This window comes from Magnolia sinica, chromosome 7, assembly GCF_029962835.1.
Source record: "Magnolia sinica isolate HGM2019 chromosome 7, MsV1, whole genome shotgun sequence".
NCBI classification, from domain to species: domain Eukaryota; kingdom Viridiplantae; phylum Streptophyta; class Magnoliopsida; order Magnoliales; family Magnoliaceae; genus Magnolia; species Magnolia sinica.
In genome coordinates this window covers 77,528,193-77,600,281 of record NC_080579.1, presented here as the reverse complement: position 1 = coordinate 77,600,281, position 72,089 = coordinate 77,528,193, and the positions used below count along the sequence as shown (strand labels likewise).

General features: G+C 40.9%; 2 protein-coding genes across 2 annotated transcripts; both read left to right on the top strand.

The window, feature by feature from the left end:
* The first annotated feature begins 45,112 nt into the window (after positions 1-45,112).
* On the top strand, positions 45,113-45,559 carry LOC131252144 (uncharacterized). Its single transcript, XM_058253020.1, has 2 exons — positions 45,113-45,272; positions 45,344-45,559. The coding sequence occupies exons 1-2, from the start codon at positions 45,134-45,136 to the stop codon at positions 45,541-45,543; spliced, it is 339 nt and encodes a 112-aa protein (XP_058109003.1). The 5' UTR covers positions 45,113-45,133; the 3' UTR covers positions 45,544-45,559.
* Positions 45,560-45,688: 129 nt separating this feature from the next.
* On the top strand, positions 45,689-46,616 carry LOC131252143 (uncharacterized). Its single transcript, XM_058253019.1, has 4 exons — positions 45,689-45,893; positions 45,976-46,068; positions 46,151-46,258; positions 46,344-46,616. The coding sequence occupies exons 1-4, from the start codon at positions 45,741-45,743 to the stop codon at positions 46,596-46,598; spliced, it is 609 nt and encodes a 202-aa protein (XP_058109002.1). The 5' UTR covers positions 45,689-45,740; the 3' UTR covers positions 46,599-46,616.
* The last annotated feature ends 25,473 nt before the right edge of the window (positions 46,617-72,089 follow it).

The window sequence follows — 72,089 nt, the reverse complement described above, 5'->3', positions numbered from 1 at the left end:
TTATATCTTTCTTTTTATTCTCTTTTCTTTTTAATGATAGTTCCCCACCGTCTAATTTACGATACAATTTTTTGTTTTCAGCGTTTGACCTATTACGAACGGTTGGTTGTAGTAGGTTTGAGCCCAATAGATCGATCCTTTACCTGTGCAGAAAAGAGGATTTACTGGTATCAATTCATAATCCATATTTGGAGTCAGCATAATTACATGATGTTTGGCTGACAAGTATCCATAGTTGGAGTCGCCATGATTATTCCCCTTCCTTTAAAGACTTTTGATTGAATACTTCGAGCACAATAAGCTCCTTGAGGCTTGAGGTTTGGTTGCACTAACCTAGATATACACCGTTCTTATTCTAAAATAGTTAAATTAATATTGAAAGTTCGGACTAACCATCCCATATTCTACTTATAATTAAGAAGAAAACCTAAGGTTCAAAAGAAATCAAAATTGTCTTTTGTTGTTGCATTGCTACCCTTCGGATATAATGAAACACTACCTAGTGCCTCGAATATCATACATGTTCAATTTTTAAAGTTTGTTTGTTTTTTTTTTTTTTTTTTTTTTTTTTAAAGATTTATAAAACATTGCTCTATGGAATTTTTATTGCAAAATGTCTCTGAAAGAATTTTTAGGCCATTTATTTTGAAGTTTCCCCAAGTGCCCGTGGTTGGGCCTCATCAGTCGATTTTTATTTTGTCCTTCTTATATATATATATATATATATATATAGCTTACCGGTCGTCTTGAGTACGCATGAGTCTGATTGGTGTTATGCTGTCCAGTTAGGAAAAATCGATAATGATTTGTAAGGGTCTGATCCATCATACGGCATTTAATGTTTCTAATCCAGTTGTTGGACAGTCAAAATCAGATTATGATATAAAATGAGTGGGTGGGAATTTAAATGGTAAAGATTTGGTTGATCGATGTGGGTAATGAATCTGACCCGTCATATAGCGATCGAAACTTTGAATGGCCAAGATTAGATTTATTAATTGATTTTGAACTTATTCCCACGGAACTTGAATGGTCAATAGTCAATATCAAATTTATTGCATGTTGTTGAAGGATCTTCACTTGAAAAGGATTGTACCACGCACCGGTTATAATATAGGTATGTGTCGTGCGAAGACGGGCACCGGCGCTCCTCGAGCTCTAGCTGTACAAACGGTTTAAAGGAGATCAAAGTTACATGGCCCCACAGTGATGTATTTATTATATCTACACTGTTCATCTATTTTTAGAGATCATTATCCAAAAAATGAATCATATCCAAGGATCATCTGGACCACACCAAAAATAGCAGCAGAGATAATGATTTTCACCGTTAAACAATTCGTAGGGCTCACAATAACTTTTATTTTCCATCCAATCTGTTCACAAGGTCAAAAAGACCTGAATGAAGAGGAAAACCAAATTTCATATTGATTCAAAACTTCTGTGACCCCAAAAAGGGCTTTAATTGTAGACGTTCAATCCCCCATTGCTTTTTGCATTGTGGTACACTTGATAGTTATATCTGTCTTATTTTTTTTGTCAAGACTTAAGATGAGCTCACCAAATGGATGGATGGTTTGGATATAACACATACTTCATGATCAGACCCACAAAACTCAATAATGTAAATATAACAAGTATATAGCTGGTGTGAGGTACACTAACAATCCGCTTCCCACTTGTTGTCGCTGGGTTGATTTCCTTAATTACAATTATAATGTAGGCGTGGCAGTTATAATGGGAAACGGATTGGCTGCTCCTGCTCCCCTGCAACGGGCAAATGGCTGATGGTTGGTGCTCCATGGGCCCTACCATGACGTATCTATTTCATCCATGCTGTCCATATATTGATTTAGATAATTTCATGACATGAGACCAAAAATAGGTATATACCAATCTCAATTAGATTACATTACACGAAACAATATTGAATGAACGTTGACTATTAGGAACTTTTTGGGGGCCATAAAAGTTTTGGATCAAGCTGATCTTTGTTTGTTTCTCTTCATTTGGGTTGGGTCTGTATGACCTAATCAACAGCCTTAGGAGGGTTTTAATGGTGGATATCCAATCACTATTGTTTTCCTATGGTGTGGTCCACCTGAGATTTATATCCCTCTCATTTTTTGGATCAAGACCTAAAATGATCTTTAAAATTGGATGAACAAAATGGATGTGAAGCGGATTGGTGTAGATACGTGTCCTGCGACGACAAGCGCTGGCACTCCTCAAGCTCCGAGTTGTACCAACAGTTTAAAGGAAATCAAAGTTACATGGCCCCCAAAACAATGTATTTATTATATCCACAAGGTTCATCAATTTTTAGAGATCATCTTAGAGCATGAGCCAAAAAATGAATCATATCCAAATCTCAACTGGACCACACCACAAATAGCTACGGGGAGAATGATTTTCACCGTTAAAACATTCGTAGGGCCCACCATGATGCTTATTTTCCATCCAATCTGTTCATAAGGTCAAAGAGAACTGGATGAAGAGTAAAAACAAATTTCATATTGATCCTAAACTTCTATGACCCAAAAGGGTTTTAATGGTAGACGTTCAATTCCCTTTCGCTTTTTGCGGTGTGGTCCACTTGGTCGGTAAGTCCAGAGCCTTACGACGAGCTCTCCAAATGGATGGACTGTTTGGATATAACACATACCTCGTGAGGGGACCCATAGAACTTGGTGACGTCAATACACTGACCTATATAGCTGGTGTAGATACGTGTCCTGAGAAGACTAGCGCTGACGCCCAAATTGACCACACCAAAAATAGCAACGTTGATAATGATTTTCACTGTTAAAAAATTCACAGGGCCCATGATAACGTTTATTTTCCATCCTATCTGTTAATAAGGTCAAAAATACATGAATGAACAGGAAAAACAAATTTCATATTGATCCGAAACTTCTGTGACCCCAAAAGAGTTTCAATGGCATACGTTTAATCCCCCACTGCTTTTTGCAGTGTGGTCCAATTTATTTTTAGATCTGTCTTATTTTTAGGCTCAAGACTTAAGATGAGCTTGCCAAATGGATGGACGGTTTGGATATAAGACATACCTCATGATGGGACACACAGAACTTGCTGACGTCGCAGCTATATAGATGGTGTGTGGTACACCAGCCAATCCGCTTCCAAATCCATCTTGGCTTTGTTGTGCGTCCCGCTCCCTTGGGTGAGCTGCATCGGACAATCTAACTGTTGATGGGTCAGATTGGATTTTCTTTTGGGAACCCTGGTCGTTGAATAGTCAAATGTTATGTTTCAGCCCTTTTCGATGGACCCACCTTGGTGATTAGAGCCGTTGGATTGATTCTTGATGATCCGATTGCTTGAACGGGACTGTCTTGACTACTGGACTCTTGGATGGCTCCGTCTCGGTGGTCGAACCGTTGAATGGGCTCAACTTGGAAATTAGACTGTTGGATGGACGGAATTTCATGATTGGACCGTTAGATGGGCTCAATTTGAAAATCATAGCTTTGAATGTGTCCGTCCTTGTGACCGGACTGTTGGAAGGGCCTGATTTGGAAATCGGATCATTGAATGGGCCTGATTTGGTGGTCAGACCGCTGAGTGGGTTCGGATTTGATGCCTTAGCCGTTGGATCGACCCACTGATGATCCGACCATTGAATGGGTCAAACTTGATGATCTGGCCAGTGGCTTGGCCCATTATGATGATCCGACCATTGAAAGGGTCGAACTTAATGATCTAGCCGTCGGATCGACCCATTCTGGCGGTCAAACCGTTGAGTGGGCCTGACTCATTATTTATGTATGTCCTAGATCGACTCTTTTCATCCATCAGCTGATTGGCATCTGAATTTCCTTGCAGGATGGGACCTAGGCGGTCGAACCGTTGAGTGGACCATGAGGATCAAGTTTCCATAGGTGGGCATCGAGCGGCTCAATCTGGTTTTTCCAAATCCTTGACTCGAACTTGATTAGACTCGGGACCGAGTCCAGCAGGCCTCACTCGATTTGAACCGGATCTTGGCTGGGCTAACCTGAACCAAGTCTGACTCGGTCAGAGATACCGAGTTAGATTGAGTTGGCTATGATTCAAATCAGGTCACTAGATCATCACCTCATCGGGCTGGCTGGACAAGCATTTGAAAAAGACGATACCGTAGACGGTAGTCTTGTATTGATCGAGTTCACGCATTTATTGGTAGAGTAGGAAGAATTAGACTATGGTATACCCACCTCTTACAGGACAAGTGGCGGGGTCATGTATTGATCGGGTCTACCCATTTACTGTACTGGAACGAGGATAGATGGTTTATTGTCTAAAAATAAAACTCGAGAGACAATCCGATCAGGTATCTTTTCTATATTTTATCTCACTACATTTTTTACCATTAACATTATATTTTCACCATCAATTTAATGTCGACAGATTGAAACATTTCATGCCACAAGGACCAAGGGTCCACCATTGATTAGACCAAACAAAATGTATATCTTGTATTTGAAAATTATAGCCATTCAATAAAGAAATTAGACAGCAGTCCTCAGTCAACTATTAAAATATCACAGATCCAAGGTAAGATTTTTCAATTCGGGAGATTTTATGAAGCATCATCCATGGTGAGACGCATAATATCAATACGTTTGATCATTTAGCTAGGTCATTCAACTGTTAAAATATCACAAATTCAACTTCCAAGGTAAATAAACTATGTCCATAAAACGAACAAAGTAAATAAACTCTGTCAAAAATCAAAACTAAATAAATCTAACATGCACATAAATCTACCTATGTATGATGAATGCCTTTGTGGCGTGTAACCAGAGTAACCTTTTCCATAATAGTAACCCCTTCTCCACCTTCACTTTCGTCACTAGAATTATGATTTAGTTATCTTTTTACGGCTTCAACTGCAGGAGAACTCTAGGCTGACTCCGAGCTGAAGGTGTCGAAAAGATGGTCATTTACCTCTACTGAATCAGATGGTAGAGATGCAATTCCATCGTCCTCATTCATAAATTTAACAAGCTTTTTCAGCCACTTTTTATGATCCGATTTGTACGAGATTTTCAACCGCATATAAAATGTTGCGAGACTTTTAAGAAACTTTGATGATTTACTCATACCTGCTTCAGCATCATATTGTCTTGGAGGGGATGAATGTTGTTGTTTGGTCCTGGATGCCATTTTCATGCTTTCTTTTACGGCCTCTTTATAATTTCGTTCTTCTTGTTCCCTTAAAATTCTCTATTGTTCTTCTCTACTGACTGTGGAGGGCCTAAAGGCAGTTCCTATGCTTAACCTTTCTTCATTTATAATAGGCCTACTTTTATATAGGGCTGTACACGAACCGAGCTAGCTCGATTAACTCGCTCGACTCGGTTCGAAAAAGCTCGACTCGGCCTGACCCGGAACTGAGTTCGGGTCGGGACAAGCCATCTTCTTCAGCCCGAAACTGAGTTCGGGCCGAGTTCAGATAGGTTCCAGTTCGGCCCAACTCGGCCTGAAACTCGACTCGACCTGGCCTGACTGAGCCTATATATATATATATATATATCCTAAATTCTTAGCCAGTTACCCTAACCATTTACAGCAATCCAGGCTGTCCAAATCGTGGGTCCCTTTGTAGATGGAGCAAAGTCTTAAAAATCTATGACAAAAGCCCTTCCCAAAAATCAAGGCCGTTCAAGTTACCTGCCAAAGCTCTTCCCATGGAGTAGATGGAGCAGAGTCAAAAAATCAAGGCCGTCCAAATCGTGGGTCCGAAATTGGCCCGAACTCGCCTGATTGTTGATAGAGCTGGGTTCGGGCCAGACATGTTGTCCCGGTGACCGGGCCGGGCCGGGTTCGGGCTAATTTGGCTGGTGATCGGGCCGGGCCAGGTTGAGCCCAGTTCGACTCGATTCGGCTGGATGTACACCCCTACTTTTATATCTTTTGTGGCTGGTTGTATTGCTTGTAGTTATAGGGGGAGAGGTGGAGAAAGTCTTTGTATTTGAGCTGAGAATGGCACGAAATAAATCCCGGACTTCCTGAGGAGCTTTGTTACATGGTGCAACGTCTCCTCCTTGATAAGCCAAATGTAATTTCAACCAATAGCAACGCAGGTAATCATGAAATAAGGACGTTAATTTATCAATTAAGAAATAAAATGGAAATATCACTTAAGCTAACAGGAAAGCGAAAAACTCAAGGGGAAGAAATCATCACCTCATAATTGAAGCTTCCCGGTTTTGAAAAATAGGCAACGTGGTGGTAGAGGGAAACCTAATCCCTTGATGGCTAATCTTGCCTTCTAGTTACCGCTATGTCTGTTCCTATCCCAACAAGGAGAGCTTGTTCTTGTGTGCTTAGAGTAATTAGACAACTCCAATGACCATATATCTAAGTTGCATCTTAATTTACCTTTAATTAAGGAGTAGGGAGGTCTACTAACCCCACCTCAAGTCGAGAACGTGCAAGCTGATTAAGCTAGCTTCTGTATAAGTTGGTCTTACTGATCTAAAGAAATATAACTGGTTGATTCTAAACCTGGAGTAACATGGCAGTTATAAAATTGCTAGAGTCAAGTTGATTTGGCTAATTTGAACTCGGATGTGGGTATTACCTAAGCTGAATCTTGCTTGAGTTCAGCTTGGCGACGGTTGAATGGTGAAGATGCACTCTTAACAGCCCTAGTTGTCGTGAAACTTGTATGTGTTGATTCAAACGATTTGAGTCATTGCGACATCTACTGAGTTATTCCTAAATCGAGTCAACTTGACAGGTTTAGATTGATACTTAATGGCAATGAACTCCAACCTTTTGTTTAGCGCATAGATTCGGGAGATGATGATTGTAAGGTGACCTATGATTTGGACTTTCTTCCTAGCACATCAAGGGTCTCGGTGAGTGGTCGAGTCGATTGTTGCCGTAAACGGATGTTGAGTGGCAAATATTGCATATTTTCCCCCATTTATATCTTGGTTTGATGAACATGATAGTACTTAATGGTATATTTTATACATGTTTGTTTTGCAAGGTGAGTTTAAGAGCTTGGATTAAAAAAGAATGTTAAAAGCATGGATTTGGTGCTCAAGAATCACCAAGTAAAAGAATGGATCATTGGAGACCAAGAATGGAGATTTCATGATCTCAAGATCCAAAGAAACCAAGTGGGGTTGCAAGGAAATTGGACATACAAGTAGAGAAATCAACAAGAAGCCCTTTTCGATGACATTGACCACCTTTCAATGACATTGAAGCCATGTTCGATGAATCGAAGTCAGTTCGATTGCATCAATTTTTACACTGATTTCTGGAAAAGCTTGCTGGACAGATTGGAGCATATTCTCGATGAGTTGAAGACCGATCGATGACAAGGTTCGATGACATCGAAGACCCCTTCGATGACATCGATTTTCACAAGAAAATTGAGTTTGGTCGCTGAACTCTCTGGACTTACTTTTCGATGGATCATGTCACGCCCCAAACTCGAAAACTGGGCTCACAAAATTCCCGATCGCCGAATCCGGCGCCGACAGCCTCCGTAGTGCCCCATTCTCGAATTTCGATACTCATATGCCAGATTTCAATCCTAGAATCCTACAAGGAGGATTTTTCAACGTACATTTGTCTCATAAGAAGCATAACCATAAGTATACCTAAATCATAAAGACAACATTATCACCACATACCCACTAATATAAACATTTGAATACAATGCTGAAAGGAAAATACATATATCAAAATCAAAGTTCCAGTGGACAGCTGGAAGCTCCAAGCTGAACGCTGCTGCAACCTAACGCCACCCGCACGCATCTATCGTGCATAAGCTTACAAAAGCTTAAAGGGTGGTGAAAGTGTGTGCATAAGATAAGTGCCAAGGATACCATGAAGCCCATAAATCATACATCATCGGAATAAGCGGAAATACTGACAAGATCATGAATCATACGATATCAGAGTAAGCAGAAATATACTGGTAAGTCCATGAGTGCTATCAGCCGTACAAAAGCTATGCGATGCAAAACATAATAAGACAATAATAGATGCTGAGGATGCAATGCAATACGCAAATCCTGATAAGCCACAAATACCATCAACCTCATCTAGGTCATATAAGTGCAAAAACATAGTAACCCAAAATGCTAAGTACTACGGATGCAATGTGATATGCAATGCAAATGAAATGACCATGCTGGAATGTGAAGTCGGAATGATAGTACAAAGTATCACTAACTATGGGATCCATCACAAGGGACTTTTATCCAAACCAGTCTCATACCTAAATTTGGATAGTCAGACACCATGTGGTAACTCCTGATCTCAGGTTAGTCGCGCGCCCAACCGAAATCCTAGCCATGCGATGGTACACGTAACAAATAGTTACACACCACCAGCTCGAGTGGATAGTGAATGAATGGATATGCAATTCCTACTCAATAAGTCCACATATTAGTATGGTTGCTCTCTGAAAAAATCACCGGGGTCTATTACACTCAACATCGATTGCCTCCTCCTAGTTGCACAGCCCAGTGAGTGGAATAGACCTCACTATCCGCCTGATCAGTAATCTGCCAATACCTACCCGGCTTGTCGATAGCGTACCCATTTACGAACTGGTCATACTCAGCTTAGCTTATAGCCCCCTCACTCGGGCGGACAAGGCCACATCCCCTCCCAACCGACCATGACATAGTGGGAGACGCGGTCTACTTGTATTCGGTACTCGGGCGCTCATGTTTCACTCGGTTTAGACGTTGGGGCACCTCTTAGCCTCAGAGATTCTGGAATTTTCACCCAAGGACATCCTAAGTGCCCACAGTGCTAAAACTAAGTATTTTCGGTATCCCATTTAGCCATCCACGATGTGCCTGTAGAGGTCACAGCCCTGATGTCGCTAGGGCGTACAATAATCAAGTCACATATATGTGAGATGCATGAGTCACACTATCCAATCATGCAGCAATCCTGTGCATATGGCACGATAATGTGGGCACTCCGTCTCATAAGGAGTCCCGTAAATAGTCTGCCCAATGGCGTATGCAATGATCAGTCACTACTCGTATCAAGCATACATATGATGCGTATGACATGAGTCATAGAATTACACTAAGCATGTTATAAGGTGATGAACCACCCTCACAATGACGGTAGGCCTAAACGGCCTACACACAACAAGTATGAGCCTATCAATGGGCCCTAGGAAGAGTCATAATGCGGACATTTAACCAACATTATTCTTACAATGTGGACGTCAAACCAACATTGCTCTCAAGGCACGGCCCACCATAAACATCACTACCTGCATTATAGTGAAATCACACATTACATCAGGTGCACATTCCTCGCATTGAGCCATATGTACACCACATCAAGCCTAGCCATGCGGGCCGCAAATACATCAAGATGGGCCTCATCACATGGGCTGAAAATATATCACAGTGGGCCACAACATATGAGCCAGAAACACATCACAATGGGCCTTGCCAAATGGGTCGGAAATACATCACAATGGGCCTCAACCCACCGGCCCTAATACATCACAATGGGCCTCAACCCGTGGGCTCCAAATACATCACAATGGGCCTCAACCCATGGGCCCTAATACATCACAATGGGCCTTAACCCATGGGCTCTAAATACATCACAATGGGCCTTAACCCATGGGCCCTAATACATCACAATGGGCCTTAACCCATGGGCTCCAAATACATCACAATGGGCCTTAACCCATGGGCTCCAAATATATAACAAGTGGGCCCTGCACTTGGGCCTCAGAACAACCAACAGGTGGGCCCACTCATGGGTCAAATATGCATCATGATGAGTCACAAGTATATCAAAGTGGGTCTCTTGATTGGGCCACAAAATATATCAAAGTGGGCCAGGCGGATGGGCCACAAAGTACATCAAAGTGGACTTTATAGATGGGCCACAAAATACATCAAAGTGGGCTCGACGGATGGGCCACAAAGCACATCAAGGTGGACCTTACAGATGGGCCACAAAATATATTAAAGTGGGCCTATCAATGGATGATCATATCACGGAGTGGCCCGCCGTGATGTGTTTGAGAATCCAGCCGATTCATAAGTTAACATAGAGCTTAGATGAAGTGAAAGCAAAATATAAGCTTAATTGGAAGCTAATGTAGCTCCTAAGAAGTTTGAATGGTGGATATCACTGTCTCCACTATTTTCAATGGTGGGGGTCGATTTGAACCTTAGATCTCATTCTTTAGCTCATGCCAAAAGAAAGTGAGCTTTTAAAATAGTTGAACGGTTTGCATGCAACATATGCATCATGGTATAGTCCACAGCTTGGATGGATGGTAGGGATAAAACACTTACATTATGGTAGAGGCCCACCAGGTGGGTGGCATGGATGTTAAGGTGGGGGCCTACACCGCACTATCCAACAATTGGACGGAGCATATACAAACATACATCATGGTGGTTTCCATCATCCATAGCCGTGGACGGTGTGAGTAAAACACATACATCAATGGTGGGTCTCATAAGGATGGACGGTGGGGTATACATATATCATACGTGGGTCCCACAGACCTTGCTGATGTCAACAGTAGTGGGACCCACCGCCCATACAGATGGGTGGACGGCGTGTATAAAACACATACAGCGTGGTGGGTTCCACCGTCCGCTTGGACGGTGTGAATAAAACACATACATCTTTATGGGTCCCATGTGGGGCCCACCATAACGTTTATATACCATCCAATCCATTGATAAGGTCCCACAGACCCAAATGAATAGGAAAAACAAATTTCATACAGGATCCAAAATTCTGTGACCCAGAAAAGGGTTTCAATGGTAAACGTTCAATCACACTGTTTCCTATGATGTGGGCCACCTGAGTTGAACATACGGCTGGTTTTGGGGGGCCCACTTTCCCAAAGGAGACCCGAAAAATGGACGGTGTGGATACACAAAACACATCAAGGTGGGGCCCAAGTATGGAACCCCTGGGTCATCCCGTCCGTCCACAGCGCAGCAGGCGCTGCCTGCGCCTCTGACAGCAGCAGCAACCTGCTGCTTGTATATTTATTATTATTATTATTTTTTAAAAAACCTGTCTTTCTGAGGTTTTTCACAGGTGGGGCCCATATCAACAAAATCCACCCCACCCATTGGTTTTTACTGTTCAATACAGACTAAACGAGCTTAATATTGGGCGTGTTTCGGGGTACAGAAACAACATGGTGGTTTTTCAATGGTAAATAAACTGTTTTCTATGCTATGGCCCGCCAGAAAATCGGATTGACCTCATTTTTCGGCTCAACGCCTAAAATGATCTAAGGAATGGAATGGACGACTTGGATTAAAAACATACACTAAGGTGGGGCCTATATAAGTGGCCCGCCCAAAGGCTTGTGAATCAAGCCAATATTTTTATTTTTATTACACGTCTAGCGTCCCTGACGTTAGACGGTCTGGCATAATGCATACGAAGGTGGGCCCTGTTCAGGTGGGCCACCAATTGATGGATGGTGTGGGTACAACACATATGTAAAGTGGGCCCCACCTACAGATGGCTTGGGAAAAATACATCATGGTGGGGTCCATCCGGGTGGGCCACATGGCCACATTATCACATATAATAGGAAGAAATGAAAGAGAGAGGGAGAGAGAGAGAGAAAAAAAGTGGGACACACGTATGATGGAGGGACCCCGACACTATGGGCTCTCCTTTTAAGCATTTAATCATACATCAAGTGGGTCCCAATACATATGAGCCCACCAAATAAAAAATCAACGGTGGAGATTACTTCTCCACCAAAATGGAAGGTCTAGATGACCTCTTTAGATCTTAGGAAAGTAAACATCATGATGGGGTCCATGGAGAATGGCCCCATCATGGAATGATAATGAAAATCAAGGTGGGCCATCGGCCACATCAAGGGTCCAAAGTGAGATCCATACCATTGATCGGTAGGCCTTACTTGGCCCATTATAAAAACATGAAAACTAGCCTATAGAAGCATCCACCGTTCAATCTTCTTGGTCCGTTGGAAAGCCGATCTCCTTGTGCTTCACTTTGATGGAGGGTGATGAGGTTTGAATGGCTAGGATGATAGATCTAGGGAGAGGAAGTGGGCCACACAACTCACTTTTCTCTCACTTGGGAAAGCCATGGACGTGCACCATTTTCCTTACTTGGAAAATGTGAAGAGAATGAGAGAGAGAGAGAGGGTTGTAAGGGAGAGAGAGTGATGGGTGATGGATGTGAGGTGAGAGATTGGTTGACTTTGGGGTTTGCTTGACTTGTGGAGAAAGAAAGCATGAGTTGCTTTTGTACTTGACATGAGGTGATTGATTGATTAATTTGAGTGATGGATTGATGGGACATGTTGTAGAGATTCTCTTGGGATTGCAAATGCGCGACGTTTCTTCGAAATAAACGCCGGCCCACATCTCCTGGCTAGGGTATCGAATTGGTGCGTAAGACACGGCGTTGGAACCGCGACGATGGTGCAGTCGCAATGGTACAAGTCTTGGATGGAGCTGACTTAAATCTATAGGATATGACTTAGGGTCGTGCACAAACATCAATTATAGGTCGCGGATTGCCAGAATTCACCGGGAAGGATCACGGGAATCGACGGAATAGTACGGACTAGGATACGGGTCTTACAGATCGAAAGACCTGCCGATGAATCGAATGATTCTTCGATGACATTGAAGGATGTTCGATGTCATCGAAGGGTTTACGCGGAGCTTACGTGGAGTGAGAAAATTTGATGCGCTTTTCAGAATTTTCGAACCAGTTTGAAAGAGGGAGTTCCCCACTTATAAATAGGGTTTCACAAGGCATTCCTAAGCATCATTTCAGAGCATTCAAGGGCAAGACTTAGGATTTTTTTGATCTTTTCACGTTCTTTTTAGATCTTTCTGTATTTATTTTCTTACTTTCCTGTTGCTTTTTATTCTGTAATTTAGTTATGTCTTTCTAGTTTCCTTTAGCCCAAGCTAGAAGGGAAGTACATTGGTTTAATGTTATCATAAATTATGCTGATAATGATGAGATGAATGGTGTATGCATGCTATCAATTATCTAGGTTTAGGTTTTTGATCTTCAGATGAAATCCATATGTTTCCATCATATGAGATTCATATTGATGGATAGGCTTAACGTGGATTAGTTAGATTTTCTAGATGAGAGATGTTCTCAACCAGCTACATTTCTCTGATTCATTATCTCATGGATATTGAATACTTAAAATCACTGGCGCTTGAGAATATAAATTAATGATGCTAATCCACGATTCTCTAATCTTTTATATCATTTATTAAAAATATTTAAACTGTTTTATTTTCCGATTAGGCTGGCCATAGTGGTCAGATCCTAATTGTGTTATCAAAGTCATCATGACTTATAGAACATTAACCTATGTGTGGAACTTTGAAGCTTGGGTGTTGTTTTCAAATTAATTGAATTCCATACATTCAAAACCTTCAAAATCAAATCATCCATTTAATTTCCATTACTTAATTTTACATTTGATTTTTTCATTCTCATAAATTATCTCCCTATGGGATCGACCCTGTATTCACAGGATACCACTTACGAGCCTCTACACTTGGAGGCAAGCAATCAACGAATATGGGTTAACTCAGCATCGTAGGGTGGCCTATCCACTCTCTGAGCCTCTGTTCCTACTAGATATGCCTGGAACTTGGATAGGGCTGACTTGAGGCTCGACCATGTGACTCAGAGGGGCTGACTCAACCCAAGTTAGTGTCGTCACTAAGCAGACCCAACCAGTAACGCGATAATCCTTTTTGAACGGTGGCAGCGAGGGGAAGCTACAACTCTAGGCTCCCGAGTCTTCCTCGGACCACATAAGGCTGCTCACTCGACCCAACTCCCGGGGAGGAATGACCAGTTCAGCAACCCGCAACAGCAGCTCGCCCAGCGAGTCAGGAAGTTGACTCGAGTTCAAATCGAGTCGAGTCGTACTGAACTCAGGGCTCTCTCACCCTCTTTCTCTCTCTCTCTCTCTCTCTCTCTCTCTCTCTCTCTCTTTTCCTCTGTTTCTCTCCTATCACAGAGCCTCTAGCTTGCCCTAATATAGCCCAGCTCAAGTCGACTGGATCGACTCGGTGCAGTGTGGTAGCAAGTTCAGCGGCGGTAGTTCTCCATGCTCTCTCCCTCTTTTCTCGCTCACTCTCTCTTTCCCTCTATGGATCTTGGTGTGAATCCTGAGATAACATGGCCCCTTGTATAAGCTTAGGTTTGGCATTTGGACTGCACCTAAAGATTGTTATTTCACGTCGCAATGGCTCAGATAAGGTGGATGCACCTGTTGATCCCCTTTGCATGGTGCCAATCCGATATGCAGGATGGATTCCTACCGCCATGGCCCATCGAATGGGCATTTTAGATGAGAAAATGGGACCCACACTATCATGTTGGGTGTCCCGGCTGGACAGGAAAGATGAGATCACCGCCCATGGCAGATTACTATAGATAGTTCATTTTGACGATCCGAGTCATCTGGATGGACCAGATGGGTCCATTGATTACTATGGGGCACACCAATCCTATCAATAGTTGTGAATGGACAATATCTCGCGAGAAACTTCGCTACAACCAATTTCTCGTGGGGCTTCTTATCCTTGTGGAGCACGCCACTGCCGCCCTAAAATTGGCATTTCAGATTTGTTGTGGAGGTATCTAGGAGCTTGCAGATGTCCGGGATTGTGTTATCTCGGAAGGGTAATGCCTCTCCCAGCTTTTGACGAGTAGGAAAATGTCGGTCATTTTGCGTAGCTCAAGGAAAGGCCAAGATTCGCCCAAATGGAGGGTTGAGATCGGAGGACTTCTCCTCACTCGGATTACCAGCCTGACAAATAGAAGGAGCAATGGAGTTTTCCATTTTTGGAAAAAAAATGACCACACATGCCTCTATTGTGATGGGCTTTGTGTGCACACCCGTGAGTAACACCGGGTGGACCTGCTATGGTTTTAGTCGGCACTTCCTGCCTAATAAGATGAACGGTTCAAATCAGGCAGTTGGATGATCAAGGTGGGCCACAACATTGCCAAACGGACATTGTCTGTTTCATAAACTATCGAGTGGGAGAAAGCTCCCAGCCTTTTTCCATTTTGGTCAAGTCGAACCCGATTGACTAGGCCCTTTTGGTCTGGTACACTGTAGGTGCACACCACCGCGGTGCACGCACAGTAACACATGGGGTCCACCGTGATGCTTGATAAAATCCACTCTATTCCTTTAGTTTTAAGGGTCCAGTTAGTGCCCTTGACCAAAGATGAGGTAGATCTAAGGCTCAGGTGGTCCATACCAATGGATTTCCTCATATTGGTTGATTTTCACTGATCCAATGATTGGAATGATCTCGGTTTGAATATCAACGGCCAAAAGACTCTCGGAATCATTTGTGTGTTCAGGACTAACTATTTTATGTGTTGGTGATATTTTTATTGCTATTTAAATCCCTCTAATAACATTATTCATATTCTTATACTGTTATCATTTATTTTATTTATATATTGTTATTATATGTGTATACATGGATACTTATTTATTTATTCATTTATTTATTTGTAGGACCTACCTTTGAATAGAGTCATCAATGATTTGAATGTCATATTGAGTCATCTGTCCAATCTCAGGCACCTCTATTACTCAAGCGGCTTATGGTTGATTTTATAATCCGATGTTGAATTATGAAAAGTCGTTTGTTAGATTAATCAACGGAATGTTATGGATTTGATGAACGGTGAATGATCTATGGTTATTATAGGGAGTCCTAATATAGATGCATGGTCTACCTTAAGATTGAATGGAGTTGATGTTGTTAATGAATAGTTTGATTTACCTCTGAAAGGGTTCAATGACTGTCTAAGTATTGATGAACAGTTGGATGGCTTGATGAGTTGATGAAGGTTACTCCTATTGGCTTTGTCTAGGCCATACTCATTCAATTAAGTCAGATTTGTGTTTATACTAAGTTAGGTTATATGGTAACACCCAAGTACTGAAAAGCATGGGATGTTACAGGTGGCAATACTATAGTTTCCATGTGAATCTTTGATTGCGCATTGGCCATGTTCTGACTAGATTTGGACTCCTCATCATGTGCTGCCATCATGTATAATCTACTTTTAATTTCAGATGAATTTTCTATTAATTGCTCCTAATCTTTTACTGCCTCTGAGAAATATTGATCGTCCTAAGGAAAGCTAATTGAAAGAAGAACAATAAAAGGAGAATTCGCTTGATTGAGACAAAAGAAAGAGATGATTTGAAAGGTTTGTTTGAGGGAAACTAGCCTCCAAAGAGAATATCATTAATTTTCTTTCAAGATGATATTTATTACAATCAACTACTACTTACATAGTAGTCTTTTGACAACGGTACAATCCTACAAAATAGTGACCACTAGGATATTCTACTCAAATGTTAACTAAACTCCCTAAAGAATAGTAACATTAGCAACAATTTAGGAATTAAACCCCCTAAAGAATAGTGGCCATTAGCAACAATTTAGGAATTTAAAAAATTACTTGAAATTATTCAATCACCTGACATGACACCTAGACTTATGCATGTATCATTCCTTCCCCCTTATTAGCAAAGTTTGGATATCGTGCCTTGATTTCCTCCTCAACTTCCTAGGTTGCTTCAACTAGAGATAGGCATTGCTAATGGATTAGAACTTCAAACTATCTTCTTCTCATTCAATGATCTAACAGAAATTGAGGTTGTGGAAGTATAACATCATCTTCTTCTCAAATAGCTGTCAATTGGGGTTGTACCATAACACTCTTCCTCAAGGCTTTTTTAGGAAATATATATATGAAAAACTAGATGAATTCAAGACTTAATAGGCAATTGCAACTTATATGCAATATGTTTTATTTTTTGAATAATTTAAAACATACCATAATAATGAGGAGAGAGTTTCTGATTGCTTGGAGTACTTAAAGATGTTGAATATAGGCTTGTGTTATAACAAAATTCAGCACATGGAAATCAATAGACCCAATTTGTGGACTACGAACTAGTAAAACGCCTTACGAACATCTCTATCGTCCTATTTATGACTTTAGTTTACCCATTTGCTTGGGGATAGTAGGAGGAACTGAAATTGAAATCGGTACCTTACAACTTGAATAGTTCCTTCCAAAATTTGCCTGTGAAGGTGGGGCACGATAAAAAAACAATTGACTGAGCCAGCCCACGTAATTTAAATATTTGATCAAAACTACTTGGGTGACAGAGTGCATTGTATGGATGAGATAGGGCTATAAAATGGGCATACTTTGAGAGCTTGTCCAAAAAAAAAAAATGATAGATTTACCTTTTGATATAGGGAACCTATCAATGAAATCCATTGAAATGTCAGCCAAAACTTGTGTTGGGATTGGAAGAGGGTGCAGTAAACTGGTTGGAAGTAAATTCTCAATTTTATGGCATTGGAACATGTCATAATGCTTTACATGCTCCCTGATTTGATGCCTCATTCCTTACCAATAAAAATAGACCTGACCTTGTGTAGTTTCATGTGGTAGTGTTCATGTGTTGTTGCATGTATCTAACCCACATTGGAAGTATAAGAGGAGAGTTGTTTGCCAAGCAGATCCAATCCTTGAAAATGAGAACACCATCTTTGTATTTCTAAGGGCCCACAGTCTCATCTTGTTATAGAGTTGAACCAAACGTTGCAACTGAGGATCATTTTGCACCTCTTCTTTAATCGACTCTAACCAAAATGGTGTTGGATGAGAGATGGCTTGAAACTCGGTCTGTGCATATCTCTTGATAGGGCATCAACTACTGAATTCTTGACCCTCTTTTGTACTCAATTGTGAAATCAAACCCCATAAGCTTCACTAACCGTTGTTGTTGAGCAATGGTCGAAATCTGCTCATCCCACAAATATTTCAAACTTCTTTGGCTTGTTCTAACAATAAAATGACACCTAAGAAAATTGGGCCACCACTTTTATACTGCTAAAACTAGGGCAAGTATTTCTTTTTCATAGGTCGAAAGAAATACATTGTTACCTTGCAATGTGTGGTTGTATAAAGCAATATGACAGTTCTCTTACATTAGAACTCCACCTATACCTGACCTAGAGGTATCGCATTCTACGAAAAAAGTTTTGGGAAGTTAGGTATCCAGTCTTTTTTCAGCATGTTGGTTAATGGGCTAACAATTTTGCTATAATTTTGGATAAGTTTCCAATTATTCTCAGTCAAGCCTAGAAACCCTTTCATGGTCTTAATCACAGTAGGCTTGGGCCACTCTAACATAGCCTATGTCTTGTCAGGGTCCATGGCCACGCCTTCCCTTGTAATCACGTGTCCCAAGTACTGCATCTACTATTGTCCAAACAAACATTTTTCTTTATTTGACAAAAAGCTTGTAAGACCTCAAAACTAAACAAGTAATTTTAATGAAGTGTATGTGCTTTTCTTAGGATTTATGGAAGATTAATATGCCATAAAAAATAATAATATGCTTACGAAGATAATCCTTGAAAACATCATTCATGAGAGATTGGAAGGTTGAAGGGGCATTTGTGAGGCCAAACAACATCACTAAAAACTCATAATGCCCCCGATGGATTCTAAACGCTGTCTTGGTAACATACCTTGCGTGCATTCTATCTGGTGATAACTAGAACTTAGATCAAGCTTTGAGAAATATGTCGCTCCATAAAGCTCATCCAATAATTCATTAATAACTGGAATTGAAAACTTGTCCTTCATCATCATTTTGTTGAGAGCCCTATAGTTTATGCAAAGTCTCCAGGAATCATCATGTTTCTTCACGAGCAATACCGAAGATGAATAGTAACTATTGCTTGGCCGTATGATCCCAGAGGAAAGCATATCGGTAATAATCTTTTTAGTCTCATTTTTCTGATAATGAGGATACTTATAAGGCCGCACACATACTGTTTCAGCTCCTTGAATTAAGGGAATTTGATGATCCTGTAGATGAGGAGGTAGCAATCCCTCAGGTTCCTCGAAGATATCTTGAAAGGAAACAAGTAGCTGTTGCATCTGAGTACCGTTTGCAATGGGAATCTTTAGATTGGGTGGTCCCCCAATAGCTATGGTGTAGAGTTAAAACAAAACACCTAACACCTTCTCGTTGGCTTCACGTGATATGTGGGTCCCAACTACAAACTTGTTGTTAGGAGGAGATCCCTTGCAACACCACCTCTTGGTTGTTGCCAGAATCGATCAAGATCATCAATTGTTGCTTTCTCATATTCTCATTAACTCTCATTGTTTGAGGAGTTTGGACTCCATTAATGGCATGCAAAGAAATGTCAAGGGTCTCCTCTTCTCGATATGGGTTGTGCGGCTCCTATGCTTCATCTTCATCTCCACCTAAATCAGTCTCCTCCTTTGGCTATCATCCTTCAATAAGGAATAACTTCTTGCAATGATGTCCTGATGAGAACTTCTCGTCATAGTTGAAGCATAATCTCGTGTCTCGAGAGTCCTTTAACTATGCAGGAGTCATCTTCTTTATTGTTGAGATTTTTGGTTATGTAGTGGTTGGCGCTAAAGATAGAGGGACAGTTTGTTCTCAGAGAACTACATCTTGTGCGAGGAGGAAATCTTCGCTTCATACAAAAGGGCTAGGCCCATAGCTACGGTCAGGGTCTTGGGCCTCGTAGCTTACACATAGGCCCATATAGTGTCTTTAAGCCCGCGATAAAACACCTCACCTATTGTGCTTGAGACAAACATCTTGCTAAAGACAATAGTTTTTCGAACTATGCATGATAATCCCGCACTGTACCCACCTTCTTGAGCTTAGTAAGGTCTCTAAAAAAAAAAATCCTCGAATTGGTTTGGGCCATAGCAAGCAAGCAATCCTTCCCTAAAGTCTTTCCATGAGATGTGTAACTGTTCCTCTTTTAACAATTGGATCCAAAGCTTTGCCTTCCATTCTAAATGAAATGAAGTCATGGGAACTCGTTCTTCTTTAGGTGTCTGATGGAACTTAAAAAACTGATTAGCCTACATAGCTAGCTAGTTGGGTCCTCACAACCATTAAACTTAAGGAAATCAAGCTTAACGCATTTTGGAAAGTAGGACCCGGTGGACCTCAACTGACTTGCCAAATTATGACCATTAAAACCATAGCCTCTGTCTCTTACAATTCAGATGTGGTTATGTGAAGTTTTATTTTGTTCCACCCATTATGTAGATAGTTAGTTGAATTGGCTGTTCATGGCTACAAACAACTCATGAAGCTCCTTAAATAGACGCTCTTGGCCCATTTGCAAAGAGCCCACCTCTTCCTCCAATCTTCTAACGTGATGATTCTCCATGCCTAGCTCCAATACTAAACTATTATGTGCCTTCTTAAGAGTAGTAACTTTGTTCTTTATTTGCTAATTAGCTCTGGGCCTTATGTTGGCTGAGATGGTGAAAGCTAATTGAAAGAAGATCAATAAAAAGAGAATTCATTTGATTAGGAGAAAAGACCAGCCTCCAAAGAAAATATCATTAATTTACTTTCAAGATGATTTTATTACAATAGGCTACTACTTAAATAGTAGTATTTTGACAACGGTAAAATCTTAGAAAATAGCAACCACTAGCATTTTCTACTCAAATGTTAACTAAACTCCCTAAAGAATAGTAACCATTAGCAACAATTTAGGAACTACACTTCTTAAAGAATAGTAATCTTTATCAACAATTCAAGAAACTAAAAAACTACTTGAACTTATTCAATCAGCCAACGTGACACTAAGACTTAAGCATGTGTGAGATTGATGGATTACCCATCCACATATATAATAATATAGAGATATGGCTCTACCATATCTCTCTTATATTAGTTTCTTAACATAGGTAGGCAAGGGGGACACACGTTTGGTGAACGGGCCTACCATGTACGGTTAGGAAGATACTTTTTGTGGGTCCACATATCATATTTATATGATGTAGATAGACGATAAGATGGCCTTTATCCTTTTGTAGTTAATATTGATAATCTTTAATATTTGTGGGCATGAGGTTGATGGATTCTACGCGGCTATATATTTGGGGTTGGGCTTAATGAGCTAAGGGACATGCACATTGAAAAGGCACGCTTAAGAAATCCTAGAGGGGGGTGAATAAGACTATGCCAAATAATCGAATAAAGTGCTAAATAATAAATAAATCAGAGATTTCAATCGCACTAATATTGAAACTTTAATTCAAATTGATTCGTAGGATAACCTTCACCCAAACAAATTTAGATAGGACAACTTTATTTAACAAATTTAATAAGAATCAAAATTCCAAACTGAGCAAGAGTAAATAAAAATAACTATTACAAACATTCACCACTTTATCATAAAAGGAATTACAACCATTCACCATAAAAATAATAAAAGCATTTACTACAACACCAAGAATTATAGTGGATTGGTGTGTCAACAACTGTTCTCAAACAGGCACACCTACTTCACTCCTAAGATTACTAACTATGTAATCTTAGCTTTCACTATGAATAAGGTTTTCACAGGGTCACCTTAAAACCTGATACAATTGTGATTTTATCGGGCTATCACAAACAAAGAAACCCCTTATTAAGATTTTTTGGCTTATCTCAGAAAAACCAACACCGAGATTTTCTGCCTATCTCAGAAAAACCAAATTCAAAATGTAAATTTATACTTATCTTCACCATAGAAGAATTTGTAGCTGAAGAACCGCTTTCTTAATTATTGAATGTTGAATGTTCAGTCCGATAAAAAAGGTCCAGAGTTCTATTGATTTTAATTAGATTTAAACCAATGCTACTTGTATTAATTCCTTTAAATCTCAAAAAGAAGAGTATTCCCTCTCTTTTTAGAATCAGAATCATAAATTAGAGATTAAGGAATTAAACAAAAAAGCTATAAAATGATTTATAAATACTATTTAATAGCTTGACAATAACTGAGGCTTCTCTCTCTCTTGCAGAAGGATTTTGATAGACTTGAATTGTATTTTTGAATTGAGAAAGAACCTCAATTTATAGGCAAAAAAGTTGTTGCTTCGACTCATCTAAGACAGTCTTCGATTGGCCCAATCACCAGATTCAGTTCCAACGCACATCCGGGTCTGCTCCATTAATTTTAAGCAAATACATAAACACGGCCTGTCTAAATGGCCAGGTCACTCCAATGGTTTAGGCTTTCCTTACCTTCCATTGTATGCTTTCAAGGTACAGATGGCCATTGAAACACACATACATCTTGGGAATCGCTTCTCAAAACCGCAGACTGTTTTGTTTTGAAACTCATTCATCTCACCTGAAAACCTGTCACATAATGAATAATTATAACCACAATGATAACTATTGTGAATGCACTATAATGAACGAATTATTATTATTATTATAGATAACTGTAATTACAACATGGATGTTGGAGTCACTTATGAATGGGTAGAATGACATATAAATATTATAATCGACCTTAGAAATATAAATGCCATTATAGATAACTGTAATTACAACATGGATGCTGTGTGTGTCTATTTCATCAGGCGAACTGTCCATTGTACATGGTCTTTTTCAAATATTTGCAACCTTCAACCTCAATTAAGCATGGTGGAAACAGCGCTGAACATCAATTTTGGAGCTTTCTAAACACAAACTAATTATTGCAACTCAGTTCAGTAGTGCATCCAAAAGCAGCCAGAAACTTTTATGTTCAAATAGAGATTTATCAATGAGAATATAACTCACAGCTCTAGGTGCCTCATTCACTACAAGTTTCCCCTTGTGCTGGTCTATCTCTTCTATGCAAGCTTTAATTGCATCATTTAGAACTGATATGCCTTGTTCCTGCCAAAATGGAAAAAAAAATATAAAAATTAAAAAAATGGCAAATTTTGAAGAACAATAGACATCGGGAAACAATAAAATTGATCCACAACCAAAATATAGCATTTTTCTTTTATTGGCAACATACAAAAAAGGAGTCCCCATCCATCAGCTAAAACATTGGTGATTGTGTTGGCCACTTGTATGAATACCGATAGGTTGCTTCTCTAGAATATGCGAGATATTTAGAGAATAATGAAGAATTACAATGGACGACAACAGAGGAATCCAATAATATGATAGACACTACAGATAAGCATTGCAACTCCGCCTACTAGTGACACTCTAGCTGGTCCCAAGCCCAGGCAAAGGAGAGTTGATGTTAGGTGGACAGCCAATGGTAAAACCTTTGCAAAGCAAATCATGAGAAACTGACCTGGAATAGCTGGGACAAGGTTATGATAAGGATGATGACGATGATGGCACCATAGATAAGTAAATGGTTAGAAGGTTTTACGTTCGAAGGAATATATTTCTAAATGGAAAACAGATGCAGGAAAGGAAACACAATCCATTAAGATCATGAATAAACGAATTCGGTAATCAAAAAAGGTCTAAGTTCCATCCCTTAGCTAACACATCAATGAGCATGTTGCCCTCTTATAGAGAACATCTGAGGGGCTAGTTCTCCAAAGCATACAAGATTCTAGAGATCATAGAAGAATTACAAAATAAAATATTAGAGGAATCCAAATGGTATGATAGACATTAGTTAAGCATTGTAATTCCACATGGTAGCAACATGCCAACCATTCCTAAGGCAGGGTAAGGTGGGGTTGATGCCAGATTTGCAGCAAATAATCAAACTCGGTCAAACAAATCAAGGTAATCCAACAAACCTTGATTTTATGGAGAAGTTGTAGAGATTCTCGTATTTTTCTATTACGGTCCTCTCTATTTGGCTAACATAATTAGGAAGAAGAAATTCAGACTCTCTGTTTGTAATTAGAGAACTGGGTATACCCAATTAGGACTACAACTTGGGTTTGAGACAACCTGAGTTTGGGTCATTTTGGCTGAGGCTGTCAAGGTCCTTGTGTTGGTTTGGTTTGAAAACAATAATCCAATTTGAATTCAGGTTGTGTTTGGGTTGAGCAAATGCAGGTTGAGTAAGGTCAAGTTCGGAATAATCCATGGAACTTGGGGCATTCAAACATTGGAAATCTCAAGTTCCATGGAATTCAACAGAGGATTCAATACATCCCAACAACGAGTAAGTGAAGAAAAAATAGCCAAATTCCCCGTTGATGGTCCTTGACCGGATACAGAAGATGGCCAAACAACAACACCAACATTTTTGCATAAAACACATGCATGGAAAATCTTTGAGTGAATCCAAACTGCATAACCTGAGACCAAAGTTGCTCTTTCAAATTTGGAAGGTGAAATCCCTAATTCTAAAAATTCTCAGATTCCCAAAATCCTAAAACCCCTAAATCCCCAATTTATAAAATCAGAAAAACTCAAATTCAGGGTCCACATTCAAATCTGTAAGCCTTAAAATCTGTAAATCCCTAAATGAGGGTACACATTCGAATTGCAAATTCACAAATTACTAAATCCCCAAATTCATAAATCAACATTGAGATTGAGAGAGATTGAGAAGGAGAGAGAGAGAGAGAGAGAGAGAGAGAGAGAGATACCTCACGTTCGTGGGTAGGGCGGGCGGCAATGGTGGGGTGGAGAGATGAGAGAGAGAGAGAGAGAGAGAGAGAGAGAGAGGGTGGAGAGATGAACTCATTAAGGAGCAAGAACATACCTCTTGCAAGCTCAAGAAGAGAGATTCAATCAATCAAAAATCTAAAAATTGCAATTTCATAGCCGTATGTATGTGGAAGGGGCGAATCTGATTTTCTCCTTCATTTCAACTCCAATGCTCTTGAAAAAAACAACAAATGGACCCTCTTGCAAGCTCTAATGATCGGCCGAAATCTCCCATTCAATGTCCTTGTGGATTGAGAGAATCAAAGAAGTGGAGGAGAGCTTACGTCGCATGCTAGGGTTCAAAAAAGGGGTTTTCAAAAACCCCTTTTCAAGACTCTTTTCTTTTAACATGAGTTTTCTAGTTTGTTTATGGTGTGAGTTCAACACCAACTTTAACAAAGAAACACCGCCATTTTAAGTTAAAATCAATAAAGAAATATTCAGTATCAACTTTATATTTTAAGGTTTTTAAAAATATGAGTTTTCAACCATTTAACATAAAGTTCTTTTTTGACATTTACTACTACCATTGGATTTTCTGTTTTAGATTTGTTTTCTTCATGAAATACATGCGGCAACAATTTATCTCCCTGCCATTCTCAAGGTTCCATTTTGGATCGGTTTCCATCATGTAACTTAAACATTGGTATTGCAGTATTTACATCTGTCACCATCATTACCATAACCTTAGTAACATGAATCTTCTAAGGTGCTCAGTATATTTGGTATTCTGCTTCTATATCTTGGGATCTGTCTCCCACACTGCATATCATGTGTCTGCTTCAAATCCACCTTTGTTTTCGTAAAGTGTAGTTATTGTTGGATGTTAAGTGTTTTATTAATCAAATTCTTGAAGATATATCAAATTAATTTTTTTTTTTAAAAAAAATAAAAAATTTAAAACAGAAGAAGAAGAAGAAGAAAGAAAGAAAGATAAGAAAATCAGTTCAAAGAAAGATAAGAAAATCAGTTCCATCTTAAAAGGCTCCCCTTTCCATCTCAACCAAAATAGTAGATATAAGGGCTGACCTCTACCATACCGGTGGCTCAGTAAGAACTGTCTTTATGCTGCACTGGATATTTTATCAGGCCAATTCCTAGAGATCTATCTAATTGGCATCTACACAAGAAAAGAAAATTAAAAGAATTCAAATTACAGGGCTCCCATTTTGATAGGAATAATGGGCATACTTGGCCCAATCAAGATGGTTGATATTGGGTTCTCTCTTCCATACATGTAGCTCATGTGTATGTCTGACAATATCATTGTGTTGGTTCCACAATGATTAGTTCTTACTTCTTAGCCAAACATTACACTGATTTATGATCCAAAGTGTCTGAACAAGGGGCTCTAAATGGATGATTAAAAAGTATGGGCAAAATTACACTTTCAATATGTGTAAGTCCATCAATCAGTATACTAGGATCATTTGATCATATCATTTTTCAGGTTATGACCCATCCAAGGTGGGATCCAACTCTTGGACTGTCCGGGTTCATGCACACATGTATGAATGTAGGGGAGATGGCATGGGTATCAACCATCATACTCATGCTGAGCTTGTTGTATTTCCTATAAATATTGTTGCATGAACCTAAAAATGAAAAAAATCTAATTCTTAGGTGGACCACACAAATGAGATTGACTGCCTACTGTTGAATACTTCTTAGGCCCACAACAGTTTAGATCAAGCTGAGTTTGTTTTTTTTTAATTATTTTTTTCCCTCCATCCGAGTCTATATGACTTTATAAACAAGTTGGATGACAAATAAACATTATGGTGGGTCCTAAGAAAGTTTCAACAGTATAGTGTGGTGTACTTGAGTGTTGGATCTACCTCATTTTTTTATTTATAATCTAAAATTATATGACAAAATGTTGATGGGTTGCTTCCTACCACTATGACTTTCGTACTTGCTCCATCTAAAGTCCTATAAGACTATCTCCTATAGTGCTTGCCTGGTAACTTGCTCCATCTAAAGTCCTATAAAACTATCTCCTATCGCTCCTCAATTGTTGTGGGACAATGATTTGGATGGTGTGAACTTATATACATGTATGGCATGTGTAATGGATGGTTGCCACACCATATGAAAACCTTAACCTTGGATATCCATCATTAATAATTCATAGATACTTTCAAAATCCTATTCATTTAATGGCCCACAGTCTTATCAAAGATGAGCGGATTCCGTTAGGTATCTGTGAGTTCTGACTGTGATTGTGGGGCCCACCTTGATGTATGTTCATGTTGTCTATACGTTTTGCTAGCTTATTTTAAGTGTATGAGCTTAAAAATAAAGCAAATTCAAATCTTAAGTAGACCATACCATATGAAACTCTATAAGGCCCACAAAGCATGTGCTATCCACTCTGATCATGAGGTCCTCATGTTCATCACCCCTGAAAACTAGTATGACCCAAAATTCAGGTCCCGATGAGGGCCACCTGATGAACAGCTTGGATGTGGTGTTCTTGATGGACACTGGTGCAGCACAAAAACATGGTGGACCATGGAGCTTTAATGTACGATGGGAATTGTTAAGGATTCAAAAACTGGTTATGTTGGTTATGTGTGGCAACTACGAATGATTCCATTTTTATTCAGGGATTCATTTTCTGCTATACCTCATTGTTAATTCTTTTTCTCTCCTGCAGGGGTTGGGTACAAGTACAGCTAATAATTTGATGTGTCGGGAACTTCTAAGGAAGTTACAAAACAAATTGGTGAGACGATGTATAAACTAGCTGTAAAAGTTGATGAGTATGCTCGTGGAATGATTAGTGGGTCTGGTTCAACCCTGTTTGAGGAGCTCATGGGAACTCCCCATGACGTTGAGCTGTGTTGGCCCCACCATAATGTGTGTCAAACATCAACACCGTGCATTTGATGGGTCCCTTTAAATTATGGGATATCCCAAAAATCAACCGTGCACTTAGTAAGGCCCCAACTGAAATTTGGATGCGTCTGAAACTTGGTATGACCCCTCATCCAAGGGGCACACACATAATGGATGCGCTGGATTTGTGAACCTAAACCAATATGGGCCCAAAAAATAATTATGAATGTTTTAATGGAGGGTAACCCCTCTCAACTTTTGTATGTGGTGTGGCGCGCCATCGGATGGTGCATCCAATTGATGGGGTAGATGTTTTACACGCATCACGGTGGGGCCCACAGAGCCATACCAGACCTCAGCCGAAATTTAGGGCATGAGCCAAAAAATGAGCCAGATTTAAAGTTCAAGTGGACCACACCACAAGAAAAAGGGAATCGAACACCCACTGTTAAAAACTTCTTGGGCCACTGTTTACTTTGGTGTGAGCCACTTCAACGTTCAATCTGCCTCATTTTTTGGCTCATGCCTCAAAATTCCATGGTAAAGTAGATGGCCGACACGGATATGTCATATACATCATGGTGGGCCCACAAATAATTATAAATGTTTTAATGGAGGGTAACCCCTCTCAACTTTTGTATGTGGTGTGGCCCAAACAAGTGATAGACTGATTTAATTTTTAATCCTTGGGCCCACCATGGGATGGTGCATCTGACTGATGGGGTAGATGTTTGACACGCATCATGGTGGGGCCCACAGAGCCATACCAGACCCACACAAAAAATCGGGTGCGACCGCTTAAAATTGGGCGCCCAAAAAAATCCCCAAATTAGGCGCACGCTCTCTCACCCAAACCCCTCTTCCATCTCTCTGTCGCCCTAATCCCCTCCCTCTCCCCTCTCTCTCTCTCTCACGCGGCTGCCTTCGGCTCTCTCCAGCCGCAGCAACGAGATAACCCATCAGGTATCTCGATCTCTACGCTTTGCGAGTTATTATCATTATTTTTTTTTACTGGTTATGGTGGGGATTTACTAGATTTAGAGCTAGGGTTTTAGATTTCAGAAGATTGAAGTGAGAAGATGCTTTTTCTTTTTCCATTTTTCTTTGCATTCATAGTTGTTTCCTTGGAATGTATTTGTTTCCCTGATCAATAAATGCCCCTCACAAAATTTTGGGTTACAATCTCATAAAATTTTGATTTTTCTGTATTTGGTTGTGTAGATTTGGTGTTGAATTTGTGATGGTTCGTTGGGTTTGATTCTGTTTTCTGTTTGTTTTGATCTGATTGCTGCAAGATATGGCTTTTGGGCTGTGAATGTGGGGCTGCTTGGGCTTCCTTTTGGGTTATTTATTTATGGGAATTTTAGTGATTTGAGGAAATTTTGTGAATTGGGTTTTTTGTTTTTTGTATGGTTGTGGTTGATTTTTATTTTTTTTTGTTGGGTTGCGTTGGACTTTTTGGGGATTGGTTTCTTTGTTTGTTTGCAACAAGATATGGATTTTGGTTTTGAATGTGGGGGCTTGCATGGGCTTCTTTTTTGCTATGGTTTTGTAGTAATTTGGAGAGGGGGTTTGTGAATTCTGTTGTTTGTTTTTGGTGGGTGTGGTGGATTTTTGTATGGGATTTAAGTTTTTTTTAGCACTTATGTTGGATTTTTAAGTTTTTTTGGTTGGGTTGTTTTGGATTTTCAGTTGGGTGTTTGGTAGCTATGGAGATTTTGGGAATTGGGTTTTGGTTTTCTTAGTGAGCTTAGTTGAAACTGGATTTTCGCTTAGTTGGGATTGTGGTTGCTTTGAATTGGAATTGGGATTGGAGTTTAATGCCCCTCACAATGTAATTAACGGCCTGTGCCAGACCACTGCCCGGAATGTATTTGTTTCCTTGATCAATAAATGCCCCTCAACAGGGCATATTAGGGTTAATTTAATGGAGTCAATAAACCTTATAAAAAATTAGACATTCTTGTAAGCAAGATGTTTATTGTTCATTCACTTCTATTTATTAGGTGACCAGTAAGAAGGCAGCTCTCATAGACTCCTTCAGTCAGTTGAAGGATAAGGTTGGACATCAGTGCATCCATTTCTCGAGGTAATTACCTCTTGAGATTGTAGTCCTTTTAAGATTTTTTTTTTTAAATATATGTGTAGACCAGTTGATCAACAAGTAGATTAGGAACTACTTCCTGTAGAGGCGCACCGTGCATGTGCCTTATCCTAAAAAATGAGGCCGGCCCAATCATCTTTGAACGTAGACTCGCCGTTGTTTCGTTTCATGCTGTCCATTTGTTGGATCATGTTTCTAGCCACTTGATAAATGCACTATCTAGAATTTTTGCCTGAGCCAACTTGTGACTATTTCAGATCTGTACATTGCTGATTTTTAGCACTTCAAGACACTGCTTTTTAGCATTTGATGGGTCCCCTTTAAATTATGGGATAATCCAAAAATCAGCTGTATACGGAACTCTGGTGGGCCATACCATCTAAAATCATGTGAAGACACACTTAAAACATATAAAAGCACTTGGTGGGCCCCACTTGAAATTTGGATGCGTCTGAAACTTGGTATGACCCCTCATCCCAGTGGCACACACATAATGGATGGGCTGGATTTGTGGACCACATCTCTGTGGGCCCAAAAAATAATTTGGAATCTTTTGATGGAGGGTAACCCTTCTCAACTTTTGTATGTGGTGTGGCCCACACAAGTCATAGCCCGCCATGATTTTGGATTTATAGTTATGCCAATTTTGTCAAAGTTTTTTACATTGTTCCCCTCCTTTTTTTGGAAATTTACAGTAAATAAGTTTAACTTTTGATGTTGTTGATAGAATCATTCGTCTGGTGGGGTCTTCCTTAGTGATCAATACTAGAAAGGTTTCATCAATCAGATGGTCTAGACCATCCAATCAGTGATGAATGAATGGTGGAAAATAAATATTAACTGAGTCAGCACTGTCTGGGAAAATAAATATTAAGTTCAAGGTCTTTTCTTTATTTTGTTTATTTTGACACCCATTTTATTAGAATGCAGAATTCTCATCACCTTCTCTAACAGTATGAAAATAACAAGATGCTTCCTCTAGATCTATGTCCTGGAACAAAGAAATCCTCCATGATTCAGCTTCCATGCAAGTTGATATTTGATCACATTTTGAGAACTTTCTTAGACAATTTGATACCATTATGTTTTTCAATGTTTCAAGTTTGTATGACATTGTTTCCAACACTGGCATAGTTTCAATTGTTTGAATAATCTTATAATGCTTAAATCAGTACACTTGGACATGTGTTTACAATGCTTGAATCGGTCCAATTGAACATTTGTTTACGATGATTAAATCAGTCCACTGGAACATGTGTTTATGATGCTTAAATCCATCAACTCGGATGTGTGGTAATGATGCCAAGATATTCGGCAAGAACATGTGTTTATGATGCTTAAATAAATCGACTTGGATGTGTGGTAATGATGTTAAGATCAGCCCCCTAGAACATTTGCTTATGATGCTTAAATCAATCCACTTGATCATTTTATGAATGATGCTTGACTTAGTTCACTTGAACATGTGTGAATGATGCTTAACTTGGTTCACTTGAAAATATGCGAATGATGCTTGACTTGGTTCACTTGAACACGTGTGAATAATGCTTGACTTGGTTCACTTGAGCATGGGTGTATGGTGCCTATGTTGTAATTTATAGATTTATAAGTTAGATAATTAGTTACTCGTTTGAGGATTTCTATGGGGCCATACATAGATATGGTGTATTTTTAGTGGCATAGAAATCGCTCAAATTGTCCCATTTTGGACAGTTCAATGTTAGATGGATAGTATGCTTTCATATAATCTATTTAAATGTTCATGCCTGATCCGCGGTTCATCTCCTCTCTTCTCGCTAGATATGTTTCTTCCGTTCTGTATCCAATGCCAAATATCTTTACGTTGTTTTAGATATTTGACATCGAAATATAACGTAAGATCAACTTATCTGGAGAGGCACAGGGAGATGCTGCCGGATTTTCGGCGTGGACGTTTAATTGGGAATATGAAAGTATTACAATATATCTAACCTTGGATGAGTAACTAATTTAGAATTTAATTATATCATCTCGAAATTGATGGAGTAGACCCGGATGTGCGTCGGAGCTATCCGGATGTTGAGCGGGGGTCCCTGAAAGATGGAAACCGCTGTTATGACCATGATGAAGCTTTTCATTTCCTATGGACAGCATTAGAGGGGCCTGACAAATTGGAAACGGCCGTGTTTATATCTGTATTTGCTTGAAATTAATGGAGTAGACCCGGATGTGCGTCGGAGCTTTCCGGATTTTGAGCGGGGGCCCCTGAAAGATGGGAACCGCTGTTATGACTATAATGAAGCTGTCCATTTCCTATGGACAGCATTGGAAGGGCCTGGCAAATTGGAGACGGCCGTGTTTATATCTGTATTTGCTTGAAATTAATGGAGTAGACCTGGATGTGCGTTGGAGCTATTCGGATCTTGAGCGGGGGTCCCTGGAAGATGGGAACTGCTGTTATGACTATGATGAAGCTGTCCATTTCCTATGGACAACATTGAAAGGGCCTGACAAATTGGAGATGGCCGTGTTTATATCTGTTTTTGCAGGGACCACAACCTAAACCTATTCTCAAATCCCTAAACCTAAACCTAAACCTTAACGTATTCTCAAATCCCTAAACCTAAACCTACACCTACTCATAATCTCAACTCCCTAGCCTAAACCTAAACCTAAACTTGAAAACCCAAACCTAAACCCGGACCCGATCCCGAACCCGATTTCCTAAAGCTAAACCTTGACCAATTCTCAATTCCCTAAAGCTATAACCTATAACCTAACCTAAACCTATACTTATAACCTAAACCTATTCTCAAATCCCAAAATCTATAACTATAACCTAAACCTTAACCAAAAACCTATAACCTAACCTAAGCTAAACCTATAAACTTCCCCTAAACCTAAACCTATAACCTTAACCTTAACCTAAACCTATAACCTAAAACTATTCTCAAATCCCTAAACCTAAACCTAAACCTATAACCTATACCTATTCTTAAAGCCCTAAACCTAAACCTAAACCTTAACGTATTCTCAAATCCCTAAACCTAAACCTACACCTAATCCTAATCTCAGCTCCCTAGCCTAAACCTAAACCTAAACTTGAAAACCCAAACTTAAACCCGGTCCCGAACCCGAACTCGAACCCGATTTCCTAAACCTAAACCTTGACCTATTCTCAATTCCCTAAAGGTATAACCTATAACCTAAACCTAAACCTATACTTATAACCTAAACCTATTCTCAAATCCCAAAACCTATAACTATAACCTAAACCTAAACCAAAAACCTATAACCTAACCTAAGCTAAACCTATAAACTTCACCTAAACCTAAACCTATAACCTTAACCTAAACCTAAAGCTATAACCTAAAACTATTCTCAAATCCCTAAACCTAAACCTAAACCTATAACCTAAACCTATTCTCAAATCTCAAAACCTATAACTATAACCTAAACCTAAACCTAAACCTATAAACTTAACCTAAACTTAAACCTATAACCTTAACCTTAACATATAACCTTAACCTAAACCTATAACTATAACCCAAATCTATTCTCAAATCCCTAAACCTAAACCTATAACCTATACCTATTCTCAAATCCCAAAACCTATAACCTAAACTTAATGTATTCTCAAATGCCTAAACCTAAACCTACACCTAATCCTAATCTCAACTCCCTAACCTAAACCTAAATCTAAACTTAAAAACCCAAACCTAAACCCGGTCCCGAACCCGAACCCGATTTCCTAAACTTAAACCTTGACCTATTCTCATTTCCCTAAAGCTATAACCTATAACCTAACCTAAACCTATAACTATAACTTAAACCTAAACCTATAACGTTAAGCCTAACATATAACCCTAACCTAAACCTAAACCTATTCTCAAATCTCTAAACCTAAACCTAAACCTAAACCTATAACCTAAACCTATTCTCAAATTCCAAAACCTATAACTATAACCTAAACCTAAACCTATAACCTATAACCTAACCTAAACCTAAACCTATAAACTTAACCTAAACCTAAACCTATAACCTTAACCTTAACATATAACCTTAACCTAAACCTATAACTATAACCCAAACCTATTCTCAAATCCCTAAACCTAAACCTAAACCTATAACCTATACCTATTCTCAAATCTCTAAACCTAAACCTAAACCTTAATGTATTCTCAAATGCCTAAACCTAAACCTACACCTAATCCTAATCTCAACTCCCTAGCCTAAACCTAAACCTAAACCTATAACCTATACCTATTCTCAAATCCCTAAACCTAAACCTAAACCTTAATGTATTCTCAAATGCCTAAACCTAAACCTACACCTAATCCTAATCTCAACTCCCTAGCCTAAACCTAAACCTAAACTTGAAAACCCAAACCTAAACCCGGTCACGAACCCGAATCCGATTTCCTAAACCTAAACCTTGACCTATTCTCATTTCCCTAAAGCTATAACCTATAACCTAACCTACACCTATAACTATAACCTAAACCTAAACCTATATCCTTAAGCCTAACATATAACCTTAACCTAAACCTAAACCTATTCTCAAATCCCTAAACCTAAACCTAAACCTAAACCTATAACCTAAACCTATTCTCAAATCCCAAAACCTATAACTATAACCTAAACCTAAACCTATAACCTATAACCTAACCTAAACCTAAACCTATAAACTTAACCTAAACCTAAACCTATAACCTTAACCTAAATCTATAACTATAACCGAAACGTATTCTCAAATCCCTAAACTTAAACCTAAACCTATAACCTATACCTATTCTCAAATCCCAAAACTTATAATCTAAACCTTAATGTATTCTCAAATGCCTAAACCTAAACCTACACCTAATCCTAATCTCAACTCCCTAGCCTAAACCTAAACCTAAACTTGAAAACCCAAACCTAAACCCGGTCCCGAACCCGAATCCGATTTCCTAAACTTAAACCTTGACCTATTCTCATTTCCCTAAATCTATAACCTATAACCTAACCTAAACCTATAACTATAACCTAAACCTAAACCTATAACCTTAAGCCTAACATATAACCCTAACCTAAACCTAAACCTATAACTTAAACCTATTCTCAAATCCCAAAACCTATAACTATAACCTAAACCTAAACCTATAACCTATATCCTAACCTAAACCTAAACCTATAAACTTAACCTAAACCTAAACTTATAACCTTAACCTTAACATATAACCTTAACCTAAACCTATAACTATAACCCAAACCTATTCTCAAATCCCTAAACCTAAACCTATAACCTATACCTATTCTCAAATCCTAAAACCTATAACCTAAATCTTAATGCATTCTCAAATGCCTAAACCTAAACCTACACCTAATCCTAATCTCAACTCCCTAGCCTAAACCTAAACCTAAACTTCTAAACCCAAACCTAAACCCGGTCCCGAACCCGAACCCGATTTCCTAAACCTAAACCTTGACCTATTCTCATTTCCCTAAAGCTATAACCTATAACCTAACCTAAACCTATAACTATAACCTAAACCTAAACCTATATCCTTAAGCCTAACATATAACCCTAACCTAAACCTATAACCTAAACCTATTCTCAAATCCCTAAACCTAAACCTAAACCTAAACCTAAACCTATAACTTAAACCTATTCTCAAATCCCAAAACCTATAACTATAACCTAAACCTAAACTTATAACCTATAACCTAACCTAAACCTAAACCTATAAACTTAACCTAAACCTAAACCTATAACCTTAACCTTAACATAGAACCCTAACCTAAACCTATAACTATAACCCAAACCTATTCTCAAATCCCTAAACCTAAACCTAAACCTATAACCTATACCTATTCTCAAATCCCAAAACCTATAACCTAAACCTTAATGTATTCTTAAATGCCTAAACCTAAACCTACACCTAATCCTAATCTCAACTCCCTAGCCTAAACCTAAACCTAAACTTCTAAACACAAACCTAAACCTGGTCCCGAACCCGAACCCGATTTCCTAAACTTAAATCTTGACCTATTCTCATTTCCCTAAAGCTATAACTTATAACCTAACCTAAACCTATAACTATAATCTAAACCTAAACCTATATCCTTAAGCCTAACATATAACCTTAACCTAAACCTAAACCTATAACCTAAACCTATTCTCAAATCCCTAAACCTAAACCTAAACCCAAACCTATAACCTAAACCTATTCTCAAATCCCAAAACCTATAACTATAACCTAAACCTAAACCTATAACCTATAACCTAACCTAAACCTAAACCTATAAACTTAACCTAAACCTAAGCCTATAACCTTAACCTTAACATATAACCTTAACCTAAACCTATAACTATAACCCAAACCTATTCTCAAATCCCTAAACCTAAACCTAAACCTATAACCTATACCTATTCTCAAATTCCTAAATCTAAACCTAAACCTTAATGTATTCTCAAATGCCTAAACCTAAACCTACACCTAATCCTAATCTCAACTCCCTAGCCTAAACCTAAACCTAAACTTCTAAACCCAAACCTAAACCCGGTCCCGAACCCGAACCCAATTTCCTAAACCTAAACCTTGACCTATTCTCAATTTCCTAAAGCTATAACCTATAACCTAACCTAAACCTATAACTATAACCCAAACCTATTCTCAAATCCCTAAACCTAAACCTAAACCTATAACCTATACCTATTCTCAAATACCTAAACCTAAACCTACACTTAATCCTAATCTCAACTCCCTAGCCTAAACCTAAACCTAAACTTGAAAACTCAAACCTAAACCCGGTCCCGAACCCGAACCCGATTTCCTAAACTTAAACCTTGACCTATTCTCATTTCCCTAAAGCTATAACCTATAACCTAACCTAAACCTATAACTATAACCTAAACCTAAACCTATAACCTTAAGCCTAACATATAACCCTAACCTAAACCTAAACCTATAACCTAAACCTATTCTCAAATCCCTAAACCTAAACCTATAACCTAAACCTATTCTCAAATCCCAAAACCTATAACTATAACCTAAACTTAAACCTATAACCTATAACCTAACCTAAACCTAAACCTATAAACTTAACCTAAACCTAAACCTATAACCTTAACCTTAACATATAACCTTAACCTAAACCTATAACTATAACCCAAACCTATTCTCAAATCCTAAAACCTAAACCTAAACCTATAACCTATACCTATTCTCAAATCCCAAAACTATAACCTAAACCTTAATGTATTCTCAAATGCCTAAACCTAAACCTACACCTAATTCTAATCTCAACTCCCTAGCCTAAACCTAAACCTAAACTTTTAAACACAAACCTAAACCCGGTCCCGAACCCAAACCCGATTTCCTAAACCAAAACCTTGACCTATTCTCATTTCCCTAAAGCTATAACCTATAACCTAACCTAAACCTATAACTATAACCTAAACCTAAACCTATATCCTTAAGCCTAACATATAACCTTAACCTAAACCTAAACCTATAACCTAAACCTATTCTCAAATCCCTAAACCTAAACCTAAACCTAAACCTATAACCTAAACCTATTCTTAAATCCCAAAACCTATAACTTTAACCTAAACCTAAACCTATAACCTATAACCTAACCTAAACCTAAACCTATAAACTTAACCTAAACATACACTTATAACCTTAACCTTAACATATAACCTTAACCTAAACCTATAACTATAACCCAAACCTATTCTCAAATCCCTAAACATAAACCTAAACCTATAACCTATACCTATTCTCAAATCCCTAAACCTAAACCTAAACCTTAATGTATTCTCAAATGCCTAAACTTAAACCTACACCTAATCCTAATCTCAACTCCCTAGCCTAAACCTAAACCTAAACTTAAAAACCTAAATCTAAACCCGGTCCCGAACCTGAACCCAATTTCCTAAGCCTAAACCTTGACCTATTCTCAATTCCCTAAAGCTATAACTTATAACCTAACCTAAACCTATAACTATAACCCAAACCTATTCTCAAATCCCTACACCTAAACCTAAACCTATAACCTATACCTATTCTCAAATCCCTAAACCTAAACCTACACCTAATCCTAATCTCAACTCCCTAGCCTAAACCTAAACCTAAACTTGAAAACCTAAACCTAAACCCGGTCCTGAACCCGAACCCAATTTCCTAAACCGAAACCTTGACCTATTCTCAATGCCCTAAAGCTATAACCTATAACCTAACCTAAACTTATACTTATAACCTAAACCTCTTCTCAAATCCTAAAACCTATAACTATAACCTAAACCTTAACCAAAAACCTATAACATAGCTTAAACCTAAACCTATAAACTTAACCTAAACCTAAACCTATAACCTTAACCTTAACATATAACTTTAACTTAAACCTAAACTTATAACCTAAACCTATTCTCTAATCCCTAAACCTAAACCTATTCTCAAATCCCAAAACGTATAACCTAAACGTTAATGTATTCTCAAATGCCTAAACCTAAACCTACACCTAATCCTAATCTCAACTCCCTAGCCTAAACCTAAATCTAAACTTGAAAACCCCGGTCCTGAACCCGAACCCGAACCCGATTTCCTAAACCTAAACCTATAACTATAACCAATTCCCTAAAGCTATAACCTATAACCTAACCTAAACCTATACTTATAACCTAAACCTATAACTATAACCAATTCCCTAAAGCTATAACCTATAACCTAACCTAACCTATACTTATAACCTAAACCTATTCTCAAATCCCAAAACCTATAACTATAACCTAAACCTATACCTATAACCTTAACCTAAACCTAAACCTATTCTCAAATCCCTAAACCTAAACCTAAACCTATAACCTAAACCTATTCTCAAATCCCTAAACCTAAACCTAAACCTTAATGTATTCTCAAATACTAAACCTAAACCTAAACCTATAACCTATAACCTATAATCTATAACCTAAACTCAAATTCCTAAACCTAAACCTACACCTAATCCTAATCTCAACTCCAATTCCCTAAACTTAGACCTAAACTTATACCTAGTCTCTATTCCCTAAACCTAAACATATAACCTAAACTTATAACCTAGCCAAATCTTAAAGCTATTTCTGTAAACTGACTTTAGTCATTTCATTGTAGACATGGATAAGAGTTGGATGCGAGCTAAGAACAGGTTTGGCCCAGAGTATAAGTAAGGGGTTCAAGAGTTCATGGAATTTATGCGAAATCGGGCAGATTCAAGGAATAGGATTAGGTGTCCATGTCGAAAATGCAAGAACATGATATATAAGACTTTAGACAATGTAGAGGATGATTTGTTTATAGTTGGGATTGACCAGGGTTACACTTGGTGGATCTATCATGGTGAAGATATGACCCATAGAGTTGAGCCCTCCAAAGTCCTTGCTGACCTGATTGTGCCCGATGACGAGGATGAAGACGTTGACGAAATGCAAGATATCATAAGGGATGTGTTCAGGGGAACAGCTGCGGATACTGATTTTGCAGTGACAAGCAGTAGCCAAGATATTCCTCCAATGGGTGATGTCGAATCAGAAAAGTTTAGTAGGTTGTTGAGGGAGGCAGAACGTCCACTTTATCCGGGGTGTCAGAACTTCTCTAAGTTGAATTTTCTTACAAAGTTACTTCATTTGAAGACAATAAATCATTGGAGTAACAAATCGTTTGACATGTTGCTTGAGTTGTTGAAAGAAGCGTTACCGGACGGTGAGACATTGCCAAAGTCTCATTACGAGGCAAAAACATTAATGCGAGACTTGGGCCTTGGTTATGAACTCATACATGCATGTATAAATGATTGTTTATTATATTGAAAAAAGCACGATAAGGCTGAAGAGTGTTAAGAATGTGGAGAGTCTAGGTGGAAGAATGACAGAGCCAGGGGTAAGAAAATCCCGCGAAAGGTATTAAGGTACTTCCCATTGAAATCCAGATTGCAAAGATTGTTTATGTCTCGTAAGATGGCTGAAGATATGAGGTGGCATAAGGAGAAATGCGTTCATGATGATAGTACACTGAGGCACCCTGCGGACGCTGAAGCCTGGTAAAATTTTGACAAGCAACATGGCTGGTTTGCAGAAGATTTTCGCAATGTTCGACTAGGCCTTGCAAGTGATGGTTTTAATCCATTTGGTAGTATGAGTAGCTCGTACAATATGTGGCCAGTGGTACTTATGCCCTACAATTTACCTCCTTGGTTGTGTATGAAGGAGTCATTTTTCATGATGTCATTGGTTATTCCTGGACCCAGGTCACCTGAGAATGACATTGATATGTATTTACGATCGTTAGTAGACGAGTTAAACGAGTTGTGGAGTCAAGGTGTACAAACGTATGATACATTTGCAGGACAGACATTTCGATTGCATGCAGCGGTCTTGTGGACAATAAATGACTTTCCTGCATATGAAAATTTGTCTGGGTGGTGCATGAAGGGCAAGTTGGCTTGTCCTACATGTGGTATTGAGACTTGTTCATTGTCATTGAAGCATGGTAGGAAAACATGTTATATGGGCCATCGTCACTTCCTTCCGAGCGATCATAGTTGGCGTAGGAAGACGATGATCTTCGATGTCAAACAAGATCATAGGCCACCTCCGAAAGAGCTATCTGGAGAAGACGTGATGCAACAACTGAGTAACATTGAAGATGTTAGATTTGGAAAGACATCGCACGTGAAGAAGAGGAAATGTACAATATTGGACTATAACTGGAGAAAAAAGAGTATCTTTTTTGAGTTGCCCTATTGGAGTGATCTGAAATTGCGACACAACTTGGATGTTATGTATATTGAGAAAAATATATGTGACAATGTCTTTGGAACATTGATGAACATAGAGAAGAAAAAAAAGGCAGTTTTAAGACTCGATTGGATCTACAGAAAATGGGTTTAAGGAAAGAGTTGTACTTGCAACCACATAGAAATTCGTATACTATACCAGCAGCCTGCTACACGTTGACAAAACTAGAGAGAAAGCGTTTATGTGAATGGTTGAGATCGGTGAAGTTTCCCGATGGGTATGCGTCAAACATATCTCGGCGCGTAAACATTACGGACTGTAAGATAACATGAATGAAAAGTCATGATTGTCACGTCCTTCTGCAACGCCTACTGCCGGTTGCGATTCGTGGATTCTTGAGCAAGGATATCAGTGCGGTACTGATTGAGTTGGGGATATTCTTTAAGGATTTGTGTTCGAGATCGTTGAATGTAGATGTTATTAAACGACTGGAGAGGAACATTGCCGTAATCCTTTGCAAACTTGAAAGAATATTTCCACCTGCATTTTTCGATGTCATGGTACACCTAGCGATTCACTTACCACACGAGGCGAAGCTTGCAGGCCCAGTACAATATCGTTGGATGTATCCAATCGAAAGGTGGTACCAATATGTTAAAATTTTTATTCATTCCATAAACTACATATATTCATGTTTTCATACGTATAACATAGTGGTTTTGTGTATAGATACCTTCACACACTGAAACAATTTGTGAGGAATAAGGCACGACCGGAGGGGTTGATAGCTGAAGCGTACATTGATAATGAGTGCCTTACATTTTGCTCCATGTATCTTCGTGGCATAGAGACTAGATTTAACCGAGAAGATCGGAATGCCGATGAAGGGCAGGAGCATGAACAAGGACCCATATCTGTATTTGCACATAACGTTCGTCCTTTAGGATCCTCGACATTTCAGGATATGGACCTTGGGAATCTAGCAAAGGTGCAGTGGTATGTGTTGCATAATTGTGAAGAAATAGAGTAGTACTTGGAGTAAGTCTTCCCTCGATTATTATTTTCTCTACATACGATGATCTTAATGTTTCTTGCTGATGACGTGCCATTTATGTGTAGCGAACACATAGACGAGATGAAGTCCAAATTTTCCACAAATTATGATCGAATGCATCAGGATCATTTTCCAGAATGGTTCGCCAACCGTGTAAGATTTCACATTGTATCTCACCACACTTAGCATTTTCGTTGTATTACACATTATTTCAACTTATGAAAATCCTTAAACAATTATATTCTGTACATGATAATAGATGAAGACGTTGCGCATAAGCAACTCTGCGGATGCGTCTGATGCATTATACTCACTGGCATGTGGCCCTGATAGACATGTATCTAGATATGCAGGTTGTATTGTAAACGGGATTCGATTTCACACCGAAGAACGTGAGAAGTACAAGACCACAAAAAATAATGGGGTGGTTGTGAAGGGAACAAATGAGGAGGATGAAATTGACTTTTATGACATTTTGACAGATATTATTGAGCTGAGTTATTGTATGAGAAAGCGGGTGTACTTATTTAGATGTGATTGGTGGGACATTGGAAATAAGAAGTTGGGAATACAGACTGACAACTACTTTACGAGCGTAAATTTATCTCGAAAGTGGTTTAAGGACGATCCATTTGTCCTCGCCAGTCAAGCCGAACAAGTATTTTATCTCGCTGATACCAAGTTAGGCGGCTCTTGGCACGTGGTGCAGAAAATAAAGCCCAGGAACGTATTTGACGTTCCCATACCAGAAGTTGAAGATAACGAGGACAAGAGAAATGACACGTTTAGGGTTGAAGAAGCATATCAAGAAGACATGCCATCTAGGGATATAGGGATTGATTCAAGTGTTGATATTGATATGGTGCAATTAGATAGAGATGATGTGCCACCTGATAATATTGATGCCTCAATAATACGTGATATTGTTACAGATGATAGCGGTTTCATTGATGACGACGTTACGGACAATGAGGATGAAATACTGACCAGTGATAGTGATGGTGAAGAAATAACTCTAAGCGATAGTGATAGAGACGACGATTATTAAATGTACACATGATTTACATGTCATTTTTCAATTCCAATAATTTATGTATTCCATGTATACGTGAAAATTATAAGCCATGATTAATTCTTTTTATTGACTTGTTTATAATCCACATTTGCAGTTGAGTCAATTTCTGATTATGTCCTCCTTAAACCGGAGCGTAGCAGAATCACGCAACATACTTCATCAGCTGTTGCAGATGGATATTTCGGTCCTATCTTCTTCTGGTAGGGCCATAGAGATACCCGGTCTGGTCGATGAGTGTAGAGTGGAATATATCGATGATGACTTAGACGAAAGATTATGCTATCTCAAAGAAATTCCAGGGCTGATGGAGATATATAACCGTGGGAAACGAGATATGGAAGATGTGACTCTGTCATTGGCACATCTGAATGGAGTCCCAAGAGACCAGATATCTCCTATTATGACTGGCATGTTGAAAAAGCCTAGCTATATGTCCTAGAGGGGGGGTGAAAAGGACAATGCCAAATAAAACTTATAACAGCGGAATTAAAAAGAATATGATAGCCAAAATAAATCACAATGCAAGAAAGTAAAATAACCTCAAAATTCAGATCTTGAGAGGTTGATACAAATGTTGTTCTAAGGACAACCTTACACCAAAAACCAGAGTTTATGGGAGGACAACCTTATTTCTAGAAAGATCTTTGTATCAAATCTCAAACCAAAGAGGAATACAGAAATAAATACAAACTGAATTGAAATAAATTATAATCACAAATGTATTGTTCTAGGGACAGCCATACACGATAAAAATGGCAGGGTAACCTTGCTGGAACAACTTTTAAAGGAAATTGAATATCAAGCTGATAAAGGAATAGCAGAAAATAAATTCTAAACTATTACAAAATTCTCACAATGCTTGAATTAAATGATTACAACATTCACCACCATACATACATCCCACAAAAGAATAATTAAAGATCAGAAGTATAAATCATTCAACCACAACACAAGGGATTATAGTGGTTCGCCTGTGTGTTCACCAACTGTTAAACAACAGCCACACAGAATGCTACTCCACTCCTAATATCCTCACACAGGGGATATTAGCGTTCACTAACAAAATAGGTTTTCCCAGGTTCACTCAAAACCTTTACAATTGTGTCTTTTTCTGTGGGCTTACACAATTAAAAAACCCCACTTCTGAGTTTTCCTGGCTCTCCTCAGATAACCAATACAACAAGATTTTTCTGGCAAATCTTGAAAGAAACCAAAACAGAAAGGAATTTACAATTAAATGTAAAATACCTGATTATCTCCTTCGTTGTAGCAGCCCGGTAGAACCAAATCAGAGTAGATGATTGAATGTCCAAGTTCAATGTCCAGTACTCAATTACAATGGTTCTAATTCTAATAGATTTTAAATTAAACTAAATAGGGCTTGCCTTAATTGATTTTGATTCCAAAGAAAGGGAATAACAATTCCTCTTATCAAATTAGATTGGAATAGCAGAAACAAAATCAATTAAATAAAGCTAAGGAAAGAGAATATTAAATAAGCACACTTAGCTTAGATGGAGCACAGAATTATCTCTCAGAAGTTCGACGAAGATTGGCTTGAATGAATTAATTAATTCGATGATTTCTTCTGAGATTCGTGCACTATTTATAGGTGAGTAGATCGCGTCTTCGACTGGTCTAAGGAGCTCTTCGACTAGTCGAAGCAATAACAGATATTTGAAAAATCAAGAGCGATAAGCTTTGACCGTTCTACGACTTGTCGAAGGTCTCCTTCGACTGGTCATAGGTCACCTTCGACTGGTCGAAGAACCTGAAAAACATCGCTGGATTTTGAGTCGAAGATTTTCAACTAGTCGAAGATGCAGTCGACACTGTTCCTTCGACTGGTCGAACAGATTCCTGGACTAGTTGAAGCCTAACAGATTTTATCCGAAATTTGTAACAAACTCACGACTGATCGAGGAATTTCTTAGACTGGTCGAAGCAACTCTAGGACTAGTCGAAGAACAGACCAAACTTATGTAAAATAAACATTCGATTTATGTATCCAAAGTGACCTACTTCTAAGGTCAACCTAAGGTCAGTCAAACCTCAACCATGAAGTAAGGACATTGAAACATTAGGAACTAGTGACCTTGAAGTATGAGCCTTGAAGACTTGATGTAGTTCAATATTGAAATCTTGATGTAGCTCAATCTTGAAAGTGTCTTGAGTTCTTTACAAACTGCCTTGTACTCTTCTTGAAGTCTTGCAGCTTGAGTCTTGTCTTGTGAGCAGTTCTTGTATTCAAGATTGATCCTTGTACTTGTGAGCTTTGCTTGTTGTGAGCTTAGCTTGTTTATGAATGTTGATCCTTGAGAGAGCTTCACTTATGCAAGTTATATATAACAGTGATTTTGACACCATAAATTTGACAACAGATAGGGATATAAACTATAGCACTTACACATGTTGGCTGTAAATATGTCGAGTGCTTCACACGAAATGACATATGCTTCTGAAGCATACGATAGCTTACGCAGGGAGTACTTCGGATAGTTTACCTTAAAGTTGTTTCGTATTACAACGAAATATGTGTATTTGATATAGAATGACAATGTATAATGAAATTTCTAATGATTATAGATTAAAGTTTACAGTTTTATTATATTTTGCTTGCATTATAGTGTAATGGTCTAATCATATTTTAATCATCTCTCTAAGCATAAACACATGCATTGTACCGTCAACACTACTTGTACAATATTTTAGTATATTCCACTTGTATTGACATTGTTTAAATTTATAAGTTCGTAGCTCGTAAATATTCAGTGATGGCACCAGGTGGGAGAGTACGTCGTTCGCGCACTGGATCTACCCCTTCTACTCGTGAAGTGACGGAGCTAGCATCGCCGTCACATGTTGCATCGCAGGCGTCTGATCCCTCGGTCGCGCATACACCGGGCACTGCATGTAAGTCTAGGCGTATATTTTTTTTAATGATTTCTGTTTATGTTTAAACTTACATATTTCTTTTGCAACAGCGTCGTCGACCAGCCGACGAGGACGTGGACCCACGCGTGGGTTACTTTTAGAGCAACTTACGCATGAGGGTAGGGTGACGGTAGAGTTCCCACAGGACTGCATTAGACCTATTGGGAACAATGCCATGTTGTTTACGTCGGAGGTCGGTGTCTTATGCCCATCTCTGATCCCCCCATCACTCCCCGTTGGGGAGATGTGACAGATGATGTGCGGCAGCTCATCCTCAGCGCCTTCAGGTAAATTTTAGTAAATTAAAATTTATTTTATAAAAGTTCATTTACAGTTAAGTTATTTTCTTAATAGGTTTATTATCTTAATCTATTATTTACGAAACTGCAGGATAAATTTGACTTGGATTTGAGTGTTCCGTACATCTCCCATGCCGTCGACGACATAATGAAGGAGCGGTTTAAGGATTACCGCAGTAAGTTATACCGGCAATACAAGCGGTGCATGAGCCACGAGGAGGCCGTACAGTCCGCACCGCTGCACGTGACCGATGAGGACTGGCGGATACTCTGTGATAGGTTTTCGTCTGATTCTTTTCAGGTAATATTTACATATTTATGATATCTTAACGTAATAATTAAATTCACAATTAATAACAATGTATTATGAATAACGTATTCAGAAGAGGAGCAAAATAAATTCTGACAATAGAGGAAAGTTAAAAGTGAACCACATAGCTGGTTCAAAGTCATTTGTACGACTTCGTCACGACATGGTAAGAAAGTACTGGTAATTATTACGTTTATATATTCTTTCCATACATTTATATTAATTGTATTGTTTTTTCAATTACGCAGCGAGATTCCGTCACTGGCCAGGAGCCCGGACCAGTAGACTTCTACAAAGGGACTCACTGTCGGCAGGCGACAGGATCTTGGGTACATCCTAGAGCCAGCGAGATTTGGGTAAAGATCCTTACATTGTAAAATTTATTTGCATTAAATTATAATAATGTCATTTATTATGAAAATTCATATGTTTTCATTACAGGAGGAGATGAACACCTTACGCAGTCAGCCCACTCCCGATGGTACTCAGTGGAGTGAGCCAGAGATCCTGAGTCAGGTGCATGGCACCCGTTCTGGATATGTGCGTGGGTTTGGCCATGGTGCCAAGCTCATGGCACCCGCTAGAGCTGCCTCCAGTCGATCCATCGTCGTTGGCGACAGCGCCGTACGCCGAGCTAATACTGCAGAGAGAGAGGTTCAGCAGCTACGGGTCATCGTCGATGACATCAAAGATTAGCTGGACAGACAGAGGGAGGAGTAGACGAGGCAGAGGGAGGAGCAGGAGAGGAGGATGGAGGAGGAGCTGGCGAGGCAGAGGGAGGAGCAGGAGAGGAGGATGAACGATCAGCTGGCGAGGCAGAGGGAGGAGCAAGAGAGGAGGATGGAGGAGATGTGGGTGGAGCATGAGCGACGGATGATGGAGATGTTTCAAGTTATCGCTGCACGCTTACCCACTGATGCCCCAGCACCTCCGCCTTCATCTGTGTGATTGTTTTATATATTTGTTTATTATTTTAAGTTTTGAATGAATGTGATGCGGATAAGATTATTTGTGTTTGGATGAATGTAGTTTATGTTTGGGTTTAGGTTAATTTAATTAGATGGATGTGAATGTGAATATGATGAAATATATATATATATATATATATATATATATATATATATATATATATATATATATATATATATATAATAGGTGCATATCAGGATGAATATGATGAAATATATTGTTAACAGGTGTATATCAGGAATTTTGTGCGGAATTTTAAGAGGCATATTTTAAAAAAAAAGACTTTTAGCAACGAAAATTTTCGTAGCTAAAAGTATTGTAATTTATTTTTAGCAGCGAAAATCTTCGCTGCTAAAAAGGCTTGTAAAGTTTTTTAACGACAAAAATTTTCGTTGCTAAAGGTGTAACGAATTTTTTGGCAGCGAAAACTTTCGCTGCTAGAGGTCATGTAAAGGTTTTTTACCGACGAAAATTATCGTTGCTAAAAAGGAACGAATTTTTAGCAGCGAAACTTTTCGCTGCTAAAAGTCATGCATAGTTTTTTTGCGACGAAAATACTCGTCGCTAAAAACTGAACTACTTTTAGCAGCGAAAATTTTCGTTGCTAAAAGTCTTGTACAATTTTTTTTACGACGAAAATTATTGTCGCTAGAAAGGAACGAATTTTTAGCAACGAAACTTTTCGCTGCTATACGTCTTGTATAGTTTTTGTTACGACGAAACTATTTGTCGCTAACAACTGAACTACTTTTAGCAACGAAAATTTTCGTTGCTAAAAGTCTTGTACAGTTTTTTTTACGACGAAAATTTTCGTCATTACAAGTAATGAATTTTTAGCAGCGAAAATTTTCGCTGCTAAAAGTCTTGTATATGTTTTTTGCGACGACAATATTCGTCGCTAAAAACTGAATAATACCTTTTAGCAGCGAAAATTTTCGCTGCTAAAAGTCTTGTACGGTTTTTTTTGGCGACGATTATGTTCGTCGCTAAAAGTAACGAATTTTTAGCAGCGAAAATTTTCACTACTAAAAGTCTTGTATAGTTTTTTTAGCGACGAAAGTTTTCGTCGCTAAAAGTCTTTCTTTAGCGACGATTTGAATTTTTCGCCGTTAAAATCAATACACGTTGGTCTTTTAGCGACGAGTTTAGCGACGAAAATTTTCGTCGCGAAATGTATTTAGCTACGAAAATATGACTTTTAGCGACGAAAATTTTCGTCGCTAAAAGGGGTATTTCTTGTAGTGTGAGAATATGCTTAATATAACATCATGATACATGCCCATACGCATCATTGGCATGCTCATCATTTGCATGCTTGTTACGAGGAGTGATTGATTATAACATGTTTCATTGGGCTAGTTGTTTTTGGGACTCCTTGAGAGACAAAGTTGCCCCACATGAGCGTGCGGTACGCGCAAGTTTGATGCATGACTGGATAGTATGACTCACGTATCTCGCATTTGTGTAACATGATCACTCTACGCCCTAGCGACATCAGGGCCATAGCCTCCACAGGTATATCGTGGTTGGCAGAATTAGACACCGAAAATATTTTGGTTCTAGCACTGGGGCACCATGGATGTCCCTGGGTGAAAGTCCCTAAACCCTTATGGTACCAGGAGGATGCTCCAACGTCGAGACCGAGTGAAAACATAAGTTCCCTAGTGCTAAATATCAGTAGGCCGTGTCTCCCACTATGTCGTGGTCGGTTGGAAGGGAGTGTGGCCTTATCCGTCCGAGGGTAGGGGCAAAGCTAGGCTGAGTTTAACTAGGTCAGAAATGGGTCCCATATCGACGAGCTGGGTAATTATTGGCAGACTACTGGCCAGGCGAGTAGTGAAGTCTTTTCCACTTACATAGTTGCGCGTACAGTTGGGGCGACAATCTGGTGTAGAGTGTACTAGACCCCGGTGATGATCTAGAGATGAATTGTACTGATGTGGATCTTGATAAGGACTGACATGCTTGGATTGCATCTTGCATTGCATCTTACATATGACATTGGCCACGTAGGCCTTGCACCGCATAGCCTTGGTATGACTGATAGCATTGTACTAGACCTCGGTGATATCCCAGAGTTGTACAGTACTAATATTGTGACGCCCCGTCACTGTTGCACACGTGGGCGGATGCTAATGTGGGCGGGTCCTAAGGGCCTGGGCGAGCTACTAGTGGTTGACAGGTTACTGTGCTGGCAGGCTATTGTGTATACAGTGGGGCAGATCCTTGTCTCACATCGGAAGCGTTGTGGTGGTTATATGTGGACTTACTGAATAAGAGTTGTGTACTCAGCATCTGACTCATTCATTCACTATCCACTCGGGCTGGTGGTGCGTAACTAAATCATTATGTGACCCTTCACTATAGCCATAATTTCGGTTGGGTACGCGACCAACCTGAGATCAGGAGTTTATTACATTGAGTCTAGTAATCCGAATTTAGGTATGTGGCTGGTTGGGATAAAAGTCCCTTGTGATGGACACCACAGCTTGCGAAACCATGTACTATCATCCCGACTTCACATGCCAGCTCTGTCATTGCCCTTCCATCGTATGTCACATAGTAGAAAATGGAATTTGATTATCTTGTTCTTGATGATTGGCTATTTTAATGATTCATGGTCGCTTGTTGAGTGACATGCCTATTATTGATGTCATGTTCATGATAACCATATAGTTGTACGACATGATTGATTGATAACCTACTCACCTATGATAACATGATTGGTTGATAACATGCCTATGGCTGTTTTGGATGTCTTTACGGGATCACTCTGATAAAACGTGTTTTACTCCCGGTACGCAGTAGACTCATGAGCTGTGGTTGCTCATACATATGACTTACACCTTTTCAGGATGCATACAAGAGCTGTTGGAGTTTGCTATTGTTTCTTTCATTACTGTTGAGCTGGTGCACCATATTATGTGTGATATGTCGAACAGGTTTGTCTCTTCGATATGTATTGATACCATGAACAAAAGTGTAACCGCCTAAACAGATTAACTGTTCAAAAAAAAATTACACTGAAAATCCTCCTTGTAGGACCCCAGGATCGAAATCTGGCATATGAGTGTCGGGAGCCGAGATTGGGATACTACGGAGGCTGTCAGCGCCGGATTCGGCAATCGGGAATTTTGTGAGCCCGGTTTCCGAGTTTGGGGCATGACATTTAAGATGGCCAAAAAAATAATTATAAGTGCAAATGAATAAACAAACAAACAAATAAATAAATAAATAACATTTTTATAACATCAAGTGAGAGAAACTCACTTTTTATATAAAAAAAGTATTTTCTTTTCTTTTCTTCCTCTTCCTTTTTCTCTCTCCTCCTTTTCTTTCTTCCTTTTTCTCTCTTCTCTCTCTCCCTCTCTTTCCAACTTGAATAACCAACAACCTCTCTCTCTCTCTCTCTCTCTCACGTGTAAGCAACCCATCTCTCTTCCTCACATCAACACAACAACACTCTCTCTTTACCTCATGTGTAAGCAACCCAACCCAATGAACTTCCCATATTCAGATTTGGTGAATGGCCACTCCTTCCTCTTTATAGTCCTCTTTTACACACGTGCACAAGCAAAACATTCACGATGCATTTATGCTTCGGTTTTGCATTCCTTTTCGTCACGGTTTTTTTTTTTTTTTTTGCAACGTGGGCTAGTCTAGTGCACACATGCACCATGCATCTCATGTGCATCGCATGCATGTGCCACATGTATGTGCATGCCACACATGTGATAGGTGTGTGCAGGTGATTGTTGTGCATGATGTGTTTGGTGCATGTGTGTGGTTGTAATGTATTCAATGGTGCATAAATGGATGATGTAGATGGATGGACGGATCGATGTATAAATAGATTAACGGATAGATATATGGTTAGATAAGTTGGTGCATGATCGGTGGATGAAAGGTGTACATATCTATAAAAGGTGGGATAGACGGGTACAATATGAGGATGGGTTAAATGAAATGGTGATGAACGGTGGTTTATGGAAGAAGTGATGTGTACACCTTTGGTGTGGACCTCACATTAGTTATGCAGTTAAGTAGAAAGGTAAGATTGTGGGTAGCCGCATGACCATCAAGATGGATCGTTAATTCAGATGCAAGGGCAAGTGTTCCAATGATTTTCAACATATGGATGGTTAGATGAGTGTATCTTTAGATGAATGGTTAGATTTATTTTTCAATAAATAATTAGATTCAAATATGTTCATATCAATGGTTGAGATTGGATAGGTTGATCGTGTAGATCAACGGTCATATTGGACTAATTTGGTACGTTGATCAATGGTTAAAATTGGATAGTTAAGATTAATTCGGGTTATTACATGTAGGACATGGAGTAAGCACGTGCCTATCACAAATGGATTGGAAGAAGTCTAGAAAGAAATCAACAAAGTTTTAACATAGTTCAATCGATCAAGGTCGATCAAGCAGACTGATTGAGTCGATCAATCGATCGATGGAAATTCAAATTTAGATGAAAAGGTTGATGGATCATTTTTACCCAGTTTGATTGATCAACCGATCAAGTCAATTAATCAAAAGAAATTCAATTTTATGGAAGTTTTGGATGTTTTGCGCCATTATGATCAATTTATCGATCGATCGACAGAATGTAAAAATTTGTCCATTTTTTCAATTTTTATTTCCTTATTTGTTTATTTTTTTTCTAATTGTGTCTTAGGGTTTGTTTAAGAGTATTTAAGCATGCAAACTCATTTATTTTGAGAGCTTTTTAATAAAATTTCTCAAATTCTCTTATTTATCTCTTGGATTTAAGACTTTTCTCTTGTGGCTTCAAGGGGGGCTTGTGGATTCAAGGTGTTTATTGTTTGAAGAAGACGGTGATCATCCTCATCACGCCCTTCCCAACATCAGTTTGGTATTAAAAACTATGTTCCAAACTGGATTTGATGAGAAGCCACCATCAGATCCGTATTTAGCCAGGTGATGAGTGAAAGACAACATTTAAGACCGATGAGGGTCTGTATGAATGGTTAGTCATGCCCTTCGGAATACGCTTAGTACATTTACGAGGTTGATGAACCAAGTTTTAATACCATTCATTGGACGATTGATGGTAGTTTATTTCGATGATATCTTGATATACAGTTAGAACGAGTCAAACCATGTGAGGCATCTTAGATAGGTGCTTCAAGCGCTCATAGAGAACAAGTCATACCTCAATATGAAGAAGTGCAGTTTTTTAATAGAGAGCCTCTTGTTTTTGGGCCCTGTCGTGACATCCACGGGCATCTGTGTTGATGAAGAAAAGGTGAAAGCCAGCAGAGAATGGATGGTTCCAACAAACATTCATAAAGTGCGAAGTTTTCACAGGTGGGCGATGTTCTATCATTGGTTCGTGAGGCACTTCAGTACGATCGTGGCACCGATCATTAACTACATGAAGAAGAGACATTTTTAGTGGACTGATGAGGCTGACATAAGTTTTCTAAAATTTAGCAAAAGTTGTCCACTGCTCCAGTCATTGTACTTCCTAGCTTTGATAAATTATTTGAAATTGAATGCGATATGCTTTGTATGTTGGCATTGGAGTGTGTTGTCTCAAGAGGGCATGTCAGTAGCCTTTTACAATGAGAAACTTAGTGATGCTCGGAAGAAATGGTCGACGCATGAGTTAGAATTGTACGCAGTGGTTCAGACTTTACGACATTGGAGGCATTATTTAATTCATAGGGAATTTTTACTCTATACGGACCACTAAGCCCTCAAGTTTATTAATAATTAGGCTAATGTTAACCGTGTGCATGGTAGGTGAATTTCTTTCTTGTAGGAATTCACATTCATGTTGAAGCATAAGGTCAGACAATAGAACAAGGTGATTAATGCACTTAGCTGGTGTACAACCATATTAGTCACCATGAGCAATGGGGTTGTCTGCTTCAAATACCTCAAGGATCTATATGTTGGTGACAGAAACTTCAAGGACGCATTGATTAGATGTCAAGAGGGTCATTCTAGTGACCTCCATATTCAAGATGATTCCCTTTTTAATAAAAATTGGTTGTGCATTCCATGAAGTTTGTTGTAACTTGTGAGAATATGTTATCCAAGAGTTACATGGAGGTGGCTTCGGTAGTCACCTAAGGTGGGACAAGACAATAACTCTCTCGAAGGAGCATTACTTTTGGCTATAACTAAAACAAGATGCTGAAAAATTGGTACAATGATGCCATGTGTCAGGCCTCCAAGGACAACACTTGGGAAGATTTATCCATGGACTTTGTACTAGGTCTTCTGTGGATCCAGCATGGAATGGACTTGATGTTTGTTGTGGTCGAAAAATTCTCCATGATAGCTCATTTCATACCGTGCAAGAAGACTCGATGCTACACATGTCACCAATTTGTTCTTTCGAGAGGTTGTTTGACTACATGTGTCCAAAGATTTATCACCTCAAATCATGACGCTAAGTTCCTCAGTCACTTTTAAAGGACTTTGTGGAGGTGATTTGACACCAAGCTACGGTTCAACAATGCATATCATCCACAGAAATATGGGCAAACCATGGTGGTAAATCATATACTCGGGGACCTTATACGATGCATCTCGGGTGATAAGCCCAAACAGTGGGATTTTGTCTTGGCTCAAGTGGAATTCGCATTCAATAATATGCAAAATCATTCCATCGGCAAGTCCTCATTTGAAGTTGTGTTTGAACAAGTACTTAAACATACTCTTGATTTTACGTTCCATTGCCCAAACTTTTATTCATGAGCGTTGTTGCAAAACATATGGCGGATCGAAACATAAGCGTACACTTTGATGTTTAGGCCAAGTCGCAAGCCTCCAATGACAAGTATAAGGCAATGGCTGACACACATCAGCACTTGAAGGTGTTCAATGTAGGCGACAACATTACGGTTTATCGGTGCAAGGAGAGATTTTCGACTGGAACGTATAATAAGCTGAAGAATAAGAAGATCAGGCTAGTACCTTTACTCTGTAAGATCAATGACAATGCCTATGTTGTTGATCTTCCTAAAGACATGGAGATCTCACGCGCATTCAATGTAACAAACCTGTACAAGTATCATGAACCGGAGCCGGAGGATAACTCGAGGATGAGTTTTTTTTTTCTAGGTGGAGGGGATCTGATGTAGAACATGGAGCAAGCATGTGCCTACCACAAATGGACTGGGAAAAAATTCAGAAATAAATCAACAAAGTTTCAACGTAGTTCAATCGATAAAGGTCGATCGAGCAGACCGATCGAGTTAATTGATGGATTGATTGATCGATGGAAATTCAAATTTACATGAAAAGCTTGCTGGATAATTTTTACTCAGTTCGATCAATCGGAATCAATTCAATTTTATGTGTTTTAGTCTTTGAAAGTTTTGCGCCATTCCAATTGATGATCAATGGAATGTGAAATTTTGTCTATTTTTTCGGTTTTTAATTTTTAATTTGTTTATTTTTTCTAATTATATTTTAAGATTTATTTAAGAGTATTTAAACATATAAACTCATTTATTTTGAGAGATTTTTAATAAAAAATTTTAAATTCTCTACTTTATTTTGTTAATACGACAGGTTTATTCGGTGGATTCAATTCAAGGGCCGTGTAAATTCAATGTAAGACCCGTATCCTAGTCCGTTCTGTTCCGTCGAATCCCGCGATCCTTCCTGTCGAATTTCGGCAACCTGTGACGTATAATCGACGTTGCGATCGACCCTAAGTCGTATGCTGTACATTTGAGTCGGCTTAAATCAAGACTTGTACCATTGCGACCGCACCGTCGCCGCGGTTCCGACGCCGCGTCTCTCGCGCCGATCCGATACCCTAGCAGGAAGATGTGAGCCGGCGTTTATTTCGAAGAAAACGCCGCGCGTTTGCAATCCCAAGAGAATCTCTACAATATGTCAAATCAATCCCATCAATCAATCTCATCCATCATCTCTTGTCAAGTACAAGCAACCCATGCTTTCTCTCTCCAAAGTCAACCCTTTCTCACCCTCTCTCTTACACACCCATGCTAGTCAAGTACACATCACCTCACCCATCACTCACATCCATCACTCTCTCTCTTTACATCCCATCTCTCCCTCTCTCTCTCTCATTTTCTCAACTCTATCCCAAGCAAGAGAGAGCTCACGTCCAAGCTCTTTTCCATGTGAGAGAGTGCATGTGTGTGGACCACTTTCCCATCCCAAATCCTCCATCCTAGCCTTTCACTTCTCATCTTCAACCATCAAAGTGAAGCTTAAGGAGACCGGCATTTCAACGGACCGAGAAGATCAACCGGTGGGTGCTTATATAGGCTAGATTTTCATGTTCTTATGATGGGCCAAGTGAGGCCTACCGATCAATGGTATGGATCTCACTTTGGACCCTTGATGTGGCTAATGGCCCACCTTGATGCTTAAGATCATTCCATGATGGGGCCATTCTCCATGGACCCCATCATGATGTTTATTTTCTTTCATGAATATGGTCATCTAGACCTTCTAGTTTGGTGGAGAAAGGATCTCCACCATTGATTTTCAATTTGGTGGGCCCATATGCAATGGGACCCACTTGATGTATGATTGGATGCTTGAAACGGAGGGCCCATAGTGCCGGGGTCCCTCCATCATGCGTGTCCCTTTATCTCTCTCTCTCTCTCTCCCTCCCTTTCTTTTATTCTTCTTTTCATGAGATGTTGGTGTGATTGTGTGGCCCGCCCGAATAGACCCCACCATAAGGCTTGTATTTTATCCTAAACCATCTATAGGTGGGACCCCCCTTATATGTATTGTATCCACAACACTCATCATTTGGTGGCCCACCTAAACAGGGCCCACCTTATGCATGTGATTGGCTCAGACTGTCCAGCGTCCAGGGACGCTGGACGTCCATGGAAAATACAAATATAAGCTTGGTTCACAAGCTTCTTGGTGGCCAACTCATATAGGCCTCATCTTGATGTATGCTTCAAATCCAAGCCGTCCATCTCATTTTCCAGATTATTTTAGGCGTTGAGCCGGAAAATGGGACTGATCTAACTTTCTGACGGGCCACACCTTTGAAAATAGTAATTTCCACCGTTGAAAATTCACCTTAGTTTTTCTACATGCCCAAAAATGTCCAATATTGGACTTGATGGAATTGTTATACATGGTAGGATCCATTGGCGGACCCGGATTCAGCAGATGTGGGCCCTACCTTTGAAAAACCACAAAAAAACAAGTTTTCAAAAAAAAAAAGAATGCAACAGCAGCATGGCTGCTGCTGCTATCAGACGCCAGCGCGTCAGGCGGGCGGGCTGGCAGATAGCACCCTCCCACGGCCCCTGACGTGGGCCCCACCTTGATGTTTATATGTCATCTAAGCCATCCATATGGTGGGCCATTAGGTCAGAGAGCCCCCCTTCAAATTTCAGCCTCTTCCAAGACTCAGGTGGCCCACATCATGGGAAACAATGGGACTGAACGTCTGCCTTTGAAAACTTCTCCTGGGCCACAGAAGTTTTGGATCAATCTGAAATTTATTTTTACTCTTCGTCCAGGTCTATGTGACCACATGGACGGATTGGATGGTGAACAAACGTTATGGTGGGCCACACGTGGGACCCACAGTGATGTATGTATTTTATTCACACCGTCCCCAGCACGGGACGGTGGAACCCACCGTGTATGTGTTCTCTCCACGCCGTCCACGGCAGTGGACGGTGAGCTCCACCATGATTTATGTGGTTATCCACACTGTCCACTGTCTGGACGGTGGACCCCACCATGATGCTTGTGTTGCATCCCCAACCGTCAATCCTTTTTGCAAGCTCATTTTAAGGCATGATTCAAGTGGTTCAAGTGGGTCAGATATGTGGTTCAAGTGGGTCCTACCACTATTAATTGAAGTAAGGATCAGTTGATCCTTTGGCATGAATTATATATATATATGTATGTATATATGTATTTGTGGCCATTTTTAAGGCCCACCTTGACATTTATAGGGCCCGTGTTATGAGGCCCATTTGATCTACATATGGGGCCCAATTGGTGTGGTCCATTTGAGATACATAAAGCCCATGTGATTAGGCCCATTCTGATATATTCTAAGGCACATGGGTTATAGCCCATTGCAATGTACATAAGGCCCGTTGGTAAGGCCCATTAATGTGGCTCATTTGATGAATGTAAAGCCCATGTGATTAGGCCCATTCTGATATATTCTAAGGCACATGGGTTATAGACCATTGCAATGTACATAAGGCCTGTTGGTAAGGCCCATTAATGTGGCTCATTTGATGAATGTAAGGCCCATGTGATACGGCCCATTTGATGTACCTAAGGCCCATGGATCGAGACCCAACGGGTTGTCCTTAGGGTCCATTGCAATGCATGATTTCTCCATGGTTTGTGGCAAGCTATGCCTTGGGAGAAATGTTGGTTTGACGTCCACATTGCAAGTATAATGTTGGTTAAATGTCCGCATTACGACTCTCCCTAGGGCCCATCGATAGGCCGTACTTGTGGTGTGTAGGCCTTCTAGGCCCATCTGCATTGTAGGGATAATTCATCACTTTATAACATGCTTAGTATAGCTCCATGATACATGCCCATACGCATCATATGTATGCTTGATATGAGGAATGTTTGATCATAGCATAAGCCGTTGGGTTGTGACATTTACGGGACTCCTTATGAGACGGAGTGCCCCCACATGAGTGCGTGGTACGCACAGGATTACTGCATGATTTGACGATGTGACTCATGCATTCCGCATATGTGTGACTTGATCACTGCATGCCCTAGCGACATCAGGGCCGTGGCCTCCACAGGCACATCGTGGATGGTCGTATCGGATACCGGAAATATTAGCTCTAGCATTGTGGGCACTTAGGATGTCCTTGGGTGAAAGTCTTAGAACCTTTTTGGTACCAGGAGATGCTCTAAAGTCTAGACCGAGTGGATACCCGAGCGCCCGAGTGCCGAATACCAGTAGGCCGCGTCTCCCACTGTTTCGTGGTCGGTTGGAAGGGGGTGTGGCCTTATCCGCCCGAGTGAGGGGGCTATAAGCTAGGCTGAGTTTGACCAGCTCGCAAATGAGTCCGCTATCGACGAGCCGGGTAGATATTGGCAGACTACTGGTCAGGCGGATAGTGTGGTCTCTTCCACTTGCTTGACTGTGCAGCTAGGGAGGAGGCAGTCAGTGTGAGGTGTATTAGACCCCGGTGATATCCAGAGAGGAACTGTACTGATATGTGTACTTGATGAGGACTGACATGCTTGCTTCACATCTCGCATATGACATTTGGCTACATGGGCCTCGCATCGCATGGCCTTGGTATGGCCGATAGCATTCATGTCTTGCATCATATAGCGTTGGTACAGCTGATAGCATTCATGGACTTATCGCATATTTCCGCATTACTCTGATATTGTACACTTGGCACTGGCCTTGCACACACACTTACACCACCCTCTAAGCTTTTGTAAGCTTATGCACGACCGTTGCGTGCAGGTAGTATTGGACAGCAGCAGCGCTGAGGCAGGAGTGCACATCAGTTTATTTTGAAGCTTTTGATCACCCTGTATTTCCCTTTCTGCTTTGTACTTAAAAGTTTTTGATATAGTGGATATGTGGTGATGTTGTTTTGTGACTTGGTTATGCTTATGGTTATGCTCTATTACAAAAAAAAAATTTTAACTGAAAATCCTCCTTGTAGGATCCCAGGATCGGAATCTGGCATGAGAGTGCCGGAATCCGAGAACGGGGCACTACAGAGGCTGGCGGCACTGGATTCGGCGATCGAAAATTTTGTGAGCCCGTTTTCCGAGTTTGGGACGTGACAGAAGTTGGTATCAGAGCATAACTTGAGAATACCTGAGGATCACATCACATATCTGCTATGAACTTAGAATGAATAGGTTCCAAGCCCGAATAACTTCGCGATTTCTTTCTTTTGACTTAGACCCTTAACGTTTATGCCTTCGAGAATTCTCAAGGCTGATAGGCCCTTGTTCCTTCCTGTAGGACAAATGGCTAGAAGATCGACCCGAGCGAATCCCCCTCCTCCACCTGCGACTCCCGCTCCTCCACCAGCTGCTGCTCCCGCTCTACCACCGGCGACTCCCGTTCCGCCACCAGATATTCCTGATTTTCAGCCCGAGGATGCCACTCCTTTACCTGAGACCGGTGCGGATCCGACCGTACCCGTGAGTGCCACCCAGGTGCAGCAGATGCTTCAGGCGATGACCGCTATTCTTTAGGGGCATAGCAGACATCCCACTGTTACACCAGCCGAGGCTGAGCAGGAGCGTGCGAGCGCCCTTCTCAAGGACTTTCGACAGCACGATCCTCCGCGTTTCCGGGGTGAGCCTGACCCTACTGCAGCTGAGATATGGTGCTCCCAGGTGGAGAAGATATTTGACACCATGAGATGTACGACCCAGCAGCGTGTCCCATTAGCTGTATTCCTTCTCCAGGGTGAGGCTCAGCATTGGTGGGCATCTGTAGCCCGATCTGTAGCCACTGATTTTGAGTGGACCTGGGAGGACTTTGTGGACCGGTTTGACCGAAAGTTCTTTCCCGAGCATGTGCGACAACAGCGCGCATTAGAGTTTGAGACTCTGGTCCAGGGAGACATGTCTGTGTCCCAGTATGAGGCTCGTTTCGTCGCACTATCGAGATTCGTGACGTATCTTGTTGATGATGAGGGGCGGAAGGCCCGCCGTTTTGAGAACGGTTTGCGTCCTGCCCTCAGGAGTCGTGTGATCGGACACATGCTTCCGACTTTTGAGCAGATTGTGGAGAGGGCTCAGATTTATGAGTCGGATTGGGCCAGTTTGCAGAGAGCCCGTGACCAGAGGGGAGATCAGAAGAGGAAGGCGCCCTCTGGTAGTTCCCAGCAGCAGCAGCATCGTTCACAGCAGCCACGCACGACCCGCCCAGCAATTCGAGCACCGACAGTACCCCCAGCACCACCTTGGGACCATTTACGGTACTTGCTTTGGTTGAGGTAGGGACGGGACATTGCGTGCGGTCGTCCCCATCCACCGCGGCAGCAGCCTAGGACACCGCATCAGCCTCCACGACGCCCACCACTGCGGCAGCAGCCTAGGACACCGCATCAGCCTCCATGACAGCCACCACTGCAGCGGCGGCGACCACATCACCAGCCTCCGGGGCCTCCCCCACTGCAGCAGAGGCAAGAGATCGAGCCGCCACGGCGCAGCGATCGGCATCGGCGAGAGACCTTAGAGGGGACTGCACCTCCCAGCGAGTTCAGGGTAGATTTTATGCCGCATAGCAGGACCTCAGTCATCGGAGGGGTCGTCGAGGGTACTCTCCCTGTTTCGCATGCATTGCACGTGTATTATTTGACTCGGTGCATCTTATTCCTTTGTGGCCGCGATTTTTGTCGATCGATCGGTTTGCGATGGAGTCCGCCCGTGAGGGTTTGTCGATTTACGCCCTTAGGGAAGACTGCAGATTAGACCGATTTTGCTCGTCTTGCCCGTTTCCGATTGGGGATATCTTTTTGCTGCGGACCTATTCGTATTGCCGATGTCCGATTTTGATGTTATCTTGGGCATGGATTGGCTCGCCAGTATCATGCCGTATTGGCTGCTGCAGGGCAGTCCACGTTCTATATACCGGCGTGCGAGTTCCGATTTGTTGCGAGCCCAGGAGAGCTGCTTTCTTATCATTATCGTGTGCCGTTGAGGAACCAGCTGCCTTGATAACCAGCTGCCGGTTGTTTGTGGTTTTCCGATGTATTCCGGGAGATTCCGGGGTTACCACCTCGTCGGCGTGAGTTCAGATTGATCTTGTGCCTGTCGCGCCTATTTCAAAGGCCCCGTGTCGTATGGCACCATTGGAATTACGAGGCTTTTGGGTGGGACGAGTTGCGCGAGTTAGGCTTTATCCGTCGGAGCAGTTCGCAGTGGGGAGCACCGGTACTCTTCGTGAAGAAGAAGGATGGCTCGTTGAGGCTTTGCGTAGATTACCGCGAGCTCAACAAGGTCACAATCAAGAACAAGTACCCGCTTCCGAGGATCGATGATTTGTTTGATTAGCTGCAGGAGGCGCAGTTCTTTTCGAAGATAGACTTGCGGTCCGGTTATCATCAGGTTCGGGTTCGAGATGAGGATATCCCGAAGACAGCCTTCAGGACTCGCTATGGTCATTTTGAGTTCCAGGTCATGTCCTTCGGACTGACCAATGCGCCCGCTGTGTTCATGCAGTTGATGAACGAGGTTTTTCGTCCATATCTCGACCAGTTTGTTGTGGTGTTCATCGACGACATTCTGATCTATTCGAGGATCCGTAAGGAGCATGAGCGGCATCTGGAGATCACATTACAAACCCTCCGTGCACACCAGCTTTACGCGAAGCTGGAGAAGTGCGAGTTCTGGCAGGAGAAGGTGAAGTTCCTCGGTCATGTGGTGACGAGGCAGGGTGTCGCAGTGGACCCTTCAAAGATTGATGCCGTACGTCAGTGGGGCCAGCCCACGAACGCATCCGAGATCCGTAGTTTTCTTGGTTTAGCGGGCTACTACCGACGTTTTATTGAGGGATTCTCTCGCATTGCAGCCCCGTTGACCAGGTTGACTCGGAAGGGTGCCGAGTTCGTGTGGAACGATGCTTGTGAGCAGGCATTTATGGAGCTGAAGGACCATCTCACGTCTGCTCCTGTCCTCACTCTTCCCTCTGGGAGTGATGGATTTGTTGTATTTACCGATGCCTCGCGAGTTGGTTTGGGTGCTGTCTTGATGCAGCAAGGGAAACCGGTGGCTTATGCGTCTCGTCAGCTCAAGGTCCATGAGCTGAACTACCCTACGCATGATTTGGAGCTGGCAGCAGTAGTCTTCGCACTGAAGGTGTGGAGACACTATCTTTATGGGGTGAGGTTCGAGCTCTTCTCCGACCACAAGAGCTTGAAGTATTTGTTCTCTCAGTTCGAGCTAAACATGAGGCAGAGGCGTTGGATGGAGCTCCTGAAAGACTATGATTTTGATCTCCAGTACCACCCGGGCAAGGCGAACGTGGTGGCGGATGCCCTCAGCCATCAGCCACGGGGCGTGGTGGTGCACATGATGATTAAGGAGTGGAGGATGCTTGAGGATGTGTCTGCATTTGACTTTGAGATCGGCTTGTAGTCTTCTATTGTACAGTTATCAAGCCTGTCGATTCAACCCTCTCTTGTTGCAAGAGTGATCGAGGCTCAGTAGGCAGATGAGTTATTGCAGGATTACCAAGCAGAGGCAGCATCTGAGAGTCAGACAGATTAGTAGATTCGTTCTGATAGTGGACTTCGTTTCAGAGGTCGATTATATGTCCCAGATATTCCTGAGTTGCGCCGAGATCTTATGACCGAGACACATCGATCACGATTCTCTATCCACCCTGGCTCAACGAAGATATATCGCGATATGAGGCGTCAGTATTTTTGGGCGGAGATGAAGCGCTAGATAGCCAGTTTTGTGGCTGAATGTGACGCATGCCAACGTGTCAAGGCCGATCACCAGAGACCCCCTGGTCTATTGCAGCCATTGAGCGTCCCGATGTGGAAGTGGGAGCACATATCTACCGATTTTGTCATGGGTTTGCCGAGGACTCAGCGTGGTCATGACGCTATCTGGGTTGTCGTGGACCGTCTGACGAAGTCGGCACACTTTCTTGCAATTCGTGAGACTTGGCATACGGACCGGCTCTCCAAGATGTTTGTTGATGAGATCGTGAGACTACACGGTGTTACTGTCTCGATTGTTTCAGACCGAGACCCGAGGTTCACATCTCAGTTTTGGAGGAGCTTTCAGAGAGCGATGGGGACTGATTTACAGCTCAGCACCGCGTATCATCCGCAGACCGATGGCCAGATCGAGAGGGTCAACCAGATCCTTGAGGACATGCTTCGGGCCTGCGCGATTGATTTCTCGGGTAGTTGATACGAGCACCTGCGATTGGCTGAGTTCGCGTACAACAACAGCTATCAGGCGACCATTGGCATGGCTCCTTTTGAAGCATTATATGGCAGACCGTGCAGATCTCCGAGTTGTTAGACCGAGGTTGGAGAGCGGCGTCTCTTAGGTCCTGAGCTTGTGCTGCAGACATCAGAGGTTATCGACATCATTAGGCAGAGGATGCGCACAGCTCAGAGCCGGCAGAAGAGTTTTGCTGACCGTCGGCGTCGTCCCTTGGAGTTTACCATTGGGGACCATGTGTATCTCAAGGTCTCACCCATGAAGGGTGTGGTTCGTTTTGGAGTGAAGAGCAAGCTTGCCCAGAGATTTATAGGACCTTTCGAGATCACCGGGCGCGTTGGCGCCGTGGCCTATCGGCTTGCCTTGCCATCTCAGTTGTCTGGTGTCCACAACGTTTTCCACGTCTCTATGTTGAGGAAGTGTGGGTCAGACATCGTGCCTGTTATTGATTGGCAGCCGTTAGAGGTTCGTGAGGACGCTTCTTACATTGAGCAGCCAGTTGTATCCTCGATCGAAAGGAGCAGGTCCTGTGGACCAAGGTCATTCCCCTGGTGAAGGTGCAGTGGAGCCATCATAGTGTGGATGAGGCGTCTTGGGAGCGCGAGGCGGAGATTCGAGAGCGTTATCCCCATCTTTTCGATGTTTGATTGTATGATGTATGTGTTTTGATTATATATGATATTATATTTCCTATTCTCTTATGAGTTATGTTGAGTTGTGATGGTAGTGCAAATTTCGAGGACGAAATTTCTTATTAGGTGGGGAGAGCTGTAAGACCCGTATCCTAGTCTGTTCTGTTCCGTCGAATCCCGCGATCCTTCCTGTCGAATTTCGACAACCTGTGACGTATAATCGACGTTGCGATCGACCCTAAGTCGTATGCTGTACATTTGAGTCGGCTTAAATCAAGACTTGTACCATTGCGACTGCACCGTCGCCGCGGTTCCGATGCCGCGTCTCTTGCGCCGATCCGATACCCTAACAGGAAGATGTGAGCCGGCGTTTATTTCGAAGAAAACGCCGCGCGTTTGCAATCCCAAGAGAATCTCTACAATATGTCAAATCAATCCCATCAATCAATCTCATCCATCATCTCTTGTCAAGTACAAGCAACCCATGCTTTCTCTCTCCAAAGTCAACCCTTTCTCACCCTCTCTCTTACACACCCATGCTAGTCAAGTACACATCACCTCACCCATCACTCACATCCATCACTCTCTCTCTTTACATCCCATCTCTCCCTCTCTCTCTCTCATTTTCTCAACTCTATCCCAAGCAAGAGAGAGCTCACGTCCAAGCTCTTTTCCATGTGAGAGAGTGCATGTGTGTGGCCCACTTTCCCATCCCAAATCCTCCATCCTAGCCTTTCACTTCTCATCTTCAACCATCAAAGTGAAGCTTAAGGAGACCGGCATTTCAACGGACGGAAAAGATCAACCGGTGGGTGCTTATATAGGCTAGATTTTCATGTTCTTATGATGGGCCAAGTGAGGCCTACCGATCAATGGTATGGATCTCGCTTTGGACCCTTGATGTGGCTAATGGCCCACCTTGATGCTTAAGATCATTCCATGATGGGGCCATTCTCCATGGACCCCATCATGATGTTTATTTTCTTTCATGAATATGGTCATCTAGACCTTCTAGTTTGGTGGAGAAATGATCTCCACCATTGATTTTCAATTTGGTGGGCCCATATGCAATGGGACCCACTTGATGTATGATTGGATGCTTGAAACGGAGGGCCCATAGTGCCGGGGTCCCTCCATCACACGTGTATATCTCTCTCTCTCTCTCTCCCTCCCTTTCTTTTATTCTTCTTTTCATGAGATGTTGGTGTGATTGTGTGGCCCGCCCGAATAGACCCCACCATAAGGCTTGTATTTTATCCTAAACCATCTATAGGTGGGACCCCCCCTTATATGTATTGTATCCACAACACTCATCATTTGGTGGCCCACCTAAACAGGGCCCACCTTATGCATGTGATTGGCTCAGACTGTCCAGCGTCCAAGGACGCTGGACGTCCATGGAAAATACAAATATAAGCTTGGTTCACAAGCTTCCTGGTGGCCAACTCATATAGGCCTCATCTTGATGTATGCTTCAAATCCAAGCCGTCCATCTCATTTTCCAGATTATTTTAGGCGTTGAGCCGGAAAATGGGACTGATCTAACTTTCTGACGGGCCACACCTTTGAAAATAGTAATTTCCACCATTGAAAATTCACCTTAGTTTTTCTACATGCCCAAAAATGTCCAATATTGGACTTGATGGAATTGTTATACATGGTAGGATCCATTGGCGGACCCGGATTCAGCAGATGTGGGCCCTACCTTTGAAAAACCACAAAAAAACAAGTTTTTTTTAAAAAAAAGATGCAACAGCAGCATGGCTGCTGCTGCTGTCAGACGCCAGCGCGTCAGGCGGGCGGGCGGGCGGACAGCACCCTCCCACGGCCCCTGACGTGGGCCCCACCTTGATGTTTATATGTCATTTAAGCCGTCCATATGGTGGGCCATTAGGTCAGAGAGCCCCCCTCCAAATTTCAGCCTCTTCCAAGACTCAGGTGGCCCACATCATGGGAAACAATGGGACTAAACGTCTGCCTTTGAAAACTTCTCCTGGGCCACAGAAGTTTTGGATCAATCTGAAATTTGCTTTTACTCTTCGTCCAGGTCTATGTGACCACATGGACGGATTGGATGGTGAACAAACGTTATGGTGGGCCCCACATGGGACCCACAGTGATGTATGTATTTTATTCACACCGTCCCCAGCACGGGACGGTGGAACCCACCGTGTATGTGTTCTCTCCAGGCCGTCCACGGTAGTGGACGGTGAGCTCCACCATGATTTATGTGGTTATCCACACTGTCCACTGTCTGGACAGTGGACCCCACCATGATGCTTGTGTTGCATCCCCAACCGTCAATCCTTTTTGCAAGCTCATTTTAAGGCATGATTCAAGTGGTTCAAGTGGGTCAGATATATGGTTCAAGTGGGTCCTACCACTATTAATTGAAGTAAGGATCGGTTGATCCTTTGGCATGAATTATATATATATATATATATATATATATATATATATATATATATATATATATGTATTTGTGGCCATTTTTAAGGCCCACCTTGACATTTATAGGGCCCGTGTTATGAGGCCCATTTGATCTACATATGGGGCCCAATTGGTGTGGTCCATTTGAGATACATAAAGCCCATGTGATTAGGCCCATTCTGATATATTCTAAGGCACATGGGTTATAGCCCATTGCAATGTACATAAGGCCCGTTGGTAAGGCCCATTAATGTGGCTCATTTGATGAATGTAAAGCCCATGTGATTAGGCCCATTCTGATATATTCTAAGGCACATGGGTTATAGACCATTGCAATGTACATAAGGCCTGTTGGTAAGGCCCATTAATGTGGCTCATTTGATGAATGTAAGGCCCATGTGATACGGCCCATTTGATGTACCTAAGGCCCATGGATCGAGACCCAACGGGTTGTCCTTAGGGTCCATTGCAATGCATGATTTCTCCATGGTTTGTGGCAAGCTATGCCTTGGGAGCAATGTTGGTTTGACGTCCACATTGCAAGTATAATGTTGGTTAAATGTCCGCATTACGACTCTCCTTAGGGCCCATCGATAGGCCGTACTTGTGGTGTGTAGGCCTTCTAGGCCCATCTGCATTGTAGGGATAATTCATCACTTTATAACATGCTTAGTATAGCTCCATGATACATGCCCATACGCATCATATATATGCTTGATATGAGGAATATTTGATCATAGCATAAGCCATTGGGCTGAGGCATTTACGAGACGCCTTATGAGACGGAGTGCCCCCACATGAGTGCATGGTATGTGCAGGATTGCTGCATGATTTGACGATGTGACTCATACATTCCACATATGGGTGACTTAATCACTGTACGCCCTAGCGACATCAGGGTCGTGGCCTCCACAGGCACATCGTGGATGGTCGTATCGGATATCGAAAATATTGGCTCTAACATTGTGGGCACTTAGGATGTCCTTGGGTGAAAGTCCCAGAACCTTTTTGGTACCAGGAGATGCTCCAACGTCTAGACCGAGTGGATACACGAGCGCCCGAGTGCCGAATACCAGTAGGCCGCGTCTCCCACTGTTTTGTGGTCGGTTGGAAGGGGGTGTGGCCTTATCCGCCCGAGTGAGGGGGCTATAAGCTAGGCTGAGTTTGACCAGCTCGCAAATGAGTCCGCTATCGACGAGCCGGGTAGATATTGGCAGACTACTGGTCAGGCGGATAGTATGGTCTCTTCCACTTGCTTGACTGTGCAGCTAGGGAGGAGGCAGTCAGTGTGAGGTGTATTAGACCCCGGTGATATTCAGAGAGGAATTGTACTGATATGTGTACTTGATGAGGACTGACATGCTTGCTTCGCATCTCGCATATGACATTTGGCTACATGGGCCTCGCATCACATGGCCTTGGTATGGCCGATAGCATTCATGTCTTGCATCATATAGCGTTGGTACAGCTGATAGCATTCATGGACTTATCGCATATTTCTGCATTACTCTGATATTGTACACTTGGCGCTGGCCTTGCACACACACTTACACCACCCTCTAAGCTTTTGTAAGCTTATGCACGACCGTTGCGTGCAGGTAGTATTGGACAGCAGCAGCGCTGAAGCAGGAGTGCACATCAGTTTATTTTGAAGCTTTTGATCACCCTGTATTTCCCTTTCTGCTTTGTACTTAAAAGTTTTCAATATAGTGGATATGTGGTGATGTTGTTTTGTGACTTGGTTATGCTTATGGTTATGCTCTATTACAAATTTTTTTTTTTACTGAAAATTCTCCTTATAGGATCCCAGGATCGGAATCTGGCATGAGAGTGCCGGAATCCGAGAACGGGGCACTACAGAGGCTGTCGGCACTGGATTCGGCGATCGGAAATTTTGTGAGCCCGTTTTCCGAGTTTGGGACGTGACATTCAAGGTGCTTACCGTTCGATTAAGACGGCCATCATTGTCATCTATCCTTTCCTGCGTCATCCTGTCGTATAAGCATGTGTCCGTTCGTCCAGGTGAAAGTGGACCGCTGACTGTTTTGTAATTCATCCGTCCATTTAAGAACCACCAATCGATGATCTGGGGACAATGGATTGGCGTCATCTTTGGACCACGGCCCATCCAAGAAAAGTGGTGCTCAACCAACGGACTACTGTAGGGACTACTATATGAATGGTCCTTGTCTGCCATACCCCACCACGTCTACGGTTGGGACGTAACTTCTTGGATGCACGTGATTGAAGAGCGGCCACGTTTATAATTTTAAAAAGGAAAAATATCTACCAACAATTTTATCATCCTCCAGAGGAGAAATGGACGGACTATAAATCGTACACGTGAGATGTGTTTTAATGATCCAAACCGTTCATACTATAGGCCACAACGTAAATGGAGGACACCCAAAAAATCTGCCACACTAACACTTTGTTCATGAAACTCATTTCCTTTTGAGTATATCACCTTAGCTATCTTTTCATGGGCCATTGATCTAATGGTTAGGATCAAAATTTTTGAAGATTTTCAAGGAAGCCATCATGAGATCTATGGTTTGGGCCACTGAAGTATGGCCCCATGTACGAATCATGCTCTTGTATAAAGAGGACTTACAGGATTCACCTTACTGTACGCCAATTTTTAATTCTGGTAAGTGGGGTCCATGGTTCAGTAATCCAGACCATTGATCAGTTGTTTAACGCTATGGATGAACCATGCCGAAGAGATGTACTTTATTGGGTAAAATCTAAGCTTTTCATTTTGCGCCATACAGGTAGACCGAAGAAAAACTAACTGGTCATGTTCAAATGAAAATGTCCAGTGATTGGCATTATCTTCTTATTTGGAGATCTTTAGGGCATGGTACATATGTGGTGGGACGCACTAGAACAATGGTCTGGATTCCCCTGTAAGAGGCGCACGATAAGAATTGGAAGCCAGCATGTACACATGGCTTTGGATAAGGTACAAGCTGCAAAGTCATCCATGTGTGCCACGAGTGAGAAAGATGACTTCCCACGTTTTAGAACAAAAAAAAAAAGAAAAAAGTAATAGATTGAAATCCGTGCAAAAAGAATAAAAATGTGGGCTACCACTGTCTGTATGCCTTACGTCAAATCCGTCAATTCGTGCCCCTTCACTCGGTATCTCTGAGGGCAAACGGGCAGATTAGGTGCTGCCCGGCATTATGTAAGGGGGTGTTTGGCGCATGGTATTAGGAGGGATTAGGTGGGATGGAATTCAAAAAATAGTAACTGTGGATTTTTCGAGAAATTGTCTTGCAATTTCATAAATTTTGTAATTTTATAAGATTTTGTGATATACTGTTTGGATGACATGGGATGAACATGCTTCAACAACTCCCATCCTACGGTCATGTTTTGATTGAGCAGGTTTCAACAACTCTCACCCTACAACTCGTACTCCAGGGATGGATTTGCGAATTCCATCAGCCAAGCGCTGCATCTAAGGAAGGATTCGCCAATTCCATCGGCCAGGCACTGCTTGAAACTCAACAAACTCACTTTTTTCGACAGTCTCAAACAGTCGCAACTGAAAATCTATGGGTTTCACAAACCCACTCCCACCTATTCCCATCCATTCCCACACGCCAAACAGCCCCTAAGACGTGTGGCTCTTACCGTGGGGCCCACTTTAATGTATATAATCTGTATCTGTATCCACACCGACCATCCATTTTTTTTATGTCATTTCAAGGTATGAGGCAAAAAAATGTAACAGATCTGAATCTCAGTTGGACCATACCATAGGAAAACGGAAAATTGTGGTGATTGACCATTAAAAAAATACTTGTGGCCCACCAAAATTTTTGTATTAAGCTGTTACATAACCTTATCAACAAGTTAAATGTCACTCGCACTACTACTGCACTCACATCACAATGGGTCCTTGAACCCTTGACCTCATTTTGAAACCCTAGTCAGTCTATCACTATAGAGTATGGTTATATTTATATATGGACCAATTCATTTATAAGGTGAGGTCCACTGGCCTTTGGCGTGGCTTACTTGAATTTTGGATTAGCCTGATTTTTTGAACTTAAAAACTTACACATGATAATACCATATTTTTTTTCACTAGTACAACTTACTAGGAAACACAAGCATGATCCTTTTTCTTTATCTTTTACACATGCATGCACTCATACTGCAAACACAATGGCACCATGTCAGAGCTTGGTCCCATGATTTCAGTATTGAAACAGCGTCTGTTTATGACTGAGCAATGAAGATCTTGGATCACTCACACACGCTATATTACTTTTGCTAGCTCAACTAACAAGCGGAGGTAACATAATCATAGTTTATAAACTCAAAAATTCAACTTGACATGACATTCACCACGTAAACTCAAAGACTTCATTTGCGTCCTTATGCAATATTTTAATAATTAAATTTGAAGTGTTTATTGCGGAAGAAGATTTAAAATTCTTGAATACTTAAAATAAATAAAAATAAACGTACGCTAGAATATAGTTGCATTGTGCAATATGCATTTTTCAACATAGACCAATCCCAAGCCCAGTGTAAGATTTTTATGCTAGGCCGAGCTCAAGTGTTTGAGAGAGAGAGAGAGAGTGTGTGTTGAAGCTTGGAAAATTGTGGGACAAGGGGCATGGGTTGGATTAAAGCAAAGGAGTCAAACAGCTCATATACGCCCTACATTAATGTTTATTTGAAATTCAACCTGACCACCTGGTGAGTCGCCCCATTTTAGTTGTAGGGCCCAAATATTAACCCTAATTATATATACATGTTTACCATACAATTGGATATAACATATAGGCGCTTTTCTTGGTATGACCTACTTTTTTTTTTAAAAAAAAAAATTTTTTTTTTTAACACACGCACACACACACACCACCACACACTCACGCCGTAGTAGGATTTCACCACCTATGGGAACTCGAACCCTTGACCAAGGGTTGAAACTCCTAAGAGTCTACCACCCGAGCAAGAGCAAGGACCCATCTTGGTATGACCCACTTGAATGACAAATGAACCTCATTTCTAGTCCCATGCCTAAAGTTTAATGTGGCATCCAATGCTTAGGAATGCCTTGTGAAGCCCTATTTATAAGTGGGGAACTCCCTCTTTCAAATTGGTTTGAAGAATCTGAAAAGCGCATCAAATTTTCTCACTCCGCGTAGGCTCCGCGTAAACCCTTCGATGACATTGAACAGCCTTCGATGTCATCAAAGAATCATTCGATTCATCGACAGGTCTTTTGATCTATTGCAAAATAAGTCTAGAGAGTTCAACGACCAGACTCAATTTTCTTGTGAAAATCGATGTCATCGAAGGGGTCTTCGATGTCATCGAACCTTGTCATCGATCGGTCTTCGACTCATCGAGAATATGCTCCAATCTGTCCAGCAAGCTTTTCCAAAAATCAGTGTAAAAATTAATGCAATCGAACTGACTTCGATTCATCGAACAGGGCTTCGATGTCATCGAAAGGTGGTCGATGTCATCGAAAAGGACTTCTTGTTGATTTCTCTATTTATACGTCCAATTTCCTTGCAACCCCACTTGGTTTCTTTGGATCTTGAGGTCATGAAATTTTCATTCTTGGTCTCTAATGATCCATTCTTTTACTTGGTGATTCTTGAGCATCAAATCCATGCTTTTAACATTCGTTTTTAATCCAAGCTCTTAAACTCACGTTGCAACACAAACATGGATAAAATATACCATTAAGCAATATCATGCTCATAAAACCAAGATATAAATGGAAAAAAATATACAATATTTGCCACTCAACATCCATTTACGGCAACAGTGGACATCTCTCACCCAATAGATTCCTTCAATCTAGCTCACATGAATCACAAGTCAACAAATTTTTTTTTTTTTTTTTTCACCGGGGCCTAAAGTGGGATTACATGTCTAATAGTTGGAGTAGAACTCACCAATGGGCCTCTAAAATTTCATTTTTTTTCATATTTGAAACAGTGGGGAGGAGACCACCCTTGAATTTTGATGGGGCTCACTAGAATGTGTAGGTGAAATCCACTTCGACAGTTAGATATGCAATCCCACCTTAGGCCCAGGGTAAAAAAAAATCAGGTTGACCTATGATTCATGTGGGCCACACCAAGGGAAGCAGTTGGGAGAGATACATCTACCCTTGATATATTACAAAGCCGATGGTTATATAATAATAAAATCCACTTCATCTAATAGATTTCACACTAAA

Excerpts from the sequence above, each read along its gene's own strand:
- LOC131252144 (XM_058253020.1), top strand. The coding sequence starts at position 45,134 with ATGGCACCAGGTGGGAGAGTACGTCGTTCGCGCACTGGATCTACCCCT. Across the intron at positions 45,273-45,343 it reads GCATACACCGGGCACTGCAT|CGTCGTCGACCAGCCGACGA; the intron begins GTAAGTCTAGGC and ends CTTTTGCAACAG.
- LOC131252143 (XM_058253019.1), top strand. The coding sequence starts at position 45,741 with ATGAAGGAGCGGTTTAAGGATTACCGCAGTAAGTTATACCGGCAATAC. Across the intron at positions 45,894-45,975 it reads TTTCGTCTGATTCTTTTCAG|AAGAGGAGCAAAATAAATTC; the intron begins GTAATATTTACA and ends TAACGTATTCAG. Across the intron at positions 46,259-46,343 it reads CTAGAGCCAGCGAGATTTGG|GAGGAGATGAACACCTTACG; the intron begins GTAAAGATCCTT and ends TTTTCATTACAG.